This window comes from Coregonus clupeaformis, chromosome 15 (assembly GCF_020615455.1).
Source record: "Coregonus clupeaformis isolate EN_2021a chromosome 15, ASM2061545v1, whole genome shotgun sequence".
Classification (NCBI taxonomy): domain Eukaryota; kingdom Metazoa; phylum Chordata; class Actinopteri; order Salmoniformes; family Salmonidae; genus Coregonus; species Coregonus clupeaformis.
Genome location: NC_059206.1, coordinates 58,736,048 through 58,806,870, shown reverse-complemented (window position 1 = coordinate 58,806,870; position 70,823 = coordinate 58,736,048). Strand labels below are relative to the sequence as shown.

General features: G+C 46.0%; 3 protein-coding genes across 12 annotated transcripts in view; 1 reads left to right on the top strand and 2 right to left on the bottom strand.

Annotated features, from left to right (window-relative positions):
* The window catches only part of trappc2l (trafficking protein particle complex subunit 2L), a 1,456-nt gene extending 520 nt beyond the window's left edge, over positions 1-936 (top strand). Inside the window, exons 2-5 of the mRNA XM_041859737.2 lie at positions 142-314; positions 405-492; positions 620-699; positions 794-936. Coding sequence (XP_041715671.1) covers positions 142-314; positions 405-492; positions 620-699; positions 794-839 — 387 coding nt within the window. The 3' untranslated portion in view covers positions 840-936. The remainder of the gene's footprint in view (positions 1-141; positions 315-404; positions 493-619; positions 700-793) is intronic.
* Positions 937-972: 36 nt separating this feature from the next.
* On the bottom strand, positions 973-4,152 carry pabpn1l (PABPN1 like, cytoplasmic). Of its 2 annotated transcripts, XM_045225230.1 has the most exons (7): positions 4,046-4,152; positions 3,721-3,884; positions 3,068-3,164; positions 2,640-2,710; positions 2,391-2,497; positions 2,136-2,223; positions 973-1,976 (listed from the first exon to the last, which is right to left on the bottom strand). In XM_045225230.1, exons 2-7 carry the CDS (start codon positions 3,787-3,789, stop codon positions 1,653-1,655), a joined length of 756 nt encoding a protein of 251 aa, XP_045081165.1. In that variant the 5' UTR covers positions 3,790-3,884; positions 4,046-4,152; the 3' UTR covers positions 973-1,652. The 2 variants fall into 2 exon arrangements, with proteins under 2 accessions (XP_045081165.1, XP_045081166.1); XM_045225231.1 differs by having other exon boundaries at positions 2,640-2,707; positions 3,721-4,151.
* Positions 4,153-15,328: 11,176 nt separating this feature from the next.
* cbfa2t3 (CBFA2/RUNX1 partner transcriptional co-repressor 3) lies at positions 15,329-64,314 on the bottom strand. 9 transcript variants are annotated; one of them, XM_045225221.1, is made up of 13 exons: positions 64,014-64,312; positions 63,380-63,893; positions 37,443-37,598; positions 33,763-34,013; positions 33,481-33,570; positions 31,142-31,323; positions 29,125-29,378; positions 28,688-28,788; positions 26,886-27,126; positions 26,401-26,469; positions 25,566-25,619; positions 23,075-23,265; positions 15,329-21,201 (listed from the first exon to the last, which is right to left on the bottom strand). In XM_045225221.1, exons 2-13 carry the CDS (start codon positions 63,591-63,593, stop codon positions 20,842-20,844), a joined length of 2,163 nt encoding a protein of 720 aa, XP_045081156.1. In that variant the 5' UTR covers positions 63,594-63,893; positions 64,014-64,312; the 3' UTR covers positions 15,329-20,841. The 9 variants fall into 9 exon arrangements, with proteins under 9 accessions (XP_045081156.1, XP_045081161.1, XP_045081158.1 ...); XM_045225226.1 differs by having other exon boundaries at positions 26,991-27,126; positions 63,380-64,314; XM_045225223.1 differs by having other exon boundaries at positions 37,452-37,598; positions 63,380-64,313.
* Between the last annotated feature and the right edge of the window lie 6,509 nt (positions 64,315-70,823).

The window sequence follows — 70,823 nt, the reverse complement described above, 5'->3', positions numbered from 1 at the left end:
CTTGCGCACCCGCAACCTGTGGTCCAGCACCATAGACATTATATCTGCAAGTATTTGGCCAGTTGTATACATTATCTTTTGTGATGAATTTAGGTTTTATATGGAAGGTTGCACTAATTAATTTCCTATTCTCTCTGTTAGAATTATCCTCTGTACATCCGAAGTGTACCGATACAGAATGAACTGAAGTTCCACTACACAGTACATACCTCTCTGGATGTGGTGGAAGAGAAGATTTCAGCAGTCGGCAAAGCTATGGCAGACCAGAGAGAGCTTTACCTTGGGTTGCTGTACCCAACTGAGGACTACAAAGTGTATCCTTCTCATATGATAAAATTGTATATTACACTCCTTTCTGCATCATGTTTTTTTTCCTATTGAAATTATTATTACCGACTTACCAGATATGGCTATGTGACAAACTCCAAGGTGAAGTTTGTCATTGTCGTGGACTCGTCAAACACATCTCTGCGGGACAATGAGATTAGAAGTGTAAGTCATCCCCTGACTTCGTATGGTTCTCTTATGTTATCTTAATGGCTTTCAGGGGATCTGATTGCTTCATAGTTTGTCATTTTGATAAAACTACTTGACACATTGGTTATATTCTTTCCTTCAGATGTTCAGAAAGCTACACAACTCATTTACTGATGTGATGTGCAACCCATTCTACAATCCTGGAGACACCATTCAGTCCAAGTAAGTTATGCCCACCACAGTGTTAATATTGCAATGGTGTATCTATCAAAATTGCTATTATTATTATTGTCTGATTTACACCTTTTCTCTCCAGGGCCTTTGACAGCATGGTGTCTGCAATGATGGTGCAAGTTAGCTGATATTGTCGTCCTCCTGAACATCTGTACATAATTTCCTGAAACCCTTTACATGTTGCCTCGTGTATAATAACAGTAAAATAAACTATGTCCATCAGAACCTCTGGATCATTTACTCCATTTCAAGGAAGCACTATCAAGTGTAACTATTCATTTATTAATTTCTAAAGCAAAGATGTTTGAAAATTATACACAGCAATAAACATTGCTTCAAGTACATAGCAACAACTCAATCGCTCAAACTGCCAATTGCATGTCAATATAGTTACAAAAGAAATACAAAAGAAAGCCAATCACACCCCAAATTTTATCATTTGCGTTTGGTGTTTTACAACAACTACACTTATTTACAAGCTCAATAGCCACACACCAACAAAATGAGTGATCTGATCAAAACATCCTTACAAAAAAAGTATCTGACATGGCAAATGGTTGTGCATTCAAACAATTCTTAGGGTAAATAATGGCACAGTAAAACTGCTCAAGAAATAAAATACCATAGGCACAATCTTTTACAGTATTACGCAGCAAACCAAGGCTGTCCTCTTCCATTTCCCGTACAATAAGAGGTAAAAATGGCCATTGCAAAGTCTGACTTGTTAGGATTAAGTTGCAATAACTTTTTATGGAGGCTGTTAACAAAAATATGAATGAATTCAATGACGAGGTTGAAATCTGTGCCTTTCTCTCGATTCTGCCCATTAACATGCATAGAAAATAATTAGCAAATGAGTCGAGTAGAGACGAGCAAGTCACGATTTCCTGAAATTCTCATTCCATGTTGATATCAAACAATCACTCGAATCCAGACGTGATTCAGTAGTGTTGCTGCGGGTGCATGTGTCCACTGTGCCCTGGCCCCGAGTGGTCAGTGGGTGGGGTTATGAGGAGAAGGCATGGGTGCCGTTTAGGGCCCTGCTCACGGTGCTCAGGAACCCCCCAGTGTCTCTTCCCAGCTGGGGGCCCGTAGGGGTGTGGTGAGACTGACCTGGCGGGGCCAGTGTTGTAGCGGAACCTGCCTTGTTGATACCCATTGTTGTATCTGGGTGGGTGGAAACCTCGTCCCCTGGATCGAGCACCTCTGTGAATCCCCCTGTCTGTGGTGCTGATTCCTGGCATGTTGGTCCTTTTAGGCAATACCTGCAATGCAAAGGCCACAGAAATAACCTACTAAAATACCTGCAATCATCTTTTACAATTAACAGGAAAACTTTATTCGGCTCGATTTATTCATGATTGTGCAACTTTATCAATCAAGTGTGTTTTGAGTTTAGAATTCTGGTTTCCCTTCCTACTAACCTTTATGACTCTGTCTCTGAATACCGTCTCATCCAGGCTCATGGCAGTCTGCACTGAGTCCCTGTCATGGAACTCAATGTATGCAAAACTGGGAGAAAGAAAGTTGTCAACTTATACACAATAAAATACTCAAATTGTAAGCAGAACATACAAAATGTCCAAGAAACAAATTTAAATGGTGCATAAACTATTTGTAATTGGACTTCGCATTGAAACTGTGAGGTCCCACATGATGGAATGGATAGTTAACCGCACCCCTTGGGATGGCCCGAGAATTTGTCACAAAGGATGGTTACTCTGTTGACAGGACCACAGCCATTGAAATGGATCTCCAACTCATCTGCAGTGGCACCATACTCCACCTGTTTTCATTTCCAGAAAACATCATGAGTCTACGCATGAGGACCCTCAGTTACTTTGTGGATATCATATCAAATAGGATGTGTGTATAACTTGACATGAATGCTAAAGATAAATGTAGACCTTAAAATAGATAAACCTTACATTCCCCACATAGACAGATCTGTTGTCAGCATCTATCCTTTCCTCATGGGTCATTGTATAGAACATTCCTGCTGTTTTGAACAGAAGAGAACACTGGAGCATATTGCACACAATAGAAATTAAGACAAACACAAAGCAACTACTTACAACAACACCTAGAGGAATTGAGGACTAGTTAGATATTTTATCAAGAGGTGTTTGCAAGAAGACACTAAAGAGACAGCCCCATTCCATCAGAGGAAGGGATAACCTGAAATAGAGGTTGCCGGGCCTTGGGCAATGAGGATACCCTTCTGGAACGCTGCGGCTCACTGCTTGTCTCATTGGGCAATGATGAGGCTCATGTGAACCACACCGTGGCAGGCCAGCCCAGCAGATGGGCTCAGGTGTGGGCCAGCTGGCAAGGCTGAACAGGAGTTGGAGCTCACCTGCCTGGATATGTCTCTCTGTTGCCTCATACTGCACCGCTCTCAGCCTCTCCTCCTCCTCCATCTCTTGCACCCGTGCCTTGATGGCTTCAAGCTCCTATATATAAAGGGTAATGCCAAAACATCTGAAATATGCAGTGTCATAAGGGGTAGTGTAGGACAATGCAGTATGAGACAATTTTAAAACTTTAAGACAACATCAGAACATGTCTGAAATGTATGAGATGAGCGAGTGCCTTGAGGTTTCGGATTCTAAAGTGGCAGCGGCCCACATATGTCTAGCATCTCAGTGGCCTATATGAACAGCTGTTTTAAGTAGTTGTTTGAGGATGCAATTATATTGTTGTTCAGAACCACACATGCTGCTGCCACATTACGCAGGCGCGCAAGACGCGCCCCAGTGGATGGATATATTGCGGCAAGACAATGCCGTTTAAACATACGAAACTGTCATATCAATCAGGTAACATAGGTGGGACATCGACGTGGCATGTGTTGCAGTAATAATACCATAGGCTACCTGGAATATCCCTAAACCCTACGTTGTTATGTAGACTACAATCATTTGCGCATTCAAGAAAAAAAACTGTAGGCTAGCCTGCAAATGGTATCACGCAAGGCCGAATGCAATTATCGTATGTTTTCTTACATACCGGGTCCTCCATGTAATGATCTCCCGCGAGCTCGCCTTCTATGTACATATCTTGCCTTTGCTCCGCCATGTTCAGTGCTCAACAGCAGACACCAAACCCATGCCCGCAGACGCCACTTCAATCCCCGCGACGTCGCTCTCTTGTAGCCAGTCCAGTGTAGGAGACTCCAATGCAATCGATGTTTAAAAAATAAATAAAAAACACTTATCCGATTTGAATAAGGCTAATAAACGTAGCCTATATACAGAAGGTTGTTTGCTATTAAATAAAAATATCTTCCCGCGGACAGAATCTACCCACGCCCTTATCAATAGTGGTTGCTTACCTGTCTGTCAAATATGACGAGGGGGAATGTCAATTAATTGTCACCTGTCAGTGCATCACATGGTTGTGGGCTCGCCCATCAGCTGTTGGATGGGCATTTTATAAAAAATCAAAAAAATCTGTAAAGGATCATTTTATTTTCATAAATGCCACCAAGTCCTTCTCGTGTGGTTTCAATGTGAACTGCTATTGATTATAATGTTAGGTCAGGATAAGGTGATTTGTCCAAGTGCTGCCCGTACCCCATGGCCTATGTGAAATATTATGAAAATAACAGTAAAAAGCCTGTTGTGGTCCAGGATCTTTGTCTATGCTTTACCTTAATGTTAACCTAACAGTTGATTCCGACCCACAGAGGGTGCCTGAATGTCAAAATGTAGCCAAAGCCTATTGGACTTAGTCACCTGTGTACTTTAATGTTTCTGCTGGTACATATACCGTTACCTTTACAAATCCCCTTTTAAGGTCTATCAGATTATAGTGGCATTCAAACTCAGCTGAGACCCCATTTTCCCCCCAAGAATCTAATAATGACACAACCTAAAATTGGGTAAATTTCGATTTTTACATCAACAAATAACCTTCAATTCATTGCATTTTCATCTCTTATCAAAACGAAGAGAAATTTACTCAATAACATGTTATTTATCAAATTATCTTTCTCAAAAACGTTTGTACAGCCTATTGTCCCAAAATATAATCTGTACTCTTACATTTTTATATACAATACCAGTCAAAAGTTTGGACACACCTACTCATTCAAGGGCTTTTCTTTATTTTTCTTTATTTTTTTACATTGTAGAATAATAGTGAAGACATCAACACTATGAAAGAACACATATGGAATCATGTAGTAACCAAAAAAGTGTTAAACAAATCCAAATATATTTTATATTTGAGATTCTTCAAAAAGCCACCCTTTGCCTTGATGACAGCTTTGAACACTCGTGGCATTCTCTCAACCAGCTTCATGAGGTAGTCACCTGGAATGCATTTAAATTAACAGGTGTGCATTCTTAAAAGTTAATTTGTGGAATTTATTTCCTTCTTAATGCGTTTGAGCTAATCAGTTGTGTTGTGACAAGGTAGGGGGGTATACAGAAGATAGCCCTATTTGGTTAAAGACCAAGTCCATATTATGGCAAGAACAGCTCAAATAAGCAAAGAGAAACAACAGTCCATCATTACTTTAAGACATGAAGGTCAGTCAATACGGAACATTTCAATAACTTTGAAAGTTTCTTCAAGTGCAGTCATAAAACCATCAAGCGCTATGATGAAACTGGCTCTCATGAGGACCGCCACAGGAATGGAAGATCCAGAGTAACCTCTGCTGCAGAAGATATGTTCATTAGAGTTACCAGCCTCAGAAATTGCAGCCCAAATAAATGCTTCACAGAGTTCAAGTCACAGACACATCTCAACATCAACTGTTCAGAGGGGACTGTGTGAATCAGGCCTTCATGGTCGAATTACTGCAAAGAAACCACTACTAAAGGACACCAATAATAAGAAGAGACCTGCTTGGGCCAAGAAACACGCGCAATGGACACTTGTCCGGTGGAAATTTGTCCTTTGGTCTGGAGTCCAAATGTGAGATTTTTGGTTCCAACCGCTGTGATCTCTGCATGTGTATTTCCCACCGTAAAGCATGGAGGAGGAGGTATTATGGTGTGGGGGTGCTTTGCTGGTGACACTGTCTGTGATTTATTTAGAATTCAAGGCACACTTAACGAGCATGGCTACCACAGCATTCTGCAGCGATACGCCATCACATCTGGTTTGGGCTTAGTGGGACTATCATTTGTTTTTCAACAGGACAATGACCCAACACACCTCCAGGCTGTGTAAGGGCTATTTTACCAAGAAGGAGAGTGATGGAGGCTGCATCAGATGACCTGGCTTCCAGAATCCCCCGACCTCAACCCAATTCAGATGGTTTGGGATGAGTCGGACCGCAGAGTGAAGGAAAATCAGCCAACAAGTGCTCAGCATATGTGGGAACTCCTTCAGGACTGTTGGAAAAGCATTCCAGGTGAAGCTGGTTGAGAGAATGCCAAGAATGTGCAAAGCTGTCATCAAGGCAAAGGGTGGATTTGTTTAACACTTCTTTGGTTACTACATGATTCCATATGTGTTATTTCATAGTTTTGATGTCTTCACTATTATTCACTATTAGTGTCAATCCACTGCGAGGTTGTGTTTTCTCTAGCAGGAGGTAAGCTTGGCTTCTTATATGGTGTTGAGTAAAGCTTAAACCATGTATTTAGATTGTAGGTAGGTATTGTAGTTAGGTATTGTAGGTAGTTTATTTAGGTAGTTATTGTAGGTTATTGTAGGTAATTATTGTAGGTAAGTATTGTATTCGGCGGTGCCCGGTGAAGCACGAGGCTAGCACGAGGCTAGCTAACCCACTACCTGGACCAATAAAGCTAGCTAGCTAGCGGGTAGCTACTGGTAACTTTTAACAACTGTGGATAGTTGTTTCCAATGTTATTTCACGCTTAAGAGTACCTGTAATTGAGCCAGCTAGCTACCTACCATTCAGCTGTTTTTCTAACCTCATTATCTGAGGCATTAACGTTAGGTAGTTAGTAGCTACTGTACTTAATTACAGCTACTGATTGCAGAAGACCAATGTCTTCTTGTCTGCCACCCAGACAGCTGGCGTCGGGTAAGTTTGGCTTTATACATAGCTTGGGCTTTGTCGAGTAAGGCTTAAACTATGTATTTAGATTGTAGTTAGGTATTGTAAGTAGGCATCGTGGGTTGTTGTGGGTAGTTATTGTATGTAATTATTGTAGGTTAGCATTGTATTCGGCGGTGCCAGGTGTAGCACGAAGCTAGCTAGCTAGCTAACTCACCTCCTGGACTAGCTGGCGAGTAGCTATTAGCAACGGTAGCAACTAAATACAATATCCTTTAGCCAGCTACATTTGTTCGCAGCGTCGCCGTTTTTCAAAACAAAGTCAACACAGCAGCCATTGCTAGCTAGCCAACACGACCAGCTAGCTGTACTGTAGCAGCTAAATACAATATATTTGTGCTAGCTAGCCAACGTTTAATTATTGCTGCGTTATGAAAGGAACTAGACACGGACACGAATTATCTGTTTCGTGTGTTAACACACTATTGGTAGTTTGTTGTAACCAAGTATTGGTGCTAAACTGTGTGTTATTGGATGCTAGCATGCTAGTTAACTATGGCGTCATAGTTAGCTAGCTGAATAAAGTAAGTTGAGTCTATTCCTTGAAACATTGAACCGCTGTAGTTTACAACAATTCTAATTTCTAAAGTGGAAGTTGGGAGAGTTTTATTCGGGTGGTTCAGTGAAACAATTATAGTTTCTGAGGTGGAAGTTGGGAGTTATATTTGGGAGTTTTGGTGAGGGAGGCCCTACTCTCTCCTTTCCCAGATGTTTAGTTCATTTCATTCCGATCTCCTCTGCATTATTGTAGCCATCTGCTGCAGCCTGTCAACTATGCCTCTGCCTATCCCTGTTCTCTCCTCTCCGCCCAGGCTACACAAACGCCTCGCACCGCGTGGCTGCTGCCTCTCTAGCCTGGTGGTCCCTGCACGCACGACCCACGTGGAGTTCCAGGTCTCAGGCAGCCTCTGGAACTGCCGTTCTGCTGCCAACAAGGCTGACTTCATCCCAGCCTATGCTACCCTCCAGTCCCTCGACTTCCTGGCGCTGACGGAAACATGGATTACCACTGAAAACACTGCTACTCCTACTGCTCTCTCCTCGTCTGACCATTTGTTCTCGCATACCCCGAGAGCATCTGGTCAGAGGGGTGGTGGCACAGGAATCCTCATCTCTCCCAAGTGGACATTCTCAATTTTTCCCCTAACCCATCTGTCTATCTCCTCATTTGAATTCCATGCTGTCACAGTCACTAGCCCATTTAAGCTTAATATCCTTGTCATCTATCGCCCTCCAGGTTCCCTTGGAGAGTTCATCAATGAGCTTGACGCCTTGATAAGTTCCTTTCCTGAGGATGGCTCACCCCTCACAGTTTTGGGGGATTTCAACCTCCCTACGTCTACATTTGACTCATTTCTCTCTGCCTTCTTCTTTCCACTCCTCTCCTCTTTTGACCTCACCCTCTCACCGTCCCCCCCTACTCACAAGGCAGGCAATACGCTTGACCTCATCTTTACTAGATGCTGCTCTTCTACTAATCTCACTGCAACTCCCCTCCATGTCTCCGACCACTACTTTGTATCCTTTTCTCTCTCGCTCTCCTCCAACACTACTCACTCTGCCACTACACAGATGGTAATGCGCCGCCGCAACCTTCGCTCTCTCTCTCCCACTACTCTCTCCTCTTCCATCCTATCATCTCTTCCCTCTGCTCAATCCTTCTCCCTCCAATCTCCTGATTCTGCCTCCTCAACCCTCCTCCTCCCTTTCTGCATCCTTTGACTCTCTGTGTCCCCTATCCTCCCGGCCGGCTCGGTCCTCCCCTCCAGCTCCGTGGCTTGATGACTCATTGCGAGCTCACAGAACAGAGCTCCGGGCAGCGGAGCGGAAATGGAAGAAAACTAAACTCCCTGCCGACCTGGCATCTTTTCACTCCCTCCTCTCTAAACTTTCTTCATCTGTTTCTGCTGCTAAGGCCACTTTCTACCACTCTAAATTCCAAGCATCTGCCTCTAACCCTAGGAAGCTCTTTGCCACATTCTCCTCCCTGCTGAATCCCCCCTCCTCTCTCTCTGTGGATGACTTCATCAACCACTTTGAAAAAGAAGGTTGACGACATCCGATCCTCGTTTGTTAAGTCTAATGACACTGCTGGTCCTGCTCACACTGCCCTACCCTATGCTTTGACTTCTTTCTCCCCTCTCTCTCCAGATAAAATCTTGCGACTTGTGACTGCAGGCCGCCCAACAACCTGCCCGCTTGACCCCATCCCCTCCTCTCTTCTCCAGACCATCTCCGGTGACCTTCTCCCCCTACCTCACCTCGCTGATCAACTCATCCTTGACCGCTGGCTATGTCCCTTCCGTCTTCAAGAGAGCGAGAGTTGCACCCCTTCTCAAAAAACCAACACTCGATCCCACTGATGTCAACAACTACAGACCAGTATCCCTTCTTTCTTTTCTTTCCAAAACTATTGAGCGTGCCGTCTTTAGCCAACTCTCTTGCTATCTCTCTCAGAATGACCTTCTTGATCCAAACCAGTCAGGTTTCAGGACTGGTCATTCAACTGAGACTGCTCTTCTCTGTGTCACGGAGGCTCTCCGCACTGCTAAAGCTAACTCTCTCTCCTCTGCTCTTGTCCTTCTAGACCTGTCTGCTGCCTTTGATACTGTGAACCATCAGATCCTCCTCTCCACCCTCTCCGAGCTGGGCATCTCCGGCGCGGCTCACTCCTGGATTGCGTCCTACCTGACCGGTCGCTCCTACCAAGTGGCGTGGCGAGAAGCTGTCTCCGCACCACGTGCTCTCACCACTGGTGTCCCCCAGGCTCAGTTCTAGGCCCTCTCCTATTCTCCCTATACACCAAGTCACTTGGCTCTGTCATATCCTCAATGGCCTCTCCTATCATTGCTACGCTGACGATACACAACTAATCTTCTCCTTTCCCCCTTCTGATAACCAGGTGGCGAATCGCATCTCTGCATGTCTGGCAGACATATCAGTATGGATGACGGATCACCACCTCAAGCTGAACCTTGGCAAGACGGAGCTGCTCTTCCTCCCGGGAAGGACTGCCCGTTCCATGATCTCGCCATCACGGTTGACAACTCCGTTGTGTCCTCCTCCCAGAGTCGCGAAGAGCCTTGGCGTGACCCTGGACAACACCCTGTCGTTCTCCGCTAACATCAAGGCGGTGACCCGATCCTGCAGGTTCATGCTCTACAACATTCGGAGAGTACGACCCTGCCTTACACAGGAAGCGGCACAGGTCCTAATCCAGGCACTTGTCATCTCCCGTCTGGATTACTGCAACTCGCTGTTGGCCGGGCTCCCTGCCTGTGCCATTAAACCCCTACAACTCATCCAGAATGCCGCAGCCCGTCTGGTGTTCAACCTTCCCAAGTTCTCTCACGTCACCCCCGCTCCTCCGCACACTCCACTGGCTTCCAGTTGAAGCTCGCATCTGTTACAAGACCATGGTGCTTGCCTATGGAGCTGTGAGGGGAACGGCACCTCTGTACCTTCAGGCTCTGATCAGTCTCTACACCCAAACGAGGGCATTGCGTTCATCCACCTCTGGCCTGCTGGCTCCCCTTCCTCTGCGGAAGCATAGTTCCCGCTCAGCCCAGTCAAAACTGTTCGCTGCTCTGGCACCCCAATGGTGGAACAAGCTCCCTCACGACGCCAGGACAGCGGAGTCACTCACCACCTTCCGGAGACATTTGAAACCCCACCTCTTTAAGGAATACCTGGGATGGATAAAGTAATCCTTCTACCCCCCCGCCCCCCCCCTTTAAAAATAAATAAAAATAAAAATAAATAAATTGTAAAGTGGTTAACCCACTGGCTATAGGGTGAATGCACCAATTTGTAAGTCGCTCTGGATAAGAGCGTCTGCTAAATGACGTAAATGTAAAAAAAAAATGTAAATGTAGTAAAAATAAAGAAAAACCCTGGAATGAGTAGGTGTGTCCAAACTTTTGACTGGTACTGTATATTCTTCAAAGTAGCCACCCTTTACCTTGATGACAGCTTTGCACACTCTTGGCATCCTCTCAAACAGCTTCATGAGGAATGCTTTTCCAACAGTCTTGAAAGAGTTCCCACATATGCTGAGCACTTGTTGGCTGCTTTTCCTTCACTCTGCGGTCCAACTCTTCCCAAACCATCTCAATTGGGTTGAGGTCGGGTGATTGTGGAGGCCAGGTCATCTGATGCAGCACTCACTCACTCTCCTTTGTCAAATAGCCCTTACCCAGCCTGCAGGTGTGTTTTGGGTCATTGTCCTGTTGAAAAACAAATGATAGTCCCACTAAGCGCAAACTAGATGGGATGATGTATCGCTGCATAATGCTGTGGTAACCATGCTGGTTAAGTGTACCTTGAATTCTAAATAAATCCCAGACAGTGTCACCAGCAAAGCACCCCCACACCATCACACCTCCTCCTCCAAGCTTCACGGCGGGAACCACATATGCGGAGATCATCCATCCGTTCACCTACTCTGCATCTCACAAAGACACAGCGTTTGGAACCAAAAATCTCAAATTTGGACTCATCAGACCAAAGGACAGATTTCCACCGGTCTAATGTCCATTGCTCGTGTTTCTTGGCCCAAGCAAGTCTCTTCTTATTATTGGTGTCCTTTAGTAGTGGTTTCTTTGCAGCAAATCGACCATCAAGGCCTGATTCGCACAGTCTCCTCTGAACAGTTGATGTTTAGATGTGTCTGTTACTTGAACTCTGTGAAGCATTTATTTGGGCTGCAATCTGAGGTGTAGTTAACTCTAATGAACTTATCCTCTGCAGCAGAGCTAACTCTGGGTCTTCCTTTCCTGTGGCGGTCCTCATGAGAGCCAGTTTCATCATAGCGCTTGATTGTTTTTTGCGAATGCACTTGAAGAAACTTTCAAAGTTCTTGACATTTTCCGTATTGACTGACCTTCATGTCTTAAAGTAATGATGGACTGTTGTTTCTCTTTGCTTATTTGAGCTGTTCTTGCCATAATATGGACTTGGTCTTTTACCAAATAGGGCTATATTCTGTATACCACCCCTACCTTGTCACAACACAACTGATTGGCTCAAACACATTAAGAAGTAAAGAAATTCCACAAATTAACTTTTAAGAAGGCACACCTGTTAATTGAAATGCATTCTAGGTGACTACCTCATGAAGCTGGTTGAGAGAATGCCAAGAGTGTGCAAAGCTGTCATCAAGGCAAAGGGTGGCTATTTGAAGAATCTCAAATATAAAATATATTTGGATTTGTTTAACACTTTTTTGGTTACTACATGATTCCATATGTGTTCTTTCATAGTTTTAATGTCTTCACTATTATTCTACGATGTAGAAAATAGTAAAAAATAAAGAAGAACCCTTGAATGAGTAAGTGTGTCCAAACTTTTGACTGATACTGGAAATATATATATATATACAGTGGGGAAAAAAAGTATTTAGTCAGCCACCAATTGTGCAAGTTCTCCCACTTAAAAAGATGAGAGAGGCCTGTAATTTTCATCATAGGTACACGTCAACTATGACAGACAAAATGAGAAAAAATAATCCAGAAAATCACATTGTAGGATTTTTAATGAATTTATTAGCAAATGATGGTGGAAAATAAGTATTTGGTCAATAACAAAAGTTTCTCAATACTTTGTTATATACCCTTTGTTGGCAATGACACAGGTCAAACGTTTTCTGTAAGTCTTCACAAGGTTTTCACACACTGTTTCTGGTATTTTGGCCCATTCCTCCATGCAGATCTCCTCTAGAGCAGTGATGTTTTGAGGCTGTCGCTGGGCAACACGGACTTTCAACTCCCTCCAAAGATTTTCTATGGGGTTGAGATCTGGAGACTGGCTAGGCCACTCCAGGACCTTGAAATGCTTCTTACGAAGCCACTCCTTCGTTGCCCGGGCGGTGTGTATGGGATCATTGTCATGCTGAAAGACTCAGCCACGTTTCATCTTCAATGCCCTTGCTGATGGAAGGAGGTTTTCACTCAAAATCTCCACGATACATGGCCCCATTCATTCTTTCCTTTACACGGATCAGTCGTCCTGGTCCCTTTGCAGAAAAACAGCCCCAAAGCATGATGTTTCCACCCCATGCTTCACAGTAGGTATGGTGTTCTTTGGATGCAACTCAGCATTCTTTGTCCTCCAAACATGACGAGTTGAGTTTTTACCAAAAAGTTATATTTTGGTTTCATCTGACCATATGACATTCTCCCAATCCTCTTCTGGATCATCCAAATGCACTTCAGACGGGCCTGGACATGTACTGGCTTAAGCAGGGGGGAAACGTCTTGCACTGCAGGATTTGAGTCCCTGGCGGCGTAGTGTGTTACTGATGGTAGGCTTTGTTACTTTGGTCCCAGCTCTCTGCAGGTCATTCACTAGGTCCCCCGTGTGGTTCTGGGATTTTTGCTCACCGTTCTTGTGATCATTTTGACCCCACGGGGTGAGATCTTACGTGGAGCCCCAGATCGAGGGGAGATTATCAGTGGTCTTGTATGTCTTCCATTTCCTAATAATTGCTCCCACAGTTGATTTCTTCAAACCAAGCTGCTTACCTATTGCAGATTCAGTCTTCCCAGCCTGGTGCAGGTCTACAATTTTGTTTCTGGTGTCCTTTGACAGCTCTTTGGTCTTGGCCATAGTGGAGTTTGGAGTGTGACTGTTTGAGGTTGTGGACAGGTGTATTTTATACTGATAACAAGTTCAAACAGGTGCCATTAATACAGGTAACGAGTGGAGGACAGAGGAGCCTCTTAAAGAAGAAGTTACAGGTCTGTGAGAGCCAGAAATCTTGCTTGTTTGTAGGTGACCAAATACTTATTTTCCACCATAATTTGCAAATAAATTCATTAAAAATCCTACGATGTGATTTTCTGGATTTTTTTTCCTCAATTTGTCTGTCATAGTTGACGTGTACCTTTGATGAAAATTACAGGCATCTCTCATCTTTTTAAGTGGGAGAACTTGCACAATTGGTGGCTGACTAAATACTTTTTTTCCCCACTGTATACACAGTACGCTGAACAAAAATATAAACACAACATACGACAATTTCAAAGATTTTACTGAGTTATAGTTCATACAAGGAAATTAAATTGAAATTAATTCATTAGGCCCTAATCTATGGATTTCACATGACTGGGAATACAGATATGCATCTTTTGGTCACAGATACCAACAACAACAAAAAAGTAGGGGCATGGATCAGAAAACCAGTCAGTATCTGGTGTGACCACCATTTGCCTCATGCAGCACGACACATCTCCTTTGCATAGAGTTGATCAGGCTGTTGATTGTGGGCTGTGGAATGTTGTCCCACTCCTCTTCAATAGCTGTGCGAAGTTGCTGGATATTGGTGGGAACTGGAACACACTGTCAAACACGTTGATCCAGAGCATCCCAAACATCCTCAATGGGTGACATGTCTGGTGAGTATGTAGGCCATGGAAGAACTGGGACATTTTCAGCTTCCAGGAATTGTGTACAGATCCTTGCAACATGTGGCCATGCATTATCATGCTGAAACATGAGGTGATGGCTGAGGATCAATGGCACGACAATGGTTCTCAGGATCTCGTCACGGTATCACGATAAATGCAGTTGTGTCCGTTGTCCATAGCTTATGCCTGCCATACCATAACCCTACCGCCGCCATAGGGCACTCTGTTCACAACGTTGACATCAGCAAACCGCTCGCCCACACAACGCTTCAGCCATCTGCCTGGTACAGTTGAAACTGGGATTCATCCGTGAAGAGCACACTTCTCCAGCGTGCCAGTGGCCATCGAAGGTGAGCATTTGCCCACTGAAGTCGGTTACGACACTGAACTGCAGTCAGGTCAAGACCCTGGTGAGGACGACAAGCACACAGTTGAGCTTCCCTGAGACGGTTTCTGACAGTTTATGCAGAAATTCTTCAGTTGTTCAAACCCACAGTTTCATCAGCTGTCCAGGTGGCTGGTCTCAGACGATCCCACAAGTGAAGAAGCCGGTTGTGGAGGTCCTGGGCAGCGGTTGTGAGGCCTGTTGGACGTACTGCCAAATTCTCTAAAACGACATTGGAGGCGGCTTATGGTAGAGAAATGAACATTCCATTCTCTGTCAACAGCTCTGCTGTACATTCCTGCAGTCAGCATGCCAATTGCACGTTCTGTCAAAACTTGAGACATCTATGGCATTGATTTGTGTGACAAAACTACACATTTTAGAGGGCCTTTTATTGTCCCCAGCACAAGGTGCACCTGTGTAATGATTGTGCTGTTTAATCAGCTTCTTGATATACCACACCTGTCAGGTGGATGGATTATCTTGGCAAAGGAGAAATACTCGCTAACGGGGATGTAAACAAAATTGCACAAAAGTTGAGAGAAATTAGCTTATTGTGGGTAAGGAACATTTCTGGGATCTTTTATTTCAGCTCATGAAACATGGGACCAACACTTTACATGTTGAGTTTATATTTTTGCTCAGTGTATTAAGTCCCGGTCGCGACCCTGACCCCGACTTTGAATACCACTACATCAAAATACGATTTTCCAACTTACCTGTGCAGCACTATTTCATTATGACGTTGAAATAAGGATTTTTTATTCAGAAAATCAGGAAATATGATTGATATTTCATTTCATTTTAATTACACAGTTACATAGCTCAACACAGACAATAACCTGAATTAGAATGTTTACAGCTTCACACATCCAACATAGCGCACAGTTAAAGAAGGGGAATAGCAAAAAGGGAAGGAAAGCATGCAATAAATAAATACAAATCAGAATTAAATTATTCTGGCACAGTTCACTTCATCTAAAGAATGGTCATAGGACCCTTAAAGAGGAAAATAAAATGTTCTTCAAAGCGCCAACCTTTCCAACAGAAACATATTTTTTTTCTGTAATAATGTATTGCACAATACAGTATATAATGCTTCCCTACACATATAAAACCAAGTCTTTGTTTGTCTTGAAGTAATAATGTTTTTTTTAAAATCAGCCCTACCATGGCTTGGGGAGACCAAGTGCTGTATCCACTTTTGCCATCTCAGCTTTGTATCAGTGCGGGCTTCACAGGGCATTCAATCACTAAAATCAGATGAGCCAGGAAACGCCATTGGTGGTAAATGGTTAGGGAGAGGCTGATGCCAACATGCTAGTATTTGCCATCAAAAAAACGGAATTTGCCCTCTTCATGTATCCCATATTAAAAACCTAGAGATAAGAAAGTGGTCTGTATGTGTGAATAAATGACAGTCTTTATCTATATATAAGAGGCGGAGACCTCCAGGCTATGTAGATATTACATCAGAGGCAGGAACAGTCCTCCTATTACCCCATTATGATGAGTCATCACAGGGCATGAATGAAATAGAACACTCCACACACAGTTGCTCTTCCATTATTCCATGTCCAGAATCTGAATCCTTTCCTCAGAGCCCATACCACTTTAGGAACCTTGTTCCTAAAAATATCATTAGTTACACTTTCTCTCCAGTGTGTCACACAGAACAGGAACTCAGCATGCTAACTCTACTTCAGCTGTCCTTTCAGTGACTGCTTACATGGCCAAATGTCCAACAGCATCAACCCCTGCACAGACCTGCCCAAACAACATGTGCCCTAATGCTGGGCTAAAGAAGGGACAGCAGAGAAAGAGAGAGATGGTGTGATAGATATTACAAACACATTCTTTTTTTGTTTTTGGTTGGATTTTGGTCAATAAAAATAGTATTTGCCACAAGTTGTGACAAATCAATGAGTTATTGTGTTTCAGGGTTGATTCACAGACAAGCAAAGCACACAGAGAGCATTACAGGCTAATGTGTATTGAAATGTCATCAAAACCTACAGTAATGTTGTGGAGAATATGGTGGGTGAGTTCACTCTGTCTTTCCCTCTCAGTGCACTGCTACATCTTTAGAATTCTCTGCCATTATTCTGACTGAGATGTTTCATTAAAGCTCTGAAGGTTCAAGTAGTTTGTACAGAGAAATTGTGAAAAGAGAAAACAAGTACACACACACACACCATGCATTTATTCCGTCTGTAAGCAAGGCTTAGTAAGAAAACTCAAAGCAATCATTACGCATTCTGGAGATGTTTCTGTAGTCTTATCTGAGGCATTAGATATGTAGAAACAAGCGCTTTGATTGCTTGAATAACTAATCTATAAATCTCCACCTTCACAGATGCGTTGGTTGTTTGTTTTTGTCTTGTGCTTTGAGCATGTGTTTATTTCAGACACTTTGGTTAACAGGTATAGTTGGCCTCTGGCCTCCTTTTCTCTGGTCTTACACTACACAATTTCAAAATCTACTGCCGTGCAGAAATACTTTGGTCTGTGCTTTTATTTGTTTTGGACTACAAATGGCATGTAATGGTTTTACGTTCAGCTTGGGCATGGAAGGAATTACTGTATATTGAACCCTGGACAGTGTAGTGTATGTACAGAGTCTAAAATCTAAATCATCCGAGTGTGCCTCATTTGATCCCTATTTCTGACTGACAGAGTTGAGGTGTGCACATATACACATTATAAAGTTATCAGTGTTAGATATTTCCGTTTGTTTCCTATTTGCTCTGATGTTTGTGTGGGTTTGCATGTCTGCTAGCAGCCCTGCTTCCAAAGCTCAGTGACCTCTCCCAGTCACGTGCTGTGGCGCCACAGGAGGTAGCTCGTGGTGGTAGGTCAGGAGACAGGAGGGATGTTGGGGGAAGAAGAGTAGAGGGCTGAAGAGGGTTAGAAACACAAACAGGCTGAAGCCAATTCAATACATAGGTAATAACATGACACACATATACACGCAGATGCAGGGTACCTCGCAGCTTATCACATTTGAACGATTTATATATTACTTTTTGATACTGACATATAGGAAAATAGATCATGTACATATGTGATAAATTAAACACACTGTCAATGCTAATAGACATCTAATCGTTTCTGCGTCAATATGTCACTCTAGGTTTTAAATGTGAAAGAGCCCGGCAGACCATACTTGTAACAGTACAAGATAAAACAACACAAAAGCTCCTTCAAGTTTGGTCCATTTTAGAGTTATGTGGCCAATTGGTTGGGGATTATTATTTCATTCATTTGAACATGGCAGGTACAAACCCTATTTAATGCAATGTATGAAAGCCATTTGAGCTTGTATGTATAACTTAATGATGTTTTAACTTGAATATAGCTTATGATTACATTACTGTATGAGATGGCATTCCACCTTGTTAGTCTGTGATTGTGAAGACATCTGTTCCAACTCTCCCAGGTTCTGAGTAGTTTTTGCCTTGCTAGGATCCTAACCCTAAATGAGGAAAAATGACTGCGACTGCATCTTCACAAACTAATCTATGGACAGGGTAAGAAGAAATAACCAGTGAAAGGATTGGGAAGTATCATGGTTAGGTTAAGCTTCAGACTTTCAGACCAGTGTGTAGGCTTTGTTTTGGGGCAGCCCACAGGGTTTTTACTGTGAAAGGTGGCCCACTGCAGTGGCACTTCAGCCCAATGGATGGCAATGTTTCACACAGATACAGATAACTTTTTGGGCACAAGTTCTTGCGTTTTAAATCCAATATCCAGAGTAGTGGAGTAATTTAGCCTCATGCTAGGACACTTTTAGAATCAATGTGTGATAAGCCTCTCTTTCTCCTCTTTAAAACCATCATCTTGGGCCTGTCATGAGAGCTATAGCTGGCTCCTCTTGAAGGGAATCAGTGGTGTATGCTGACATCAATCATAGGGGGAGCTATAAGAACTGCGACTCCAGAAGAAAACCACTATCGCTGCCAACATCCCTCCTCATAACATATTTTTGAGATTACACACTGAACAGACTTTGCTAATCTGGTAGAAAATAAGGATTTATGAGAAATGAAAATTCCTTTGATAAAAAAATGAACTGGAAAGAAATCATATTCTGGACATTGTACATTACTTTAAAGGTTTCTGTTATTTGGCAAACACATTTTTGGACCTCTTTAAATACTATGTACATTCACATTAAGTTACTGATGTTATTTTAAATATATTTATATGTATCTATATTATATGACACCCTACGGGCAGTTGCTGAGGTTCCATTCAGTAGCTGAATTCTCTTCATATTGCACCTCCGTCCTCTCACTGTCTTACAATGCGAGCAATATAAAATATTCTACAAGAGGATTTTCTTTTCATTGATAAAGATACAACAAATTGAACAATAAGTACAACATGGGGCTTTCTCTCCTAGTGTCTTTGCTCCTGCTTCAATGTTCAGCCCAAACTTAAAAAGAAGAGAAGTCCCTCTTTCTGAAAACGCACAAGGGCAGCACAGGTGGACACAGAGACAGAGACCATTTTTTATCGAGAAACAAAAAAAGGAATATCTACAAGCAGGTTTGATCCCTTCCCAGATATCTGCTCAGAGGTTGTGTCCAAAGGGGGTAGGGTTGACTGAGGGAGTTTTAGGGAGGAACATACAGGAAAGTGGGGGGGAGGTAGAAATAGAGAGAGAAGAGAACTGAGTCTACACTGCTTATGAGGCTCGTTAGTCCGTTTGTCATGCTTTGGAAAAGGAGGAGGGAGGGTGAAAAGGTACGACTCATTGAAATGTCTCCTCTTCATAGAGTTAAAAAAAACATCATTAGGAACAAAAGTACTATCCATACTGTACAATGCTTGCTTGGACAGATGATCCGTTTTTTGAGGTTCTTTTTGGCAGTTCCAATGCCTTTCATCTTCTTTTTGAGGCCAAGTAGCTGTTTCTTTGTCCAGTCCATTGCCATTCACATAAATCACTGTCTCATTCAGTGGTTCGTCCTTCCTTTTCAATTGTCTTTTGTGGCAAGCGTTTCAAATGTTTGCTCTGGATTTCTCTCTCTGGATCACTGTGGGTATTTTCAGGCTGACAGAGGCCAGCTACAGTTCACTCAATATAGAGTTTTTGTGTGAGTCCTGTTGTTGCTCTGCAGCCTTTATCTCCCAGGGCTTTTCTGCTGAGGAGGTGAAGTTGCTTGCGTTTGGTTACAAGATGAGTGCTTCTCCTTGTCTCTTAGTAACTTTGGCAGTGTAATAAAAAGGTTTGGATCATGTTTTTTTCCCTTCTACTTTGAATTCATTTGGGTTCACATCGGTACAGAGAGGTGAGTCCGGTGTCATTTTCTTGGCTCGCTAGCAAGGTAGTTAACAGTTTTTTTTCTTTCATCATTATTATTATTTGTTTCGAATATTTGGACTTTTCATTGTCTTCTTTAAAGCCCCCAAAATGAATCATCAGATAAATAATTAGCCGTATTATGGAAGAGTTTCTGAGGAATAAATCACACCATGAGTATATCTTATCCCCTCTCCTCCATCAGAAGAGGGGTATCCTGACTGGTGTCTGGCTTCTTAGATAGGGGACCTCAGTCAGGACATGTCCATGGCCCAGTACACAGAGGAGCCTGTTCTATAGACACATCTATCTATCCATCTCTCAGAGGTCTGGGCTGTTAGTGCACATGCTGGGGGTTAAGCGTCAACCCACTGCTGCTGCGTTAAAGGGAAATCCTCTCCAAGTGCTAAATTTAGATATCTCTTATTTACTATTGTTTCACCACAATAAGTGTGGTACCACAACGAGTCTGATGCAATGCAAGCCCCCTACATACACAGCATTGACAGGGCTTATGTTACCGAGGCCACGTGTTGGTCTGGCATATAACAAAGGTGATCTTCACACAACATTATCAGAGTTCAACAACCAAGTCTGGTGTGTTTTTTTGTAATAGGACTTTAAGAGAGGAAGTTCTGCTTCTGCATTGGTTTATTTTGAGCATTCAGTAAAGTAAGCCCTAGCCATGCTAAACACTACAGTGGACCCCTTGACTAGTTTCGAGTTTGACAGAGAGAAAGTCTGTATAGGCTGAGAGATAGTCAGACAATTTTTAGGGGGAAGTTGAGGAGTTGACAAAACGAGGCCTTCAGGTAGCTAAGAAGTAGTCGACGGTGCAGTATTCACGGTGGTCGCACTACAGATGCAGTTCAGAAGAAGGAAAGGGTGCAGTGCGATCGATGGAGATTCCTCAGTTTGTTTAGGATGGATGGCAGCTGTACTGTAGCATCAGTGGGAGTGACTGGGCGTGAAAGGGCGTGGCAGGGTGGGGTCAGCGAGAGGTGGCGTCCAGCAGTGCAGGGGTAGCTGGGGTGGTGGAGCGTGAGGCACTGCTGGAGCCAGCCTCCTTAGGACTGCCGGAAAGACTGCCTCCCCCACCACCGCTGGTCTGGCCGGGCAGGGAGAGTGGACCAGGGGGGGTGCTCTCTGAGTGTGTGGGGGGTGCGCTGGAGGAGGGGGTGCCCAGAGGAACACTGCTGCCCCCGGGGAGGCCCTGCAGACCCTGGCCACAAACGTGGTGGTGCTTCTCCCAGTCTTTGTGCTGGCAGAAGGAGCCGCAGTAGCGCGCCGCGTTGCAGCCACTGCACGTCTCACTGGCCTTGCGTCCACAGTTCCAGCAGCTCTGGAGAGACAGTGGGAAGAAGGCATAGAGTTGATAAAATAAATCTCTGGTCGTCATATTATTCGTTATATTATTATACAAATATCATTGTTACCCACTTTTCAAATACTGTCATGCTATCCACAGCTGAAGTGTTTCATGTTCTGGGCAACAAATTCCCACATTTATTTTCTGGGGCTAGAAATGCCCCAAACCACTAGGTGGACTGTCCTGTCCTGTCCTGGCCTGTCCTGTCCTGTCCTGTCCTGGCCTGTCCTGTCCTGTCCTGTCCTGTCCTGGCCTGTCCTGTCCTGTCCTGTCCTGTCCTGTCCTGGCCGTGACACTGTTGCTCCGACCATCCGCTTGTGGCTGCTGTTATTCAGACAGGCGGCTGGATTCACTCTTTAATAATGAAATGAAAACATGGTGTTGACTCAGACCAGGTGCAGCCAGCTGTGGCTCACATTAACACCACAACCAGACAGTGGCCTGTTTAAGATATACACATTCTGTGCAGAATATGGGATTTTGATAGAGAATTGATAGGTTAAACACTGCTCTGTCTGTTGATCTGTGCAGAATCTGTCTGTGTAGCTTGAATACACACACATTGCATTGAGGACTCTGGCTTGTATAGAACTGATGAATGAGCTGTTACTGAGAAGCAAATGTTTATGGGGGGGGGGCATGTTATGAAGTGTGTGTGACAGTAAGTCATGTGAAGAGAGGGTGTGTGTGACAGGACTATTTTGAGGAAGTGCGGTCTAAAAGAAGTGGGTTAGCTGTGTGACAGTTTGTTATGTAAAACAAGTGGTTGGTGGGATGAGGTGACACGATCGATTGTGAGTTTGAGGTTTGGAATGTGACAATGTGCTTTGTGATGCAGTGCAGCAGTGAGTGCCTGTGTTTACAGACAGTAGGGTGATGAGTGTTTCTCTCTTTATGCCTGCTGCTGGGCTGTGGTATGTGAGAGGGCACAGGGTGTGGGGCATGGGGTACAAAGGGGTTCTTCGGCTGTCCCCATAGGAGATCTGTTTTTGGTTCCAGGTTTTTGTGTTCTACCTGGAACCAAAAAGGGTTCCTAAAATGGGGACAGCCGAATAACCCTTTTAAGGTTCTAGATAGCATCTTTTTTTCTTAAGGGCTATTTATACCCTACGGAGACGGACCCTACGGGGCGTAGCGTAATGTAGCAATGTAGTTTTCATCACCAAAGGGGTGGCTCCTTGTAGTGTGCTCGGACATTCTACGTACTCCCGTACCACTAGAAAATTGTAACGCTCTGTATCATTCCTTGCGTAGTCATGGGGGCAGTAGGCAATGAAGCTTGCTTGGTTCCTTGATCTGATATATAGGCTGTGCATCAAAGTAACCTATTTTGCATTGATAAATGAATATAATCTCAGCGACTGTTCAAACAATAAACCAAACAACATTATAGCCTTATTAGAACCCCCCAAAATGTATTGTGTTTAGAAGTAATAACTATTGATTCCAGGCTATTGTTAAAAACAGCTGTGAGATATGTGCTTTTTCAATGTGACCAAAACATGATGACATTCTATTTTTAGCTGATATAGGAGTGAATACATTGAAGCGGTATATCAAATTGGGATAATTTTGTAGGTTACACAGGCAAGTATAAGAATTTGCCAGGGCATATTATTTAATTATAAATCTGATTATTTCACATGGCGTTGTGGGAAGCTAAAAGCACAGATTGAACAATGAGAAAGATATTTCACCGGATGTATATATTTGAAGCATCCGCTTGGCGTTTCCACTCACTTCCAAATATGGCCCAGTGCACGCAAGCATTTAGCTCTACGCATGTTAAGTGTGTGGAAACCTTAAGAGTGTAGGATAGTGTGGGGGCATGGGGTGATAAGGCTGTGATGCTCACTTCGCTGGAGTCCTCCTGCTGGTTGATGACGGTCAGTGCATCCTCAGAGGCCTGTTTCCTGGCCTCGGCCAGCGCCCGCTCCATCTTGGACCTCTCAGCGGAGATCATCTCATGGGCCTTCCTCTCAGCGTCCGACACAGCCTTCTGTAGCTCCGACATGGCCTGCCTCTTTACCTCGTTCACTGCCTCCTCTGTGGAGAGAGAGAAGGAGAGAGCGAAAGAGAGAGAGAGAGAGAAAGAGAGAGAGGCATCAGTCCCCATGACCGCTCCTGCACCCTCATGCTCTACTCTGTCATGTTTTATTGAGGCACTCTAAGCTCTCCATTTGTTTTATCTCGGCAAACAGATGTACATCATCCAAGATTTAAAACATTCTATCAGAAAAAGAAGCCTGTTAATAATTAATTAAAACACGTCTGGTAACAATCATTTCCAGCGCTGACAACAGCAGATGTCTCCAAACTTTGTTCACAAACTTGCCTATTAACCCAGTATTCTGTGACTCTCTGCTTTTGATCATTTGTTTTCTGAGTGAACGAACAGAGAAGAAACAGACATAAGAACTGAGGAGTGAAAATGGCTTCCATATCATTGATGCATAACTTCGCTAACAGGGGGTAACTGTGATAGAGGTCCTATCCTCTGCCAACTCGTGTGAGTGAATAGGCAGTGTTTTTAGAAAAGTCAGGTGTGTGGACTCCTTTAGAAGCTGGTCCAAAATAGAAGCTAAGGCTGGTCCAAAATAGAAGCTAAGGCTGGTCCAAAATAGAAGCTAAGGCTGGTCCAAAATAGAAGCTAAGGCTGGTTCTCATTAGAAGACAGTGTGTGAGTGGTTAACCTGCTAGGAAGGAATCACGATCCCTCTCATTATCGTATTAATGTTACAACTAGAACAGAATATAACATCAGAGATTAATTTTGTTTTAGCTATTGCAGAATTCTGTCTAGAGAAAACAGCTGCCCCAAATAATACAACTAATTAAATCCTCATGTTCATTACCAAATGGACATTTTATGGCCATGAAAAATATGATATCAAACTGCCAACTGGCACCGTATATGGGCCAAGTAAATGTATTGTACAACCAAAAGGAGGGGAAGTTGTATTAATAGATGATTCCCCTCCCTCCTACACACAGACATAGTCAGGTGGTCCCCCAGGTGAGTGAGCTTCCTCTGGGCAGACTGGAGGTGAGAGCCACACCGTGGTCTATTCTCACTCCCTGATTCTTCCAGTCAGTTGGTGTAAAGGAGGGGAGTCATAAATAACTGTCATATTTCTCCCTCTGCTCTCTCTCTGGTCCAGCTGTCTGGGGCTGCTGTGCTGAGCTGGGGCTGGGGCTGGGGCTGGGGCTGGGGCTGCTGTGCTGAGCTGGGGCTGGGGCTGGGGCTGCTGTGCTGAGCTGGGGCTGGGGCTGGGGCTGGGGCTGCTGTGGTGAACTGGGGCTGGGGCTGGGGCTGGGGCTGCTGTGCTGAACTGGGGCTGGGGCTGGGGCTGCTGTGCTGAGCTGGGGCTGGGGCTGGGGCTGGGGCTGCTGTGGTGAACTGGGGCTGGGGCTGGGGCTGCTGTGCTGAACTGGGGCTGGGGCTGGGGCTGCTGTGCTGAACTGGGGCTGGGGCTGGGGCAGGGGCTGGGGCTGCTGTGGCCCAGCGCACGCAAGCATTTAGCTCTACGCATGTTAAGTGTGTGGAAACCTTAAGAGTCTAGGATAGTGTGGGGGCATGGTGTGGGTGATAAGGCTGTGATGCTCACTTCGCTGGAGTCCTCCTGCTGGTTGATGACGGTCAGTGCATCCTCAGCAGCCCCAGACCCAAAACTGCGGCGGCTAGTCCCGTGTGTATGTGCTGAATATGAGGATGTGTGTGTGTGTGTGTGTGAGAGAGTCTGTCTCCTCTGCTCAGAAACTAGAGAAGTAGTTTGTATTCCATTCATCCCCTCAACACCTCCCACACACGTCTACCCTTGCTTCTTCATCCTGCCCATCTCTACCTTCATCCATCATTTCATTTCTCTAATTTTTCCCTTCTTATTGGTGCATGCTTTTTTCTAACTATTGGTACAATCCTCTGCTGCTCAATTATCAGGCTTAATGCATGCACCACTAAGATTAGTTTGCAAATTTAATTAATTCTTATCAAGGAGACTGCAGAGCAGATGCTAGGGCAATTAGCACTTAATGCAAAACACGGGGGCAGCAATATTAACGTTTTAATTCCAGAGGGATCTGGCAGGTTTTTCTTTTTCACACTTCAGACCTTGTTTTTCAAAGGCGGCATAGTCTCTCAACCCTAACTAGACCAGAGAATACGTGTCTTTTTTTAATTAAAGAGATGGACTGCAGTTATGATGTTTGCTGAAGAAGCAGTGGTAATAGGACAGAGGTGGTGCAGTAGTGAATAACATAGGAGGGGTCTCACACACACACACACACACACACACACACACACACACCACAATACACTAGGGGGAGATGGGAGCTGTTATACTTACCCTGCTTATTTTGGAGTTGCTTTAGTGCTGGGGAGAGTGGGATACTTGTAGCACCTGTATGAAAAATAACTGCAATTAAAATAGTTTTTCTGCTGGTGAAAATGCAGCACATTATCTCGCAGACAGCAGCATCTTTCCCCCACAGTATTGAAATATGACTGCAGGATAATGATGTGTTTGTTCTCAGTAGAACCAAGGCTGCGTCATAACTGACTCTGCTTGCTATATAAGGCCCAGGCACTGCAACACACTAACCCACCCCTGCTACATATACCTGAATCAGACTGCTCTGCGTACGATAGTGACAGTCATTAGTCTAAGTAAGGGGCTTGGTTCCAGATTGCCAACAGTTATTAGGACGCAATTGATCTGACTGGTTCAAGTATACTTAAAACAATTAGTTAAAAGCTGTCACATTGAAAAGCAGTATTATATGAACTAAGCTTTACTACTCCTAAGCAGAGGATATCCCTCCTCCTCCTCCTCCTCCTCCTCCTCCTCTTCCTCCTCCCTCTCCCCAACAGGACTCAGTTAAGCTGCAGGCCCCACCTCTGCTGCATGCGCTGCTCTGGACTGCACCAGGTTGGTTGGTGCATTTTCACTGCAGCTGAACTGCAGTTGCCGTTCATAGCGGTTAAAGGTGGGAAGCACTTAGCACTAATGACACACATGACAGTCACAGGCCCTCCAATCCCATCCCTGTCTTTATGTAACTATGGCAACCGGACAGACAGGGCCCTCTTCAGGGCTATCTGCAGTGGAGGTTGCAGTGAGGGTGACAGTCAGTGACGGGACTGGGACAGTGACAGTACAGTAAGGACGTGTGGTTACTCACCAGCTTTCCTCCAGATCTCCTCAGGTAGGTAGCCAGACGCAGGTCTGTGCAAGAAGTCCCTATGAATCTCTGAAACACAATCCAGACCAGACCATCAGTCAGTCCACCACGCTCTCCACACATTCACACTTTATGGGCCAAATCCTAACTGGAAACAACTCTATATTTTGCACAGATTTCCCACTAATGTCAGTGCATGGTTTACCAAAAGCCCAAGCTACATGCATAGATTTCTAGTTAGGATTCAGCCCTCTGCGTCCCAACCACATGAACACACTCAAACTTAAGCTTCATTTGGCTTTGTAACATTTCATTCCATCCCCCAGACCAACTTCTCTGTGGCCATGCGACGCCAGCATGCTCTCCTCTTTCCTCAGAGCAGACAGAACACACTGAGGAACTGACTGAGGGACAGTGTGGAGTGAGGAGTGACAGCCTGCATGCTGGAGGCCTGGTGGTGCTGGTGTCTGCAGCAGTGGATGTACCTATGGGCTGCTGTGTCTCGACGTTGTTAGGAGTGTTGGAGGAGGAGTTGTGAGGAGGTAGAGGTAGAGGAGGAGGAGGAGGGCGTGGCTGGCCGTTGCTCCCACCTTTTTTCATATCCTCCACGTCGCTGTAGCGTCGGATCCAGTGGTTCATCTCCTCGCGGTCGGCCTCCTGGCAACGCCGCAGCACCGTGAGAGACCGCCGGGTCTTCTCCACCATGTCCATGATGCAGTTGAGCAGCTGCATGGGGGGAGGAGGGAGGGAGGGAGGGAGGGAGGGGGAGACATGATCAGAGCGCCGCTCTACTCTCTGATTTACTCACCTACAGTTCAGACTCTGACAACAGGCACCGCCAGCTGCTCTCTGTGGTGCTAAAGAGTGGTAGAGCCTCTGCACCTAAAAGTGTACCGTTAAATCAGGGTCACATAGTTTTATTCGGAAGTACTGTATAGTGTGCCATATAACAGAACAGTAAATGCATTCTGAATTTAGTCTATGAAAAACACAATCAGGCCTAACCTTCATCAAGATGTCAAATTGTATGAGAACAGTTTCATTTATGGTAATTTGAGTCATTTCTTGGGAGCAATCCAGTGTCTCTAGAATCAGTTCTTGCTGTTTAGGTGCAATACAAACGTTCTAAGGAGCACTCAGGAGTGTGTGACCCTGTCCCCGTTTTAGCAGCGAGAGCCAGCGGTGCTGAGTATGTGTGTATGTGTGTGAATGAGGTTGAGTGGTTATACAGAGCAGTGAAGTAAAAATGGCTGTAACAGCTGTGCTACCGATGGAAAAGGCCTAACCAATTCATTCCACCCCTGTGCTCCCTCCAAGCCCCTGTCTGCTAAAGCCTTTCAGCCACACCCCCTCCCCTTGTCTTCCTCTTTATATGTTTCTTCACTAACTCTCTTTCTGCCTTTGCCCTATGCCTCCTTCAACTCCCGGTCTGCAAAATGGTTTTTACATTCACCCCCTTCCTTCCATATTCTCTCTCTCTCTCTCTCTCTTTCTCTGCCTACTTCTCTCTCTCTCTCTTTCTCTGCCAGCTTCTCTCTCTCTCTCTCTCTCTCTCTCTCTCTCTCTCTCTCTCTCTCTCTCTCTCTCTCTCTCTCTCTCTCTCTCTCTCTCTCTCTCTCTCTCTCTCTCTCTCTCTCTCTCTCTCTCTCTCTCTCTCTCTCTCTCTCTCTCTCTCTCTCTCTCTCTCTCTCTCTCTCTCTCTCTCTCTCTCTCTCTCTCGCTCTCTCTCTTTCTCTCTCTGTTAGCTATATTTATTTCAGTAGAGTGTTTCTAATTTGGCAGGGGCCCAGCACAGGCCGGTTCCCTCCATGACTGCAGCCCTTGTCTCAGCTGCTCTCCCCAGCTGGAGCTGTCCTCCACTGGGTCCCTCGCTCCATCTGTGGCCCTTTTTAGTGCCCAAGTGTGTGTGTGAGTGTGTGCGCTCGCGTGCGTGCGTGGCGTGCACGCATGTGTGTGTATGAGTGAGTGTTCCAGCCTTGGTAAAGGTGAGGGCAGCGCAGAGCGCTCGCTCCAGTCTTTGTATGCTGGCCAGAGAGGCCTCAGCTGTCCATTGCTGACATGGACACAATCCTCTACAGACCTCCTAAGGTCAGCTGTCCATCAAATGCAAACTCAGCTGAGGTTTCAGTTCTTAAATCTGTCAGCAGCACCCTGTTTCCTCGCATCCCACCTCCCTGTCCTCCATCCTCCTCTGTCATATCATCTACAGCACTGAGAGGTTGAAAGATTTCTACTACACACTTCTCTGTAGGATAGGAGATATAAGGATAAAACCGGGGAGCCCTACCCCAGCAACACGTACATTATCGAGGTGCTTCCACTCCTCAGCCCACTCCCGATCTGTCAGGCGGTGATCGATCACTTCCTCCTGGCGTGCTCCGTGCACGGCTGCAACACAAACACACAGTCCTGCGTTCAGCACTTAGGCACCATCACCATATATGAGCCATTCTGGCTCCACTCTCCTCCACATACAGGACATTAGGGCTCTAACACTTCCTTATACAGTGTGAGCCATTACGGCTCTAACAGAGGGAAGACGTATATGGATTCCTAGGGGGACATACCCAAGCATGTGTCACTATGGGCTTTTTATAGATGCACTACCATGGGAATTTAACACCAAACTGTGACAACCTGTCATTGTTCTTTAGAGACGCCATGAGGCCCTCTCTCTCTCCCTCATCCCTCCCTCGCCCCTCTCTCATTCCCTCCCTCTCTCACCTGTCTGCCGGTGCCTGTCCCGCGCTTCCCGGTGCTCCGCTGTGTGACGGTAGGCGTCACGGTAGTGGTGGGCCAGCGCCATGTCCTCTAGGCGGTAGTGTTGGGGGGCAGGGGGGTTGGGGTGAGACAGGCCGTTGGGGGGCGGGTGGGCTGGCAGGCCAGTGCTGGGGCTGAAGCGCTGGCTGGGGCTGATGGTGCAGGGCCGCTTGGCCAGGTGCTCCGGGTGGTGGCCGTCTCTCTCTGAGTCTTTGGTCCTGAAGGAAGAGAACACAAGTCAACACTGTTACATTACCTTTATACGTGTTACCGCCGTATCAGACACTTTCATTCACTTTATAATTGTTAACATCTCATAGAATATGCCATACTGAGGCAGTTGCTAGGGAACAGGAATGAGATTTGTTATATTCAGGATGTAGCCGTATACTTAAGACATTCTAGATTTACTGGGCTGCTAACCTGTTGTTGTTACTAGAAGACATGAGCAGTAAATCTGATGGCGTTTCAGCAATCCCCCCTACTGAGATGCACACACTGTTCACCTCAGACAGAATCTACTCCAAAGTGTGTGCACAGCTGTACGCCATTTGTAAAAAATACTCTGTATACTCAGTGTCTCGAGGTGGGATCCAAATTCTTAATCCTAATATCCCTCAACTCACTCTCTTAAATAGCAAGTATAGCCTCTCCCACAGACCTATGGTGCTGTACTGTGTCTGTGTCTGGCAGATGTTCAGTGACGGTCCTGTTTTGGGAGCCATCTGGACAGTTTAAACGCCGGTGTTGATATTAATCTGTTTAGCTTGGTGAAACAGCCAGGCATTCAGAGGTAAATCGCTCTCTATCATCAAAGGCAAATGAAAGGAATTTCAACGCCATGTGGATGCGAGTGTGTTTTTGTTTATGACCGCATGCGATGGTGTGTATTACACAGTATGTGTGTATGTGTGTGTGTGTGTATTTGTCCCCTCTTTGTTTACGTGATGTAGCCCCCCACCCATCCACCCTCAATCCCCTCTCCACTTCTGGCAGGCTGTGGGTCGTGGGCGTGAGACTGTGACGGGGGATGTGTCTGTCTCTGTCAGTGCTCTAGCCCACCACCAATATCTCACAAATCATAGCAACAGCTGGCCCAGCCCGCTGTGACCCTGTAAGCCAGGGGTTGGGAGCCGGAGGTGAGTAGATTACAGATAGGATTGGCTGTTCCTCCACCCTCTCTCTCTCCCCCTCCCTTTCCCCCGTCAGGATCAGCTCAAGCAAGGGTTCAGCAGGATCTGGACACATCTCTGACATATGGGCAGCTTCAGAAAGACACACTGACTGACTAACTGACTGAAGGAGAGGAGAAGAGAAGAGAGGAGCGGCAGCCAGAGATAAAGGGAGGGGGAGAGAGAGAGATGGGGGAGGAGGAGAGTAGTGCTGTGGTTTTGTCTGTCTTAAAGTCCAGATCTGTCTCCCCCTCCATACGACCCAGTGTGTGGGGCAGATATGGCAGCAGGCTGCTGTGGAGAGGGCAGGGAAGTGTATAGGACAGTGAGGGCATTGTCTGTGGGTTGGACTGAGGACATCTCCTCATACTGTACTGGGGCCGCTGACAGAGCCACTGCTGCTGCTGTGGTTTTGGCGTGACGTCCACAGCATCTGGACTTATCCTCCTCTCCTCCTCCTTCTCCCCTCGCAGACAGCTGGCACAGCCTGCATCGCCCTCCCTGCCTGGCATCAGGGCTGCCCAGACTTCCGCCTCCCGCACAGAGGATTTATAACCTCCCCCTTGTGGCTTGGCATTTCCAAATACCCAGAAATAATTCAATTATTTGTGTGTGTGTAAGCCTGTGTGTGTTTTTTCAGTTGTGTTTATGCTTTAAGATGGAGGGAGAGGAGTGATAAGTTGTCTTACAGCTGTGGTATGTGACGTGTCTGCATAGTGTGTGCATTTTGAGTGTGTGTGTATTTTGAGTGTGTGTGTGTATTTTGAGTGTATTGTGTGTGTGTGTGTGTGTTGGTGGTCACTCAGTACCTGTCGGGGGTCCTCCTCTTGCCATGCTCGTTGATCTCCATCATGATCTCGGAGGAGTCCAGGGGCGAGCTGGCGTTGGCGTCCAGCAGCAGCTGCTCATGCTGGGCCAGATACTGGGCGGGAGTCTGCTTGGCCATCCGCGCACAGTAGAGGAGCTCCCTCTGAAGCAAGGGCAGGTTCGCCTGGGAGAGGAGAGGGAGGAGGGAGGAGGGACAGGAGGAATGAACGGAGAATATATGGTAAGTGGAAATGGGTGAGAGGAGGAGGAGGGTCAAGGTGGGAGGTGGAAGATGAGGGAGAGAGAGAGAGAGAGAGAGGGAGGAGAGACAGGGCATATAAATAAAATAGTTTTAGAGTGAAGAGTTAGAGCTTGTGGGAGGGAGAGACAAAGAGGCAGAGGGCGAGATTGAGAGAGAGAGAGAGAGAGAGAGAGAGAGAGAGAGAGAGAGAGAGAGAGAGAGAGAGAGAGAGAGAGAGAGAGAGAGAGAGAGAGAGAGAGAGAGAGAGAGAGAGAGAGAGAGAGAGATATATTGAGAGAGAGAAAGAGAGAGAGAGAGAGAGAGAGAGAGAGAGATTGAGTGAGAGAGAGAGAGTTTGAGAGAGAAAGAGAGAGAGAGGGAGATTGAGAGAGAAAGAGAGAAAGTGAAAGAGAGAAAGATTGAGAGAGAGAGAGATTGAGAGAGAAAAGCGAGAGTATGAGACAGGGAGGGTGAGATAACACAGACCCACCACCACACATTCCTCCCAAGCGTCTGTCTCTCTCAGAGGGAGGAAGGGGGAGAGAGGAGGGGTAAGTGGGTGCTGTCAGAGAGCTCAGTCAGGCCGTCACTTTGACAAAGCACAGCGCCGGCTGCCATGTCACAGATGTGTAACCTCATGGCACACCAGGCGGGCTGGAAAACTGTCCTATTGACACGAGGCCCTGAGCCATCCTCTGGATACTGCTAAAGGCACGCTACGCCACTCTCACAATAATAATAATGTCCACTAATGAGACAGATAGCGCCCACCAGACACTATCTATCTTCATTTTTTTTTTTTTTTTTATTATTTTTATATATATTCTCTAATCATCTATCTATTATTATTATATTATAAATTATTATTTATCTATCTATCTATATATCTATATATCTACTGTTTCTAGCACACTGTGGTGATGCTGCCTGGTTGATAGTTAACACCTTCCTATAAAGTAGATACTGTATGTCTTTCCCACACTGAGCTAACCAAGATCTCCGTAGTGAATGTATTGTATGTATGTGAATGTATTTGTGTTGGTATGTGGTGTGTGGAATACATTCCATCCACAACCGTACTCGCCACCACCATGTCTGCAATTATAGTTAATAACCAGGCATGGCTCCAGCTTGGCCGCCCCCCTGTTGTCCCCCAATATGTCCCTCTGCTCTGGGAATAAACAGAAGGGACAGAGAGACAGAGTGTGTGGGACAGACAGGAATGTGTGCCCTGGTCACCACCAAGCTGCACGGCCAGCACTCAGCACCAACACCGACACCGACACACAGACACGCACACACAGTGTCAGCAGGACTGCCCCTCCCACCGTCAGAACCGTCAGCAGTGTCCCTTAAGGCCTCAGTACCAAACGTTCCCTACTGTCACATGTGTTACATATTGGACAGCTGGCATTGTGACTTCTGGACCACAGCAGAGTAATATGTTATGCATAATGACAGTTATTCGGAAGGATGGACTTTGTCTCTCTCTCGCTTTGCTCCCGTCTCTGTGACTGTGGGTTTGACAATGCAGTGAACAGGATCAGGCCAAAGACATCAACCAGAGTGAAAAGCTCTGCGTGCTAGCCGCCCTGGGCCGGCAACATCTGTCAGGGAGCCTTATTTACCCCCCCCTCCTTCCCTCCCTCCTCCCTCCCTCCCTCCGCTCCACGCCGCGCCACTCAGGGTAAACACTCGTGTGCCAGTTTTAATGAATCGCAAACGATGGCCATATGGACCAGCAGATCAGCCCAGCGCCAGGCAGGCTGCAGCAGACTGGGCTGGAAATCAGGCAGGGTCCTGCTCCCTTTATCTACTGAGCTTCAATCAGCTCCACACTCCCACACTAATGGAGGAATCACACACGGCTCAGGCACAGAAACCAGGTCGCTTTCTACACTGGCCAGCCATCCGGAGAATATTCTTTGTTTGTTTGGGTGGGCTTTTGTTCTCGAAAGCCCTTAATTCCATCGCCATGCGCTAGCTAATATCAGAAGTGGAAGCTGCTCAAAGGGATATACTGGGAAATAACCTGGGGATTCCTAGGGAGCCTATTGGGAACAGGGAGGGTGTGTCTACGTTGTGTTTTGATGTTCTTACCTTGAGGAATGGAATGACAAAGGGACGCAGCGGGAAGTTGGTAGCCTCCTGGAGTTTGGAGTGGAACTCTTCTATGGTCAGGGTGGAATTCTGTCAAAAACCAAAGGAAGGGAGAGATTGGAACACTTGGAGAAGAACCTTCACAGTAAAACTAGGAGACAGACAGAGCTGGACATGGAGAGACAGAAAGAGATTTGGACACAACTAAGTAAGTACTGTAGCTCCAGAAAAGTAGGAGAATGAGTGGGAGAGAGAGACGGAGAAGAGGAGAGCAAGACTTACCACCAGGCCCAGCACCAGACTGCGGACTCGCTCTCCGATCTCGGGCGAGATGTCGTTGCCGAACTGCTGCAGCGTGGTGAGGAAGCGCTTGAGCTTGCAGAGCTGGCGGGCGCCGCAGGCCGGCGGCAGCTGCTGATTGGACAGGGAGGCGGTGGACGACATGGCGGGGCCGTTGCTGAAGCCGTTGGGTGTAGAGGGCGCCCCGTTGAGCGACGTGGGCGAGTGACTCGAGTGACTGCTCCCGTTCAGCACTGCAGGGAGAGAGAGGGAGAGAGGCCCTCCGTCAGTACCAGTCTGCTGTCCTCCTCCATCCTCCTCCTGTCCCTCTACCTCCTCCCCCCGGGCGCCATGCGCTGTGAGGGCGCCGGAGGACAGGGTCGAGGAGGGTGGTGAAGGCACATGCATCCTTAAGGTTGAGGCGGATAACTCCAGAGCACACACTAAGGCTGGGGCCAGGGCACACACTAAGGCTGGGTAAAGACACTGTTGGCTGCTACCCGTACTCTGCTGCTCCTACTCCACCACGGCTCATACCCGTTTGAGTGAAGGCTCACTTCAGCTGCCTCTCACAAGTGGGACCGTTTGACCCTCCCCCCTCCCACTACCTCTCCTCCCCGTTCGCCAGTCTGTTTCTCCCTTTCGCTCACCCACTCACTCAGTAGGACACAACTATAAGAGGAACGTGTTAAAGAGGTGCCAAAAATAGGCCTGTGGCCTGTGTTACTTTATTCCAATAGCAGGTGTGTTGCTAAATCAGGCCTTGCACATGTCCACCAGCTGAAAGTAGATTTGCAGCTTTCAGGTTCAGGGCAACCCCACCCCCCCCCCCGCCTGGCTGCCACACTCCTGCTCCAAACCCCTACACCACTCCCTCCGTTCCACTCTCCACCTTTGCCCTGCTTCATCTACTGAATGGTACCATATATACTGTATACCAGGGTATTTGGAAATATTGAAACTATTTATTAGAGGTTTTCAATACATTTTAATATTTGTAGCTACTTTTTAAGTAAACACCTTTAGTCAACTTGTGCAATATGTTAGGAGATAAAGCAGATCGCGTTCTTCATTTCACCTGTCATATTATTTTACATTATGAAGCTAACCGTAGTTCCCCAGAACAGTTGAGCCAGTCACATGTTCGTTTGTAAACAGCACAAAGGGAGAACGCGGGAGCAGGTGAGTCCAGCTGTGTATTGACAGGGGTTGCGTTTTATATTGAAAGCCAACAGTGTTATTTTGCTTCAATAGAGTGATCAGGGATGTGCAACTATAGTTTCCTTCACAGAAAATACATTAGTGCAACACATTCGGCAGAAAATAGCTTCATTTTCATCAGATGACAACAGAAGTGCAACGCTATTTGGCTGGCAGCTAGCTCCACAAGTAAATTAGCTTCCAATGAAAAAATAAGGTATTTTTTGCAAAAACTGTGCATGGCCATCATATTTCTAATGTTTATCATAGAAAGAATGTAGCCAGCTACATTTCCTAATGTGCTTAAAGTTAATCTGGCATTTTACCAGAGAAAGGTAGGCTACACTGAGAAAGTTCCGGAGAAAAGCAGCGACACATCAGTCAGAGTCTGTCTGCCCCATTGGTGAATTCTCATCTGAGGGGAGAAGTGCAACTGAAGTACGACAGTAGTCTGATGCCGAGCAGAAATTACAATAAGAAGCATTTTACATCTGCGTTTACAAAACGCAACAAGATATTTCTTAAGCGTTTTATCTTTCTTTCCTGCGTGAAAAACACAGAATTCTGCATTAACACGACCCTAAGTTTAAGTTAATGTAAGTAAGTGGCTGAACTAATAAGGTGACGGGGCATCATATTGTGTTAGCTTTCTGCCCTGTTTGAGAAGTCAAAGCCCTTTGGATGAGTTATCTGTACAGCTGCCACAATCTTGATTTCCTTGTGCTTCTTCTCCTCTCCCCTCTTCTCTGAGCAGAGCAGGCATGCCTGTTGCCCTAGCAACTCCAGACTCCACACACAAGTGTAGCCTACACATACTGCTCCAGAGCCAGTACTGTTCTTCCTTAAGACAAGCATGCGTCAAAACTCGTTCACATTCGCTTGTAAACGTCCAAACTCACCAAAAATGACATTCGGTAGCGCCTACCTATATATGTATACATTTATTAGCAGGATTGCCTGTCTCTGCAATTAGTTTATTTTCGTTTTGCGCTCGTTAGCATATTTGTAGCTAGCAGCCTCCATTGAAATTCTCTATTGCTTGTGCTAATTTTGTTAGCATTCTGGTAATAGATGCCCAATGGGCATTTCTTGCGTTTTTGATGCCACCTTGTGTACAAAGCCGGTAATACCGTATATCCCGGTATGAGAGAAGAACGGTATGACTATGACCGTATATCCCGGTATGAGAGAAGAACGGTATGACTATGACCGTATATCCCGGTATGAGAGAAGAACGGTATGACCATGACCGTATATCCCGGTATGAGAGAAGAACGGTATGACTATGACCGTATATCCCGGTATGAGAGAAGAACGGTATGACCATGACCGTATATCCCGGTATGAGAGAAGAACGGTATGACCGTATATCCCGGTATGAGAGAAGAACGGTATGACCGTATATCCCGGTATGAGAGAAGAACGGTATGACCGTATATCCCGGTATGAGAGAAGGGCGGATATGAGAGAAGGATGGTATGAAGATCTGGATACCACCCAACCCTAATATGTTTGAAAACATTTCAATCTGCAGGGTGTTTAATTTCTCCCCCAGTTTGTTGGAGTGCATATGGCAGTATGCCAACAGTGTGTGCTACATGGTAGTGTTTGAATATATGTTCTCAGTACACAGTTCCTCACATTTCTACCCTTGACTCTAATCTCTCCATTGGAGCCTGGTCAGCCCACACACATGTGGGCTAACCATGTGACCCGCCACTTGTGTTCTGGTTTTAGAGGGGAGAGCGAGCTACACTGGTGACCGCCACAACAGGTGAAACAACACGGCATGTCATTGCTATATCGGGAAGAAAGTGGTCTGTAGCCCGGCGAGCCCAGCAATGCCCCCTGTAACACACAGCCCGACACACACACACACACACACACACACACACTGAGACAATATCACAGCCGTACTCACACATGCTCCAAGACACTCGTTCCACCAGGGAATTCTACACACACAAGTGACTGAAGTCTTGTCTTCGTCATGTTGAAGCGATCATCAGAAACACACAGCCAGGCCTATGGAGGCCAACAGCAGCCTGTAGCAGCCTGTTTCCCCTGCAGCCCAGGCAGGTTCCCTTCCTAACAGCCTAACAGCCTAACAGACACAGAGGTAGAGCCGTGCCAATGACAGAGAAGAGCTGATGCAGCACTCCTACCAACTCACTATTCTGTTCACATCCTGCCCGGCCCAATGCTGCACAATACACCTTCAAGATAGATACATAGTACTACCTTAGGGAATTTACAAGGTTCTTTATAAAGCTAGAAAGAGGATTCAGGTATTCAAGGGACAACACAGACATGGTAGCAATACAGAATAGTATTTTATGCTAGATAAGATATGATATAGGACTCGTGAAAGATAGTATTGTATTGAAATTGAAAGATAGCATGCCTACATATTTTAGATAGCCTATTTGGGTGCAAAGTGCAAAGTGCAAACAGAGAAATAAAGAATACAAAAAATGCCTTACTTGACCTACTGGTGGTGGGTGTGAATGAAGCGTTGCGATTGGGTGCCTGGCTGACGGCCGGGGGTGGAGGTGGCATTGTGGGCGGAGTCGACCTGGGCTGGGTTTTGACATCAGCAGGTGAATCGGGCATCGTTCCAACCTTCTGTTCTGTGCTACCTGCAGGAAAGAGAGAGAGAGAGAGAGAGAGAGAGAGAGAGAGAGAGAGAGAGAGAGAGAGAGACAGTTACAAAGAGACAAACATGAAGACACACCCAACACCAACAGTATATCTGCCCCCAGACGCAAACCTCCAGGTACAGAAGGATCAAAATCACACCTAAACAAGCAATTTACTTCTCAGAAAAAAATCTTAATAGCTAGTATGTATGTTTTGATCAGTGTTGCTACCATTATCTGAGACCCACTCATGACCCACTGATTTGATATGAGAGAGAATATATTGATGGTCTGGCTGTGAGGTCCTGTTTCTGCTGTAGAGACTCTGTGAACGATGTTGTCCTACAGCAGAGAGACAGAGAGATAGATAGATGGGGGCTTGGAACGACGAGCAAAATATTACAGCTCTTGGAGACATAAAGTAACAGCTGCTGGTCCGCTCCTGACATCCCTATCAGTGTCCCCCAGCCCCCCTCCCCACCCCTCAGCCCCAGTCCCACTGACACTTCCCGCCTGTCCCCTCTCGTCCCCCATATGGACAGGCGCTTGACAGTCAGTGACAAGTGCAGCTGGATCTGCCGCTGTCCATCACGGAGACACTTCCACGAGGCTGCAACGAGGCCCCCAGCCGGGACCAAACAAGGCAAGGTAGGGCTGCTCCGGTAGGGGACAGGAGGGACGGGACGGCCTGGAGCGGTCAGGTGGCATCGCCTTTTCCAGGAGATAGGACAAGGGCTGCTATTCCCCTGCCATCCCCTGCCGCCTCCCACATACATATACAGTGGGGAAAAAAAGTATTTAGTCAGCCATCAATTGTGCAAGTTCTCCCACTTAAAAATATGTGTCAGTCCTGTAATTTTCATCATAGGTACACGTCAACTATGACAGACAAATTGAGAAAAAGAAATCCAGAAAATCACATTGTAGGATTTTTTATGAATTTATTTGCAAATTATGGTGGAAAATAAGTATTTGGTCACCTACAAACAAGCAAGATTTCTGGCTCTCACAGACCTGTAACTTCTTCTTTAAGAGGCTCCTCTGTCCTCCACTTGTTACCTGTATTAATGGCACCTGTTTGAACTTGTTATCAGTATAAAAGACACCTGTTCACAACCTCAAACAGTCACACTCCAAACTCCACTATGGCGAAGACCAAAGAGCTGTCAAAGGACACCAGAAACAAAATTGTAGACCTGCACCAGGCTGGGAAGACTGAATCTGCAATAGGTAAGCAGCTTGGTTTGAAGAAATCAACTGTGGGAGCAATTATTAGCAAAAGGAAGACATACAAGACCACTGATAATCTCCCTCGATCTGGGGCTCCACGCAAGATCTCACCCCGTGGGGTCAAAATGATCACAAGAACGGTAAGCAAAAATCCCAGAACCACACGGGGGGACCTAGTGAATGACCTGCAGAGAGCTGGGACCAAAGTAACAAAGCCTACCATCAGTAACACACTACGCCGCCAGGGACTCAAATCCTGCAGTGCAAGACGTGTCCCCCTGCTTAAGCCAGTACATGTCCAGGCCCGTCTGAAGTTTGCTAGAGTGCATTTGGATGATCCAGAAGAGGATTGGGAGAATGTCATATGAAACCAAAATATAACATCATGCTTTGGGGCTGTTTTTCTGCAAAGGGACCAGGACGACTGATCCGTGTAAAGGAAAGAATGAATGGGGCCATGTATCGTGAGATTTTGAGTGAAAACCTCCTTCCGTCAGCAAGGGCATTGAAGATGAAACGTGGCTGGGTCTTTCAGCATGACAATGATCCCAAACACACCGCCCGGGCAACGAAGGAGTGGCTTCGTGCGAAGCATTTCAAGGTCCTGGAGTGGCCTAGCCAGTCTCCAGATCTCAACCCCATAGAAAATCTTTGGAGGGAGTTGAAAGTCTGTGTTGCCCAGCGACAGCCCCAAAACATCACTGCTCTAGAGGAGATCTGCATGGAGGAATGGGCCAAAATACCAGCAACAGTGTGTGACAACCTTGTGAAGACTTACAGAAAACGTTTGACCTGTGTCATTGCCAACAAAGGGTATATAACAACGTATTGAGAAACTTTTGTTATTGACCAAATACTTATTTTCCACCATAATTTGCAAATAAATTCATAAAAAAATCCTACAATGTGATTTTCTGGATTTTTTTTCCTCATTTTGTCTGTCCTAGTTGACTTGTACCTATGATGAAAATTACAGGCCTGTCTCATCTTTTTAAGTGGGAGAACTTGCACAATTGGTGGCTGACTAAATACTTTTTTTCCCCACTGTACATAGGGACACACTGGCTTGTCACTTCCCAGTCCCCACACTGGCGCTCTTTCTGTCTCCTATTACGACCACAACAACACTCTTGTAGTTCCAGAGAGAAGGCTGTAAATGTCTGTCTGTTTTCTTTTTGATGTATTAAAAGGTATATTGATTGCAATCTCAAATACATCATGTTTACACATAATCACATACTTTTCCATCCAAAATAATATATATTTTTGAAATAATATGGATAAAATGTAATAACCTTTGTAATATATTTTGCAGGGGCCATGCATACACATTCTCCAGTGAGAGTGATCAGCCCTGGTCCTATAGTGGCCCAGTGTTGTAGTATTCAGTATTAAATGCTCCATGGTAAACACTGAGTGTAACAGGGGAAGCAGCAGCCGTCTGAGGGATGTGGGTGGAATGAGATCCTTCTGCTACAAAAACATGAGCTGCCGAGTGTGATGGCTTTCACAGCCACGGAGAAGATAGCTTTACAGTGTGTGAGACCGTGTGTGTGCATTTATTCGAGCGTGTGTACGCACCGTGCTAATATATGTATATACCCTTAGAGCCCAGTACCCAGTATCTGCATTAGACCAGTACAGAGGCATGTGCTGAGGAGGAAGGTTTAAGCCAGTCTCTGGCCATGGTCCTGTCACTCAGTCTCTATCAGCTGTCTCTGAGTTCACTCCACTGTTAACTCCACTCGGACAGCAGGATCATGTCAGCCACGCAGGGAGCAGCTCGCCCCATAGACCGACAGGCACCCCACTAGCAGTGTAGTACTAGTACTCCTGGCCATGTTTGGAACAGACCCCCACCCTGCTGGAGCCGCTAAGCAGCAGCCGCTGCACCCTCCACTGTCAAGTGCAGAAATAACCAAACACATCGGGTCACTGCCAAATGAGCAACAGGAGGATAATTAGGTATTGACCTCCAGGAAGAGCAGCTGCAGGACGGTGGAGGGTGTTGGGGGGGTAGAGGGGGGTGCAGGAGGGTTCCGCGGTCCTCAGGGTTAAAGTGTTTCTGGGGAGGCATGGAGAAGTCACCTCCGCAGTCAGGACGGGCTGGCGCAGCTCCTTACTGCTCCTCTCTCTCAGACTACTAAACTCAGTTCTTCTGCTGCTGGCTACAGGCCCTCCCTCCCTCAACCCACCACCAGACTGGCTGAGCTTTATGTTTCACACCACAGACTCACAACTCCACCAGGGCTTGAGTTTCAAACGACGTAACCAGACCCTGGGCCATCAAACAACACAGCAGACACTCTGATTCACCTTTGGTCTCAAACTGAAATGCCAAGTCACAGACATTCAGTTTAATTAGGTTACTCCTGTTTGCGTTTTGAAAAATATTTAGCAGTAACCGTTGCATACGTAATCCCAAAATATTGTAGTTAATCAATGTGCTTATATGTAACCTAAGTGAATTATTCTGAGTGACATAAATAAATATAGCATAATATTGTGTTTAATTTGTACTATTTGGCATAAACAAAGTGCTCTACTTTTGGCCCTAGTAGTATGCTAATATTAAATAACCACGCAGGGCACACTGTGTGTTCCTGAGCAATGCTTTATGAATGGACCCCTTCCACAGTAGCACTGCCACAGTTGGCATTCTCTTAAACTCTTCTCTTCTCTGGTCTATTTCCATAGTTGCATGTAACACTACTAAAAAGATGGGCTCATTCTAGTGTCATTCTAGATTCGAGGAGCTACAATGGCCGTTGACACTGTGACTGTGATCTTCTCTAGCACAAGGGGCGCTCGCCAGGCCACCGCGCCGATCCCCTAAACACAACAAGCTGTTAGTGTTGGAGCCCTGCTGATAAAAATAGCCCCCCACCGGCCAACGCTCTGGAGCTGGTGGCTTCTGCCTGTGGGGCTGCCATGTCCCCGCTCCAAAGCCATGGTCAAATGTAACCCTGCCTGGCCCTGTGCTGCACAGTTGGGCTGCCCTCCCCTCCTGCCTGCCTGCCTGCCTGGGTGTCTGTCTGTCAGAGAGAAGAGGAGGCAGGCAGGGCAGGGCTCGTCCATCTGTCACCACACTCAACAAACAGTCTTCCTGTTCAGGAGCTATTGTAGCTATACGGACTGACTTCAACAAAAACAAAACAACTAAAGAGGACCGCACACAAACACTTAGAGGCCTGGGTTCTTGTCACTTTTTTCCTTTACAAAATGCTTGTCTGTTTATACTGCATGACAATCACTGATGGGTCATTTCACTTGAATCCCATAATGTACACGCACTCTATTTGACGATTTAAAAATCTTGACCCACCCTCTGTCTGTGATTTGATTGACACAGTGGATCTTTTTGACAGAAAGCATGCCTTAATCAGGGCTCTTAATTTACTCCTTGGGGAGAGTTCCTCCACATGGCAACTGCTGCTAGGGCTCCCGAGGGGTTCTGGGAGTGACCACGGCCTGGCAGGGAGGGCCGAGACTCCTGGGGCGAGGGGGAGAGAGAGGGAGGAGTCCTGCCCTCCTGGCCTGCCTGCAACTACCGTGGGATTACTGACAGCTGTTTAATCTGACCAGCTAAAGGAAACACATACACACAAGCACGCACACGCTCATGCACACACACACACACACGCACACAACTCTGGATTTCACGTTTAATACATTACAAAGTCTGCTCTGTCCGAACCCCCCCCATCTGTGGCCATCTGTGCTCCCATTGTGCTGAAGGACAGGAAGACTCGCGCCAAGGGAGAAACAGAGAGGGAAAGACAGAGTGAGATGGAGAGACTAGTAAGAGAGAGAGAAACAGAGTTGAGGGTCCACACCTCAACAGACTTCCTGGGTAGAACTGTCAATCACCCAGCATGTCCATCTGACCACAGTGTGTGTCCTGTTGCTTTCACTGTGTTTCCTCTGTCTAATTAAGGAACCATGGCATCAGAACACAACAGTGGATCCTGTTCAGGGAGAGGTACAGGACGTGCTGATCACTCCTCGTCTTCCTTCCACACAACCTTTTATCGCACACTCAAAGTGGATCTACACATGAATCAATACAGAAAATAGATTTTACCCAGGATACAACGCTGCTTCGTAGACTCCCTGAGGATTTGGGGAGCCAGGCGCTGGCTCTGGCTTTAGCTGCAGCCCACAGTATGCAGTCAAAAGCTTTTGATAATTACACTGCTGTCAGTCTCTCCTGTACACAGCTGTATATTTCTCGTAATCACGCCTAAAAATGGCTTTCAGGGAAGGAACGGTCAGTCAGCAATCTGTGTTCTAAAAATGGTTTCAGTTCAGTCCTCTCAAACAAGATGAAAAACTATTCACTGCAAGATCACACTCCAGTTTGTCATTTTGGAGCTATTTCTGGTTCTCTTTATAGATTTCAGGACATATGCTTTCACTAAAACCACCAAACACACAAGAAACCATCACGTAATGACAAGCCATTAAGAGCCCGGTTGGATACTGGTAGTCTGTCTCTGTACTCACACGGCCTATCCTTCACAATGACCATTAGAACAGAGCTACTGTACTGTACTTTAGATACGGACAGGCTCTGAGATGGTCTCTAGAGATCTTCTCTTGCTCCACTATCGCTCTCCCTCTCTCCTAAATCTCTCCCCTCTGTCTCTAGCGTGTCCCCTCTCTCCCCCTCTCTCTCTCCCTCTCTCTGTAATTCCCCCAGTCTCCAGGAATGCTGTTGTTTTTAATTTCTCCCAGCTGCTCTGGCTCAGTGCCCGCCCGCCTGCCTTCCCACATCTGCTCCCCATCAGGCCGCAGAGTAGTCCACACAAACACAGGCCTCACATCAAAACACGGGGATTAGAGCCCTGCGCCTCGGCCCCAGGACCCCGCACCCAGGGACCCCTGCACCCCTCTCCCTAGCCCCCTCCAGACTCCCTGACTCCCCATCCCCATCGCCCCTCTCCTGACCCAGGGATTGACAGAGACCCAGGGCCTGCGCAGCCCCCTTAGCATGGGAGTGGGTGGAGGCACCATAAAGAATAGACTAGGTCTGACGGGAGGGGGATGTGGGAGCAGAGGGATAGTGGGTTAGATAGTGATCAGACTGGATGGAGGATCCTGGCTGTGATGATGATGATGTAAAGGTCCTGGCTGGGAGAACTCAGTCAACCTGTCTGAATGGCAGACATATAGATAGCTGGGCTCTCTCTCTCACTCTCTCCCCTCTCTCCCTCTCTGTGTGTTAGAAACCAGACTCGGATCATCTTGAGCTGATTTAGAGTTCAGAGGCTTTAGGTTCACTAATGACAGGGTGGGAGAGAGCCTTGGAGAGAGAACACCCCCAGCCCCCTCCACAGGGATATACAAGCACGGAACAAGCAGACGCAAATAAACACGTTACCCTGTTCCTTGAGAATCGCTGCAATACTACACAGACTGGGCTGAACAAATATGTTTAGTGAAAACAAACATTCAGTGTGGAATAAATGTCTGTTTAATAATGGCGAACTGAAAGGCCCAGGGAGAAAATGCATGTGTGTGTGCGTGTGTGTGAATGTGTGTGTGTGTGTGTGTGTAATGTGTGTGTGAACGTGTGTGTGTATAATAGACTGAAAGATGAGCGCAGCAGGAGCCTCACAGCGCATACAGCCAGTAATAATTCACAGAATATATGTTAAAACCATTTAGGGTGTGGCGTCAGTGCCGTGGTGACCCATGGGGTGTGTAACAGCTGCGACCCCAGCTGTGTGGAAGAGGAGGAGGAGAGGAGAGAGGGATGAGGCTATACACACTGGTTCCTGGGCTGACCTAGTTACCAATGAGATACTGGGCAGAGGACGCGAGCTGACCAGGCCAGACCAGGACAGGGTCAGTTTAAAACTGTCTTATACGCAGGAGAGATCAGCTCTCTCCTCGTCTGCACCTAGTCAGAGACACTGGCTACAGCAGTCAGATGTTTGAGACATGAGGCATGGTCAGGGAGAAAGGCAGAAAAACATGGAAAACAAGGAACCAATACTACTACTCTCTACTCTCTACTTCTCTATTTATGTTGAAATAGGACTCACAGTCTCTGAATTGTTCAGCGCACCAGTGAGTATTCCCTTACGTCTTTGTGTTTATTCATATACTGACTACATAACTGTTTATTCCTCTACCTCTCTCCATTCCCCCTCCGTTTGCTGGTTCTGGGTAATGTAATGTTATTGGCGGTCTGGTGGAAAAGCCAGCTCTTGATTTGGAGTGTGAGGGAGAGGGTGACTTCAGCATGCAGGGTGATGGTGATGAAAATACCCTGATGAGGGACCTGGGCTTCCTTCCCACCAACACAACAGCACTTGTGAGACAAGTTTTGGTTCTCTGCCTCTCTGTACTTTAGTGTGCTTGTCATGTGGCGCTGACGGCTGTGATGACTGTTATTGATATAATTGTATTGAAGTCTAGCAGCCATCTGTTCTCTTCAGGGAGGGCGTCGCTCGGCAGTGAAGTGGTTACATGGAGCATATCGCAACTCACAGAAAAAACTTCCTTTTCACATTTTCCCAATGGCTGCTAATAAAATCCAGATGTTCCATGGAGCTCTGTTTCTTCCTCCCTCCCTCCCTCTCTCCTTCTCCTCCCTCCCTCCCTCTCTCCTTTTCCTCCTCCCTCCCTCTCTCCTTCTCTTCCCTCCTCCCTCTCTCCTTCTCCTCCCTCCCTCTCTCCTTCTCCTCCCTCCCTCCCTTTCTCCCCAGCCGCTAACCCAGAGCCATTCCTAAATAAAGGAAAGTATTTGTGACATTCTGCCGCGGCGGCCCGTGCCAAGAACAACTCCCCGGCCTGGCCCATCTGGAGTGTGTTAGGACGGCACTGGGCACTGGGCACCGGCCGAGACACAGAGACGAGTGTGCGGCCACTCTGGGGGATCACACAAACACACACACACACACACACACACACCAACAAGAACTAACTGGCCTGTTGTTTGGATCCGTCAACATCCTAATTTGAGCAGAAAATACGGCCTCTGCAGTTTGCACCAAGCTTCTACACATACTGGCAACACAAGCAAAATAAAGAAACGCTGGACTTCCAATCGTATCAGACAAGTCTACAGCTGTGTGCTCACAAGCAGCTAAGCCTTAATTCTCAGGTGGACTTGTTGCTGTGTTGTTTGTATTCTTGCTGCTGCTGTTCAATCAGACCCATTCAGCAGGGGAGCGCGCTCAGAGTGCGTGGAGCTGGCTGGCTGGCTAGAGGCTCCAGGCCCACTGTAAAAAGCTCACACCTGAACATCAATAACTGTCATCTCCGCCACCTGGGGACCGCCAGCGCCATGGGCACACAGCCGTCACCAGCACATCTGCCACCGCTGAGAGGGAGGGAGGACACAGAGCAGAACAGAGAAAAACACCAAAACATGGCGGATAGAGAGAGAAGAGAGAGTGGGGGGAAGATACAGGGATATATGGTACACTATAAAGACATAGAAAGAGAGAGAGATGAAGAGACGTGGAGATGAAAGGGTTGGGTAGAGGGAGGGAAAGCAAAAAATAAGACATGGAACAAGAGAGAGAGAGAGATGCAGGGAGGAGAGGGGGACTTATTTGGCCCAGTTCCTCAGAGCAGTTCTCTTCTTTTGCTCCTTCTCACAGAGGCAGCCTCAGCCTCTCTCTCTCTCTCGCTCTCCTGCCAGCTGAAAGCTCTGCCTCAGGGTGCAACAACATTTAATTTGAGCTTGAAAAACGTTTAAATTAAAGTAATTTCTCTCTTCCACCCTCTCTGGACAACAATGAGGTCACAGTTCGACAGGACTACATCAGACCTGGCCTGACGTGATGTCATTTCTCCCCAAATTGAGTTTTATACTTAATACCTTTGCAGAACAACTTTGAATAAAAGTGTTTATGTATATTATGATTAAGATTTATGACAATTTGATTAACGTTGGCAACTTTGGCCTATTTAACAGTAACGGTAATGGTCCCTGCTTTCCCCTAAACACCCATATTATTCCAATTATGGGGGAAAACCGTGCCAAAAATTACCCTCGATCGGAATCTGTTTATACTGTGCACTTACACAAACAAGCTCCCCTATCAAAACACCTGCAGCTTCACCGAACACCAATTAGCTCATCAGGCTTTTAATTACTCTGTTAATTGCATACAGGCAGCATGAAGGGCGGTTTGGGAATAGGGCGAGGAGCTCTCCCGAGGACCCGCCTTGACAATCCTGACAAAAACAAAGAAGTTCTTTGCCAATGACAACATTGACGCTTAGGCTGCTGTTAACAGCCTGGCTGCCTCATCATCATCGCCCATCAACCGTCTGCCACAGGGCTGTGTGACCTCACTTCCTGTACAGGACTCTAGCATTTCCTGCCTTTCTGACTAAGCCATACTGAGAGCGAGAGAGAGAGAGACAGAGACAGAGAGCGAGACAGAGAGAGAGAGAGAGACAGAGAGAGAGACAGAGAGAGAGACAGAGAGAGAGAGAGACAGAGAGAGAGACAGAGAGAGAGAGAGGCATGTAGTGAGAGTATGAGTCCATCTGCGAGCTGTACATCTGGACTAGTTCAGATTGGTCATGGGAAGAGGAAGGGGGAGCGAGCGTGGGAATATTCCTCACATAAGTGTGGGCATGTGGGCCAGAGTTAGAGAAGAGGTCCATACTGTACGGTGATCTGCTCTCTCTGTCATAGAGCACTAGCACAAACATCCTCTTATCTGTGCACAGATCTTCACACTCAGAGCGATGTCAGTGAGAGTACATGGGAAACGTTTGCATCAGATACAAATATATATTTATTATCCCTGGCCTTATTTACTTTGTTTGGCTGATCTGAATGATGCATTCAGATCACTCACATCACTCTCTCTCAGCTCCCACATGCCCCCCCCCCCTTTCTCAATCTCTGTGTTAGAGGCTCTAGAGGTTGCAGCAGGCAGCAGGAGAGTGTGTTTGGCTGAGGAGGCGTATCCAGGAAACAGTGGCAGGCCCGGACTTCCTGTGTGACAGGTGTGCGATGGGAACGGGGACGGATGGGGGTCTGACAGCTGCCGTCTCTGCTCTGCTCTCTGTGTGTTTCTCTCTCTGGCCAGCTCAGCCCCACGGCCAGCTGGAGCCCAGAGCTGCTGTGTTTGCTCTGCCTCTTACGTCATTACTGCTGCTCCTCGCTGATTTATGGCGCACAAACGGACTTAAACCTAACCCGCCTGACACACTCACCTCCTGACTGACCACACATGGCCTGTCCATCTCCGTCTAACACAGTGTGTGTTTATGTTTTTAGCGTTTTTGGATCCGTGGTTGTGTGAAGGCCTATTATCTTGTTCCTCTCTCTCATTCTGTGTTTGTGTACAGCAAGCACAAACAGCGAATTGACACCCGCACCTAAGATACCAAATCAACAACATCATGCTTTGCTGTTCTCACCTCCTCTCAGTTGGTAATGTGGCTAACTGGAATCATGTATTTCATTCAGTGTTAAACGGCTGTTCTGTCTGTCACCACTGACACCATCTCCATCCCTGTAATGGCTCCCCTAGTCTGAGACTCCCTGTCTCATACCACTTCATTTGCCCCAGGCACATCCACAACCACAATAGCTCATGACATTAGCGGGGAGGCAGGCACATAGTGGGTGATCTGTGTCTCTGCCATTCTCCATCCCCGCCACCCTATAGGTAGCAACCCACCAGTGAAGTGACTCCAATCAGGGGAGTCGTGACAAGTTAAACAGAAGCTTTGACAGCTTCTCCCCCGCAAATCTCCATTTAGCCCAAAGCCAGCAGCACTGGAAGCTCCTGAAATAAATACCAGTGTTTCTTCTGGGACCAGACTGACGGCTGGAAGCCACCGCTCAAACCAGGGCCTATTTTCTTTCCCCCAAAAAAAACTGTGAGAGAGAGCAGTCATATAGATGGCCCTATAATTGGCAGGGCAATAGTGTTTGCTAATCGGCTAATTAAAGTAACCTGCTGCCATTAACACAGTGGTTATATAGGCCTAGCCCCTTGCTCACCATCATGTATAGACAGAGAACCCCTACAGACATGCTTCTCCTGCCTGTGTTTCTTCTAGTCTACGGCAACTGCAGGGTTAACTCCTCTACGTCTGTCCAGGTTTCCCTCATCACTGTCTCCTCTACTCCTTCAGAACGCTGGCCTTCATATGTCTTCGTTTATCCCCCCGTCTCTCTTATCTTATAAATGTCTTCCTCGCTTCCACTCTCCCTTTGTTATTCTCTATTTTCCCCTTCTGCCCATCTGCCTCCTTCGTTCACTGGTATTACCACCTTGTTGTCTGTCCTCTCTCCGGATATTTCAGAGACTGCTGGAGAACTTTAACCCCCCTCCCCCTCCCCCTAAATCAAAGTCCCCCTGCAGGGATTCAGCCCTAAAGTTTCCCTGGGAAGATAGGCCCTCCTCAAAGCACTTTCGTTTTTTCAATAAAATCTCTCCCCTCTTTACACTTTTCATATTAAATCCCTGATCTGTGTGGGAACTTAAATGTCCTCCCAGTGAAGCTACAGTTTAGGAACAATACAGTACCTTACATCCTTAGTAGAGGATGTGAGGGTGTGAGTTAGGGAGGCTGGGCGAGAGATTACAGTCTGTATAAGTAACTGGGAACACAAAGGCACTCTGCTCAAACCCATTTGAAGAATGACGGAACCATCTGTGGCAAAGCTTCTGTTTCCACGAGATAACAGCTTTCTAATTTCACAAATATGTGGAGAGGCCATATCCCCCTGTTCGTTTGGCTTGCCTTCCTTCCCCAATCCTAGCCTGAGCCCACAGCCTCCATCAGCCCCCTTCCAGACGACTTTAAAGTCATTGTGGAGAGGAGTGTGTGTGAACACTTAATAACTTTAACTCCATCTCCAGTCAGCGTTCCTCTCTCTCTCTCTGTGATAAGGGGCTGGCTGAGGGCGAGGTGGAGAAAAGGGAGGAACTCATTATATCAGAGTGAGGAGCAGCGATATGAACTTCCCAGCCGTACGTTTGATTAAAAACTTGCTCAGTGCTACAGCAGATTATTCCAGCTTGTTTCCTGTGTCTGGCTCTAATCTGCATATCCTATGGGAAGTTGGGAAGAGGGAGGGAGGGAGGGAGGGAGGGAGGGAGGGAGGGAGGGAGGGAGGGAGGGAGGGAGGGAGGGGGAGGGAGGGAGGGAGGGAGGGAGGGAGGGAGGGAGGGAGGGAGGGAGGGAGGGAGGGAGGGAGGGCAACTGGTTAACATGAAGTGTCTCTCTCTCTGTCATGAGTGTTTTGGCTGTAGCTGCCGTCAGTTCACAGGCTCAATTCTCATAATGAAGTCAGTGTTTGTGATACAATGCATCTGCATTCACAGACTACACCTCTTGCTTATTCAATGCCACAAAAGAGAATATTGTGTCTGAGGTGCAAGGTTTAAATCAATGGGTTGTTAATGTTTTCTCTATTTTCCTAGTGTTGTTGAGTGCTAATTTCATAAAACAGAAAAGCTCAGGTCTCACACCCGAGATTAGCAAAACAATTAGAGTGCAATTTACTGTAAGCATTTATCCTGCAGAGACATGACAGGTTAAAAAAATATGTGTAAGATTAGATTTATATCTTCTCTCAAAGTAAAACAATTATTTGAAAATGTGTTATGGATCTTGTAATGCTACACTCCGTACCATGGGAAATAAGAGGCCACTTTTCTGTGTAATAATAACACAAATGCACAGAAGATCTTGTTTTCAGTGAAAGTACAGTATTATACAGTATATGTTTGTTCTGTAAGAAGTGAGAGTGTTTAGTAGTGTGTGTATCCGCGTGGGCGCTGTGTGTGTGTGTACATATGTGTGTGTGTGTGTGTGTCCATAGTGTGTGTATAGTGTGCGTGCATGTGGTTTAGCTGGGACATAGCTCTCAGCTCCCACACTGCGGTGCCAATGTGTTTCTCATTACTCCAGATGTTTGGGAGCTGGACGGCTCCTCTGCTCTCTGACATTCTCATTCTCCCCTGAGAGGCGACCATGTCACAGTAATGTCAAACACATGTGGAGCAGACTGGGGCTCCCAACGCCAAAGCCTTTCCCACTGTTTGGACGGATAAACAGGGAGGGAACCATAGCGATCGACCGCTGGTCTGCCTGCGCATGAACCCATCACTATGGGCTCGCTGGCACCCCAACAGGCAGCTTGGGTTCCTAAGGCTGGAGCCTGCCCCCTTCAATGGGCAATAAGAGATACCCACAGAGGCCCACAAACATGTCCCAGCATGCCTCCATGGGGTTTTGAAATATATTCCATCCACATTGCAGAACTATATGTACACTGTCATATAATACTAATGTGAGGTGATCAACATATATGTAAGCAATGGGCTTATCCATTGTCACTGTTACCAGAGAACAAGACTTCACTGTCAATCTAAGAACCCAGTGTTCTGAGACACGATCCTGTCCAAAACACTATCTCAGCCTCAATGTCTCGGTCTGCCCCTCTCTTCACACACACGCACGCGACACACACACACACGATACCTAAGATTATGGATTTCTCAGCTGCTGCAGTTTTCATCATGGCCAGACACTGCCAGATAAACAAAAGAAAAATGCATTTTACTACTTATTTAGCTCTTCCAAAGAAAGCATTTCTCTATTTGAGATGAATTTCCTCTCCCTGGGAATGTAACTGGCACTTGAATGCTCTCTTTGGCTGCTAATGTTCAAATCACGGGAGAGGACAGACCACTGTAGCTGTGTGTGAGATACCAGACAAATAAATCAACCCAGTTGGGTGCTCACACCCTGACAGCTCTGGCCTGTGTGTAGTCTCTTGCTGCATAGCTTCTCCTGGTGGTGCCCTGCTCATGTAATTGTACAATAGTATTAATGCATTATAGGAATTAGGTTCACAGGGTAATCTGCTGGCTGCTTACAGGTTGGGATTCCAGGACAGTGGAACATTCACTGTAAGTCCACTGTTGCACAAAACACACAGATGGCTTCCAAACCGCAGCCTCTGCGCACTGGGCAAATCAGCCCATGCAGAGTGGCTTGCTGTGCTTTTAGTTCACTTCTATACTCAGTGCCTTCCATATCTTATGCCGACCAATCTCCTACTTGCTTTTAGCATACACTATTGTCTCTTCTCTCTATAATAGGCTATTCAGAACTACATTATACTACACTTACATACACGCATATGAAATGCATTGTTTTTACACAGATGAGAATCTAGTCATCCTGTTGTCATGGTAGTGAGTGTTGCTATGGTGCGTTTGTGCACAGTACAGTACATGCCGTATTCAGGGATGATGGCTCTGGCAATTGTCGTTTGGCTTGTGTGTCCAGGTGTCTGTGTGTTCTGCTGACCAGCTGACCCTCTCTCCTCTCCTCTCCCCTCCACAAACACACACACACATACACACACTCTGCCGGCCGGCTGCGTGCTCCCGCCCACTGCCATCTGCTCCTCTCATTAATTAGAAGACGGCCAACTTCACCTGCACCGCCCGCACTCAAATTACAATAATTACCTCTCACATGCACACGCCCGCCACCCCGCCCCCCACCCCGCTGCCCACCACACTCCGGCTGCAGGTCACTGTGCTGTGACATTGTCACCTGGCGAACCAACCGGCACGGGGACCAGGCAACAGACACTATCACCTTCAACAAACAACATGGCCTACCCTGCCATGAGTGACCAATAAGGACGCTCTCCTGTGTAACTAAGTGAATGTCACAAATAATGTTTATTTCTATTTTTTATACAGTATAGAACATTATATTCCAGTTCACATGCTCGACTACGATCCTAGACTAGTATATAACCCCCTGGTCATAGCTTCAGTATGTTTCTGCTACCACTGTGGGCTGAGTTATGATGCCTCAAAGTGGGGCTCTTAGGGTCTATGACGACTGGTGTTTGTCAGGCAGCAGCCAGCGAGGTACACACTGCATGATCTGCGTCACCGCTTCTTTCCACAGAGGAGGCCGGTGAGACTCCATCACTGCACTATAACATCTCTCTATTGGCATGTGGCTTTGGCACAAGAGCACCTATCTCTAAAAAATAACTTTATTTTCCTGTGGTATTTTTCCGTCTGCACATTAAACGGGAGGGAGACATCCATACGAGTGTGGTAGTAGCAGAGATTGAATAAACTCCAGTGGGGTAATGAATGGTTTTCTTTAAGAGAGGTACTTCATGATGAAGTGGGGACATCTGCCTTTGGAGAAGAGTGGCGGGCGGTGAGGATGTTTGGTGGTAATGTGCGGTAATGCTGAACGGCTGTAGTGTGGTTTCACCTTTGGATCTCCCCATCTATTGTCTGACTATTACCAGCCCTTCAATTATTCAGCTGATCTTTACCACCAGGGCCAATTAAATAGTACATTCATGTGATGTCCTGCAGAGAAAATGTCCTCTGTTTTTTACCGATGCACTTAGAGAAGAGTGACTTTTGGCCAAGATGAGTCATCCACATAGTCATCTTTCTTTAAGTTATATTTATTAGTCTTTTATACAAAACATTAAGAACACCTGCTCTTTCCATGACATAAACTGACCAGGTGAATCCAGGTGAAAGCTATGATCCCTTATTGATGCCATTTGTTAAATCAGTGTAGATGAAGGGGTGGAGAGAATTGAGACATGGATGTTTGCCATTCAGAGGGTGAATGGGCAAGACAAAGGATTTGAGTACCTTTGAACGGGGTATGATAGTAGGTGCCAGGCGCACCGGTTTGTGTCAAGAACTGCAACGCTGTTGGGTTTTTCACGCTCAACAGTTTCCCGTGTGTATCAAGAATGGCCCACCACCCAAAGGACATCCAGACAACTTGACACAACTGTGGGAAGCATTGCAGTCAACATGGGCCAGCATCCCTGTGGAACGCTTTCGACACCTTGTGGAGTCCATGCCCCGAAGAACTGAGGGCAAAAGGAGGGGGTGCAACTCAATATTAGGAAGGTGTTCCTAATGTTTGGAATACTCAGTGTATATCTAGTTTAGAATGTATTATATTTCTATTTAGTTTGAGTTAAATAATATTGCTTCCAGCCCAATTCCTTTTGTCTTTCACTAGGCTAGAGCAATGTTGTTACTTTGTCTGTCTGGCAGCAATGCCAATAGGCTGTCTCATCGATGTACTCTTCTTCTACTCTCTGACGACCAATACAGTTCTGCTCATTCATTATCCTGGCTGGCACAGACACCAGCTCCATATTGCATTTTCTGGCCTTGAAACTGAGAGGCGCCGTTTTGTGAATTGAATATCTGGCAATTTACCCACTGTGGAGTCTGATCATCACACCTATGAGATGAGAGATAGGAGTAAGTGCATGGGCTGAGGGGGGTTCACGCGCGGGCAGCTATCTTTCACCTGTGCACCGCTAAAGGGGAGAAGAGAGGTGAGAGAAGCCTTTCAATTCCAGGCCACCTATTCCAGAAGTTCACACCATGGGAGATTATCGGTTATTCCAGGTTATGAGCACATGTTAGCCTATCTATAAACGGTTTGGCCCATTCAGTTTGTGTGCAATATATAATCTACTGTGCATCTGTAACACATGATAATGTAGTATAAATATATATCATTAAATAATATATCACAGCCCATGAGATGTAGGTTATTTACTGCCCCTTACACTGATTTGTGACAACAGGGCAGGGCCTGGTCCAAATACTTTGAACATGCATCCCTCCTTCCTTCAATCACGTATCACTCAAGGAAGGCGGCCACAAGATATCAAAACAAAACCAAAGCCTCTAGATGTAGGCCTTCGTTCCAAACGCATTACTACTTTCAGTCAGTACTTTGATGTGGGAGTTGTGGTGAGGTACTGGTACCACCACAGGAAGAAGACACGACAGGTGAGAGTACAAAGCCCTAAAAACCACAACCCGACCCAACAACTATCTCATTGCGCCTCCATGTTCCATCACACAAGGAGCTTCGCGTGCTCTCATCTCCACCAGCAGAGACGCCACATAATGTTCGGTTAGTTTAATTAATGTAGGCCTACTATCTCTAGGAGGACGAATGTATCTAAAGACCACCTGTATCCAGAGGAAGGCAGACGCGTTATGGCCCCACAATTGCTATAAACAAACATATTGCTAGAAAAAGTGCTAAAACACATAGCCTATATTTATATCGACGTATATTATAGGCCTATAAAAAGTTTTCTTATCAAGGGTTTGATATGCCTTATTGAAGTTAAAATGCTTTCAATTTGGCTGATACATTGTTGCCTCTCATCACAAATTCTACATCAGCACAATTTTTTTTAGCCTATAATTTTTTGTTTTTCCAAATAAGAGAACCATCATCCAATAGGGCTGTTTCTGTGTCAAAATTAAAACCATTAATATGGAAACATATTCATTCAATGCCATCAATGGGGAAGCACTGAAACTATACTGAACACTAATGTTTACTGTTTAATAACATGAATGAAAGTTCCTGTAAAAATAGCTGACAATGCTGAAAACTTGAAACAGCGAAAGTAGGGGTCAACAGCTTTATGCAAAAAAAAGTCAAGAAAAACGGTATAATAACACATAATTTCTAATCGATAAGGGAATTGTATTATTGCCCTTCAAAATCCAACTTTTGACATGTTATTTAACATAATAAAGGAACAGTATTGGTTATAATTAAAGATCTGCATAATAATATATGCAGTTATATTAACATCAGGGAAATGTAAAATCACGCCTTTCCTATGCTATGCTACCAAGCTAAATAGTGATTATCACCCAACCTCATCATCTAGCCTCGCCTATAGTTCATAAAATAGGTGTAAAAATTCAGTTTCCAAGCGTACAAAATAGGCTACAAAATAAAATGCAATTTGTGCTTTATGCCAGAAGCAACCGTGTCCAAACGTCTCTCTCGCATCAAACAAGCACACAATCAGTAGGCTATAATTTATCATTTGCAATAAACATGTAGCATAATAATATGACTTACTTTGTGAAGGTCGGGTTCAGGCTGAGGTAATTGCAGCGAAGATAATCCACACCAAAGAATGACGATTATAACGCCCCGATCCTCATTATTTGGAAGAAAGGATAAAGCCTTCCGAGATATTGAACACCATTCATTAAGGTGTTATTCCTTCTCTTTGATAATGAAAGATATTGAGAGAAAAAAATTATCAAGTCGACACTTTTACAGTCAAACAAAAAATATATTGGTTTCCTTTGGATTCAAAGCCGTGTTGTTGACTTTTCGGTTCAATAAATTATGAGGTAATTCACTTCTTAGATATAAATTGAAAACTATTTCGCAAAGCTAGATAGAGCGATCCTTTAGTACATAGAAGTCTTTGGTTTACTGTCCGTTTTCGATGGTAAAAACCAACAGTTTATCTGGATTTTGAGAAAAAAAATCACAACTTCTCTCCGTTATCTAAATATGAGCTGTTTCTTTAGATCTCATTTTCTGTTAGCAAGGATAGGCTAATACAGTAAAGAAACCACACAGACAGTTGATTTAGCTATGTATTAACAGTTGTGCTCATCGTAGGCAAACAATATTTTGTATAATCTTAAAATTGTCAGAGAAAATAGGCTACTTCACAAATCCTTGTCCGATGCGCGCGGTGGGCTACATCCAATGTAAAAATATGAAATTCATTTGGGCATGGATCCTCTTGTTCCAAATGCTACTCCTCGGTAGACGATTTTGAAACCGTTGTTTGGCACACAATCGTCCACATTAGTTTTCAATTTCAAGTCTTTATACATCCATAAAATTAGTCTCCCTTTGTTTGATAATGTCAAAGCTGAATGAATCACTCGATTTTGCTCAGTAAGACACCACGCTTCTCAGACGGTCATTGCCAACCGATCCAACTGTTCAGGCATCGAGGACCGCTCATTCCACTGAAACAATTGGCTTGAGATGCTGTTGTCAACTCCAGTCAGTAAAAAGCATTCATCATATTTCGAGCGCCTAAATGGTTATCTTTGTTTTCGCTCATTTCGTGTTTTGGTTCATTTTGTAGTTTTCGATTATTTTGAGCTCGCGGGTCTAGTGTGTAGTCTTGCGATTCTCTCTATCCCTCTGTAGCCTTCTGTCTGCGTTTAAATCACCATCTGGAGCAGGATGCATACGGAGCTCCTAACCTCTCTCTCTCTCTCTCTCTCTCTCTCTCTCTCTCTCTCCCTCTCTTTCTCTCTCCTCAGACCTACGAGTTGACAGCCTCCTTGCTGCTCGATTCTGCAATAGCATTGACAATTGACAGCACGCGTCTAATCTCCATATTGTCAATTTTTTTCTTGCATAATAAAACTCATGAAACTATGACCTCACGCACGCACGATCGCACGCCAACACACACACACACACACACACACACACTGTGCACAAATATAGGCTATTGATTTATACTTCAAAGAAGTACAGAAGTTTACATTATGTTCTTTTGTAAATTCTAGAAATACAATGTATTCCCCACGTGAGGTTTTTACTTCAGCCCTATTGGATTTATTAACTCTATTCACTGTCATAGGCCTATTTTATGTGCAAAGAAACAACGAATATTTGTAGCCTAGTGTTAAGTTAGCCTAATTCCATACTTCTGTTTAGGATATATAGCCTACATCAAATGGTCAGAGGAAGTGTAAATACGGGCGCCTACAGTAGGCTATAATACCCGGTATGCATTCTATATTGTCTGACATTTTCCCCATAGAGAATCATTTCCCCATGTCTACCCATGGGGGCCGCTGTTTCCTCACATCAGCAGATAGCAGCTCTAAAACCACCTCACTCGTCGCCTAGGCAATCTCCCCATGCAATGCCCTCAACATCATCTTATAATTTCTACCAAAGGCCACCCAATTAACTGATCGTTCAGACCCTTGACAATCAATGGACACTTTCCTCTTACTTCTCAATAGGCAATGGTAGAAAATAAATACAAGATTTCTGCTTTAGCCTATGGAGGCCTAAAAATGGTGTGCAGTAGCTATCACTAAAGGTGATTTTGTCTGAAAGGTGTCTGTAAACATAATCTAGTCAGGTTGGATTTGCACCTCCAGAATCTGCAGCCCAACACCATACTGCCACTGTTGTACCGTCATTCCATCCTACATCCTCGTAGTGTGTGTGTTTTGAACTTGTGTGTGTGTGCTTGAGTGAATGCTGTATCTTTTGTAACGGGTAGGTGGTATGCCTACCTGCGTAAATATGATGGCTTGCGTTTACCACAAATTCCAATGCCTAGTTTTCTAAGTTTGCCGTCTAGGCCTATTTTCATTAGCACACTAGCCTATCCTAATTCTAGCTCCCAGACAGCGGGAATTTGAAAAACTCTAAAAGTAAATGGTGCTCATTTATTGATGCATTGAATCGTTGCGCGCCATAGTTGAACAACTTTGTGCTAAAACGATGACATCATATCTGCCATGTTCATCTGGTTTCACTAGCTGAGAACTCTACACCTGTGTGCCCTTTACACTTTGTTGCAGACATGGAGGAAGAGGGGTAGCCTACTGAAGACAAAACAAACACTCTCCTCCTCACCTCTACTATGTCTATAGAACAAACAAAGTCAATCAAGAGTACACAGAGACAGCTGCTCTCCAGTGTGTCCTGTCTCACCAGCCTGTCAGGTGTCCTCTCAGATACAGGTAAGGGGAACTGTCTAAAGGGGATGAGTTGTTTCTGTGTATAACTGACCATTTCGGATGTCGAACAGGTTATACAGTTGGAGGTAATCCATCACAATGATAATTGATATGATTGGCCACAGACCCATTACATTTTAGTCATTTAGCAGACGCTCTTATCCAGAGCGACTTACAGTTAGTGAGTGCATATATTTTTCATACTGGCCCCTGTGGGAAACGAACCCACAACCCTGGCGTTGCAAGCACCATGCGCTACCAACTGAGCTACAGTAGGACCAGTAGGAACAGGGATCTCGATCCGCCATTATAACCGAGCATAAGGGACTGGAGTGAGTGTGTTGTGGCCTAAAATGATTGCTTTCAGTTGGGGGGAGAACTGATAAGGTATATTGTACAGTACTTGCCATTGCAAAAAAATTTATCTTCATGACAGCTTCTCTGATTCTCTACCATATCAAAGCCTGATCCATCCAGAGAGCAGCCTTAAGATGAATCAGAGATCCTTCAGCTCTGTCTGTCTCACTCAGTGAGTTGGAAACATATTCAGGCCAGGTCTACTAAAATATATAGGATTTCTCGAGAAAGAGAGAGAGCTAGTTGTGTGTTGAATATACACCAATCCATGCATTTCTGAAGAGAAACACTTTTTCAATATTTACCTTGGCTGTTTTAATAATTCAGCCACCAACACTATAACTGGCTACTGTGCTGCATTGGGCTTTGAATGGTGGGAGAATTAAACACACACACCCAGACACGCGTACACACCCTCACACACTGCCCAATGCAAGTAACCCATCAGAGTCCTATCAGGGGATTCCATGTGGCATCCTGGGATTTGGGTTGTCAGAGAGATGGATTGTGGATCGTCCCAGTACTTGATGGAGTGTTTATAGCCCCTCTCCCTGTCCTGCTGTGGAGTTACAGCCTTACCTGTCCTGGCTCTGCAGGTCCATCTGAGGGCCACACACACTGTGTGTGTGTGTGTGTGTGTGCGTGTGTACAACTGAACGTAAAGGTATGTTTTAGATTTAATTGAATATCCTTACGTTTTATGTTTACCTGGGTCCTTTTGTTTCATTAGAGGCAATAATATAGGATGTTGGAGAGGTGATGGGTGGGTAGGGGGGACCATGAGTGACAGTGTGTGGGGCATGGGGTGAAGCCAAAAAGGATTCCTGTCACCATGATAGCATTATGATTGACGGCGTGCTATTCTCCTCTGGGAATACGGGCAGACGGCTTGTCAGCTCCCCAAATGACAGCCCCTCATTCTTTTCTTAATTTTGTCTTTTGTTGGGTGATGTGTTGGATGGGATGACCCTCCATGTGGCGCATCTGATAACTCATCCCCACAACAGAATCACAAGGTGGGAACTATATTTATCTCCCTCAATGAACTGAACTCCCTCCTTTCCTGACACTCGTCCTCAGAACCTGACTTCCCTTTGATGGCATTAATGAACACAAATGGCCCGGCTTTGTCTGTTCTCTTTCTCTCTCCTCTTTCTCCCTCTCTTTCTTTTGTTCTCTCCACCTCGTTGCATTGCCTGTATCTGATGGTGGTGGAGGACTGGTCTGAGATGCGCAGGGTAGATTGAGGGGCTGATCATTGTGTAGGTATGGTAATGATGGTCTCTGTGACAGACTGGGGACATGGGGCAGCGGAGGCTCTGCAGGGAGAGAATTCACAGAGGTCTGGACTGGAGCATTTCCTCCACTCACACATTGTAAATCCTTTCGTATAGCTCCAGTCACAGCCTGGCTGGCGTGTTGAAAAGAGATAAGGCCACTGTGCCTCCCGCCTGAAAGGAATGCAGCTCCATTGTGCTCTGCTGCTTGGATTCACATTCAGTGGACGCTGTTATTGAGTTGCCATTAAAGGCAGCAATGTAAAAGTAAGTTATTTTGGGGAGAAGCGGTTAAAAGAAAATAGTCTCTTTCTCTCTAAATGAAAAACGTAACATGCTCAGGATTATACAGTGTGTTTGTTACTAGGCTTTCTGATTTAACCCATTGCACCGGTGTGGCAATGTGAAAGTGAAATCAAATCAAATCAAATTGTATAGGTCATATACACATATTTGCAGGTGTAGCGAAAGCTTTTCGCAATAGAAATATTCACATCGTTGTTTTTGACACTCACATTGAAGTTTGATATTTTGAGATGATATGACCGTGGAAGCTGTGTGTTATCTGACAGCTTTTATATCAGCGTCATGAACATCTTAAAGTCATCTTTAAAGTCATCAGATGATGCCTGAGAATATAAAACACACGATGTGAGAGACAGACAGAGAGCTCCTCTGCTGTAATGTAGCATGGCGCAACGGATCATTGCTCCATCTACTCAAGCACACATTTGATGCTGGTTTTACAAATTGCATCCATAGACCCTCTGACATTCTATTTGCAATCGTGCAGTAAAGTGGCCGTTCAATCCATCGAAGCATGATGGGAATTTTAACTCAAAATGACGCTCTCTTCAGTATTCTCCTACATTATGTTTAATTCATAGCAGGGCCAGAGGACACACAGAAAGAGGTGACCCTGAGGTCAGTGGTGGCTGGTGACCAGCCCTGCTATAGGATCAGGAAATAGCACCTCGTTAAAGTGAAGTGTTTACTAAAGAGCAGGATGCAGGAACAGGAGTGGGCAACCGTGGAAAGTTCTCAATTTACCCTGTTTTCTGTTTGCACCTGAATACATCCGCATGTATTCAGGCAAGCAATTGTGTCCACATTGGCATGCAAGAGAGAGAGAGGAAGAATGTGTGTGTGCAGACAGTTGGTAGTGCTGGGACTGAAGATAGCAAGGAGAGGGGCATGATGCACTGTATCAAGTTGTGAACATCTGTTCCTCACAGAAACCGCAAAGCTGGTGCAGAGGAAATAGAGAGGAGAACTGCTCTCTCTATCTCCTGTCTCTCTCTACCCTCCCCCTTCTCCCCCTCCCTCTCCTCTCTCTCTCTCTCTCTCTCTCTCTCACATTCTCTCGCTCCTTCTATTTCTCGCTTTCTCATGATGATATCCGTCACAGACTCATCCCCCATCATCCTTGTTTTATTCCTATCTCTGTTAATGTAATACAATCCAGTTGTGTAATGGAGGATGATAAGGTTGTTGATAGAGACAGAGAGGTAGAGGAGAATATATGTCAACCTTGGAGCCAGATGTCCTCAACACATGAGTAGCCATTGAAGCGAGTTCACTGTAAATACATGAATGTCTCTCATGCACATTAAGCATATGACTTTCTCTAGCCATGGATGATTAGGAAGAGCTGAGCTTTTATGAAACCTATGATAGGAATAATCCAAAGCTTCGTTGTGATTTCATTCCACCTTTTCCCTCAAAGTCTCTGTCTAGATTCAGTCTACCCCTCCATCCTCCCTCTCTCCCTCCCTCTACCCCCTCCCCCCTCTCTTCCCCTGTCCTCCCCCTCTCTCTGGCCCTGCTGTGAGGGTGTGCTGGTGTTGGCGGGTGGCAGTTCCTCATTGTGGTGTGCTGTGTGCTGAATGCGCGGTGATAAGACACAGGGAGAGGAGCCAGCGCGCCGACATATCCCTGCCACTGCGGTTATCAGCCGGCGCAGCTGTGCCTGAGCCCTGCGACATCTGCTCCCTCACAGGAAGCCTGCACCGCGTCTCATAACGCCTCACACACACACACACACACACACACACATAGAAAATATCACAAGACCATTACCATTATGATGCCTGAATGGTACCCCCCCCAAACAGGTAAACTACCTGATCAGACAAAAAGTGTTGTTTATAAGGACATTGGTTCCTCCCTTGAACATGAGGCAAGCCTGACGGATGGGGCCAGCGTTTACCTCAGTTCTGCTGGGTTTTTATCAGAGAATTACAGGGGATGCTTATGACTAAGCCTAATTATAAAGTGCTTATCACTGAAATGTTCACAAAGCTCATTACTGCCAAGAAATGGAAGCTGCCGCAGGTAATTCACTATGTTGGGTATTAGTCCTCCTCTAAGACGGCACCCCTTTTGAATATTTCGAGTCTATAAAGTACAGCTTTAATGTCTGATGCTTTTAATGCATTTCTCAGCTACTGGCCTCACTGATTTGTGAAGTTTTTACCTAAAGGCACTACACCAGTTTTAACACTACTTTAAGAATCAATTACCAGATTTTAATTTACATTGTTGACAGCGTGTGCTTGAAAACAGTCAAGCGATCCTGTCCTCTCAGTGTTGAAAGAATGGATTTGAGAAAGGAAGAAAGTATGAGATTAAGATAACAAGGACTCTCCCATTTCCTGAATGTTACACCATATTTTTCCCTTAGCCAGTGATGCTGTTGAGTGTGCTAGTCTGACAGCTAGAAGCTAGCAGACAGGAGCGGGATGGGGAAGTGAGGGGAGGGGACCCCACTAACCTCACTAACAGGCCTGATGGGGTCAGTAGTGTCTCTCAGGGTCCTGACCTGGGCTTGACAATGAATGAGCCTCACTCAGCATCTCCAACCCCCCCCATAGCCCCTCAGAAACACAATAAAGGGAAGTGTGCCCCTCCAGCTGCCAGGGGAAGCACAGAGAGATGTCCCCATCCTCAGGTCCCCACCAGCCTGAACCCCTTTCCCTCCCAGTCCACTTGGACACATGTGCCTTCTAATGTCTTTACAGTGTAGGTTTTAACAGCAAACTATGCTTTCAGTAAATGAGAACAAGTTGGTGTCTGTTTTGACCTTGAAAATCTAGTGACAATTTGTAATATGTTTCACCATAGTTACAGGAGCTACAGTAGGAAGCTAATTTCCATGTCTTGTCTGGAGCATGTGGTGCTAACTCAACACAATCTGATTACACATCAATCACTCCAACTTAATGAGAAGAAATGACAGCAGGAGTTTCTCCACAATCACTCGTCACCGTAGCGCGCTGCCAACAGAGGCACAGCCTGTAGTATAACACAGAAAAGGATCACCACCTACCTTGGTTGGCTGTACGGTGGCTCCTGGTTGCCAGGTTGGGGTTGCCAGATTCCAGCCTGTGAGGGTTCCGTCTGTACAGCGTCCCCCTGTGACTGGTCAGCATCACCGTGGGAACCCTAGGAGTAGCGGTCAGATTGACCGAGGTGGATGCTGAGGTTGAGGCTCTCCGTGGGTCAGACGTCCTCTGCCGCTGCAGGTGGTCCTCAGCAGCCATGGTCTGCACCCCCCACAGCAGTAATCCACAACGTTATCCTCTCCTCTGTGTGTTTTTAAAACTGCCGACTGGTCAGGAGACACACTAAACCACACAAGTTGTTAGGTCTATCTTTCTTTCTTTCTGTGGTCAGTGTGTAGACCGGAGGGTTGTTGTCCTTTCTCCTGTGTGCTCAGGGTGCTGACCGACTGACTGACTGACCGACCGACTGACTGACTCATCCAGGCCTGGGGAGATCACAGAGGGATTCCTCTGGCTCTCATGATTAGAACATGAGCCCAGCACAGCCAGCGCACATGGCTGCCAGACAGAGAAAAAAAATTATTATTCTACCTCCCGCTCTAACAAGACTTTCTTCAAAGTTCCCCTTCCTTTTTACGTTATGCAGCTAACACAGTCTTCAAATGACTCTTCCTTTACCTCATACTTTCTTCTCGTCCACGACACGTGACTTCAGATGGATCGTGGCGCCACCAGTTGTTACATAGACTTGTGTAATTATCTGTGTCCGATGCTCTTTCTCTCCACCCAGTAGTCTCTCTCTCTCCTTCTCTTTCTTCGACTCACTCAACAGGAGTGTGTGAGGTAACAGTGTGTGTGTGAGTGGCAGGGGGAGGTCAGCTAGCCTCGACGCTCCTCGTTTCCTCCTAGTTCCGGCTAAGGGGCAGTGCACTGGCCTGAACCCTCCTCTAGTCCACACAGTGAAAGCAGAGCAGTGGCGCCCGTGTGAGCCGGGACTGTGTGCAACTATAACAGTGTGTGTCTGTGTGTGTGTGTGTCCTGTCCCCGCCGTGTGAAAGGGGTGGTTCCCCAGGGGAAGGTAAACAGTGCTGCTGGGTTGTGATAGCGGTAGACACCAGGCCTCGGCCTCCGTTGGGGCTTCCTTTGGCAGGAACCAGCTGTGTCTGTGGCCGGGCTGGGCAGCGCTGTCTTCCCTTTCCCTCCGGACACAGACAGGGCTCCTCCTGTTCCTAACACTTCCTCCCTACACCCTTCACCCTTCACTCCACCTCTCCTTCCCTCCGCCCAGCCAGCCCTACCCACAACACCACCCGCCCCAACTCTGCACTCTATGGATAGCTCTACCCCCCTGACACTGGCCTTAGGGGGGTTTGTTCACCCCCTGGTTAGATACTGAGGGTCCTCACTCACTGTGGTTCAGTCTGTCCAGACGCCATGTGTCCCCCTGCCCTGGCCTCTCTGCTCTGGTGTCCCAGTGGCGTGTGTTTGTGTGTGTGTGTATGTATGTGTGTGTATGTGCGCGCGAGCTCCAGCAGGGCCGAGTGAGGTCAAATCAGTAACAGGGGTTCCTCTGTGAAACGGCAGTGAGGGTACAGCTGGGAGCCCTCTGACCCCCAGCACAGAGCAGAGCACGGGGTGTGGTGTGGTGTGGTGTAGCTGGGACAGAAGTGAGAGGGGATGTGAGCACACAGATGTGCCGTCCATCTGTCAGAGTGAAACCAGCACACAGATGGTGGACAGCAGAGTGGATGTGAGAGTAACGGGTGTGTGGGGTGGAGGGCAGTGTTCACTCATGTGACACATTTGGGACTTTGGAAACAATGAAATTATAGATTGACAGTCAGTTGGTTTCATTTCCTTTCTGTATTCTAGGTGCTTTCTATGTTAGATGAGCCTTTCCTGCTTCAACTGTGCACTAAGATTGAAGATTATTTTTGGTAAAAATACAGCATCAAAAATAATTTCTTAGTATATTCAAGCTTCTCCCAATGACATCATCCAATCTGATGGAATCTGCTTCCATGTAATATTCAGTGGAATTAATACATGTACCGAAGTTGGAATTTTCATGTTTATATGTACTGTATGTATGCGTGTCCAGCATTTCTCCCTCCTCAACCTCTCATCATGCTGACCATCTCCACGGCTACATGTGATGATCAAAGAAGATCACTGAGTAATAGCATGTTCTCAAATCAAACCCTGGGATTGCCTGCTGAGAAGGAGAAGATGGCCCCATTCGATTAGTGTGTATGTGTATGTGGATGCTTGTACTCCTGTGTGTGTGTGTGTGTGTGTGTGTGTGTGTGTGTGTGTGTGTGTGTGTGTGTGTGTGTGCTCCTGTGTGTTAGGCTGCGGAGGCCCCTGCCTGCCTCCCCTACTCTCAGATGTTGGCAGGTATAAAATGAGTTTTTTTGGGGGGGGAGTGAGATAATGATTCCCACATAATCACTTTAGCCCAGCTCTGGCCCTGGCAGGTGCTATCGTGACCCAGCGGTGCTTTCTCTTCACAGATAAGGTCATGGGACTGGGGAGGGGGACCGGAGTGAAGAGAGGGTGGAACGCTGCATGGAGTGTTGGGCGAGCGGCTAGTCTGGCCTTATCTTCCCCAGCGGCTGCTGCTCGCAGCTCACAGGCCAGACTAGCCGTGTCAGAGAGATCCTTCTATCAGCGACATGCAGGCCCCTCTCCCCAAATTAAAACACAGCAGGAGGACGGACAAGGCCCTAATTATCACTTTACCCATGAATCATCAGAAGGGGAAAAGTAGAACTTTTGATAAAAAATCTATCTGGTGGAAAGTCATCAACTATACCAGCCTTATTTCAGAGGAAAGATTCTCTCTTTCTATTTTTGTTTACATTTCCCTTCTCATTTTCTGAAACTGGAGTTATGGTCTCATCTCTGGTAATGCATGCTCATCCTCAAAAATGTGGCCTGTCGCTTTAAAAACAGGCAGAGGGGAGACTAGAGGAACTTTGCACCTTTTGCATCGTGAGAAAGTCTAACAAGCCTCATGACTGCTGGGACAGAGCAAGAGAGAGAGAGGGAAGCAGCCATATGGTGGAAAGTCCTCCTGCCAGACACCTGACCACTTCAGAGTGGATGAACTGCTCACCTTTACCAAGTCCTTCCTTGGGCTTTTCCTGCCACAGGTACACACTGTATGGAACACTGGCTGGCTGGGGACTCTGGGAACACTGACTCTGTTTCTGTACTACGTCACTTTGTTTGTTTTTAGGTGTTCATATCTGTTGGTGAAAGGTTAGGGATTCCCTAGCTTTTTTTCAGGTCCGTAGAATGTAAACATACAACAAAACACATATTTTTCTCTACTTTACATTCTCTGTAGGTTTGACAGATGGTACATGTTAGTTCTTGTCAGTTAATTGTCAGCTTGGAGGTATGATTCCACTATGATGGCCTATCTTTCTGTCGTGTACAGTATGGGAGGACATTGTGAGTGTGTTTGTTGAGGACACAGAGAGCTATAGAAGAGGATTTCCCTGGGCTTATAGCCTTGGCATTGTATATACAGTAGTCTATGGACATCTCCTAAATAGCCCCCCGAAATATGGCAGCTGAGGCTCCTCCATCCTCTCTGTGGTGTGTTTATGTGCACCTGCTTGGCACAGACAGCCCCAGAAACCTCCGGATCTTAACCGAACTCTATAAGTTAAACCGTCCCCATCTGTCACAGCGCAGCCCCACACAGATGCATGCTGAGTTTTTTTTTTTACAGTAGACTTGGCGCACATTCAAGAACTGTCAAAGCGCACCTGCTAAATTAAGCGCGTTCTCATACACACATACCCACTCACCACACAAGCACATGCAGCCACTGATGTATATTTGCAGAGAATGTTATAGTGACCATGTTATTATATGCAAACATACCGTAAATGTTAACATGTTATAGATAACAGATGTTTATCCCATATACTATTTTCTGAGTGACAATTTTCATCAAAAAGCAGCATTTCAAGACAAATAGCAGTTAGACTGTGATATTGGCATTTACTTGTTCTAGCATACTGTACACTCTTAGAAAAAAAGGTTCCAAAAGGGTTCTTCTGCTGTCCCCAAAGGAGAACCCTTTTTGGTTCCAGGTAAAACCCTTTTTGGTTCCAGGTAGAACCATTTTGTGTTACCCTCTGTGGAAAGGGTTCTACATGGAACCCAAAACAGTTCTACTTGGAACCAAAAGGGTTCTACCTGGAACCAAAAAGGGTTTTTACCTGGAACCAAAAAGGGTTTTAGGTTCTAGATAGCGCCTTTTTTTCAAAGAGTGTAATGTGCAGAAGAAGCATTTCTATTTCAATGTTCAGTGTTTTATTTTGCTCATTAGGTCTGTTTACCATAAACCAAGTGCCCCAGTTGGCAAACAACTTCATAGTGTTGCTTTTATAGACAACCTGACATCTAACAAGCAGTGGGAGTAAAACCAAAACTACCACAGGTGTAGTCTCCTATAGTTCTCCCCACTCCTCCCTCCTTTCTCCTCCTTTCTCCCCCTTCTCCCTCAATCCCTGTCTCTCTCCCCATCTCTCTCCCTCTCCCCCCTCCCTCCCCCTCTCCCTCCCTCACATGGCTCATGGCATGCACAGCCGCTGAGCTGCTCTAAATAGGTGCCACCCTGAATAGGAGACAGATGGAAACCAAGGTTCCCCGCTGAGCGGTTCCCCTGCAGCTGTGCTGTGTTCCCAATGCCAGGGAGTGATGACAGCCCACCAAGGGGCACAGAGACACACGGAGACACACATCCTGAGTGCCATCACGCTCACTCACAATGCAAGGACCGACTGGCAGGGAGGGAGGAGGTAGGTTAACCCCTCACATGATCCCCTAACGACACCCTACAGGGATACAGAGGCTTGGGTCGGGAGAGAGAACATTTTGACTACGGCACCACAACAAATTTCCCCCAAAACCATGTATAGCACCCTACCTGTGAAACAAATGAAACACTTTGTGTAAGCGCAACATGAAAATGAAACATGGATACATATATTTACACACAAATTGTCACATTCATTTCCTGATATATTTTGGATCTTTGGGTATCTGGGCTTGGTTGTCATGACATGACCCGACGCTTGAAATACTTACTTTTTATCATTTTTTCTCACATTGCTGTCATTAACAGAGAATCTGTCTGTCTGCAGGATATAAGCCTACGTTAGTCCTCAGATGTGCTTTTTACAGAGACCAGACCACTCAGACAGGAGAGCAGGACCCAGCTCGGAGCATACGGCAGACAATGACACAGAGAGAAAAGAGACACCCCTAGTCAGAGTGTAACTGCAGCCAATTAGGCTGCTAGCCTCTATGACATATTGTGTACCGGCTCCATGAATATTTCATCAGAGGAGACTCTCCATAAAGGTCATTGTAGAATTTCCAAACAGAGAGACACCTGTTTTTATTTTAAAGACAGGGCTGAATGAATTATCCCCTCTCACTCTTTCTCGTTGCCCAGGTATTAACACTTTCACACTCAGGTTACTGGTATGAAAGTCTTCCCTCAAAGTCTAATATAGCCCATTAAGGGTTGCAAAAGGAGGGTATATTACTGGTTACATTCTTTACCAGTAAACTACCAGAATGTTGGTATCTTTCAAGGATTTTATGTAATCTACCACAAGACATCTAGTGGCCCTTTTTGGTACTTCAGATTATCACAGGTGTTTGTAATTATCTCTGGCCCTCTGTGTGGCCTTATCACTAGGGTGACCACATGTCCGGATTGTGCGGGACATTCCTGCATCCCGCAACCAAACAATCATGTCCCTCATTTTCAAAAATACATTCTAACACAAGTCATTTACTAAAAAGGTCGATTTGTTCCGTATTTCAGTCAGGCATTCCAACCTGTCTATTTTGCAGCAGAGAGAAAGAGGCGAAATGAGAGGTTTCACTCGCCCAAATCTGTCCAAAATAAGCCCAATGCGTTTCTATGGGCTTATTTTGGACCTAAGCTTTTCGTCTGACTCCAATTGTTAGGGCGAAGACATGAGCATCTAGTCATTATATACAGATCTCTGTTTGCAGTCACGGTGCACTTTTGACAAGATGTATATCATAAGGATCTGGTGATGTTAAACACTTCTCCAATCGTTGTTGAGATCTGATATTCTGCGCAGCCCAAGACGAGAAGTAGGCCAATGTCATATCGTCAACCAATCACATTTGTTAAATCCGTTTCTGTCTAAATTCCAGCTGAACTTGGAGAGGACAGTTAAAAAAACCATGTTTCTGACCAAGAGCTACAAAAGTAAGTATACTGAACAAAAATATAATCGCAACATGTAAAGTGTTGGTCCCATGTTTAATGAGCTGAAATAAGATATCCACAACATTTTCCATATGCACAAAAAAAAGTATTTATCTCAAATTGTTTACATCCCTTTTAGTGAGCATTTCTCCTTTGCCAAGATAATTCATCCACCTGACAGGTGTGGCATATCAAGAAGCTGATTAAACAGCATGATCATTACACAGGTGCACCTTGTGCTGGGGACAATAAAAGGCCACTCTATAATGTGCAGTTTTGTCACACAACACAATGCCACAGATGTCGCAAGTTTTGAGGGAGCGTGCATTTGGCTGGCTGACTGAAGGAATGTCCACCAGAGCTGTTGCCAGATAATTTAACGTTAATTTCTCTACCATAAACCGCCTCCAACGTTGTTTTAGAGAATTTGGCGGTAAGTCCAACCGGCCTCACAACCGCAGACCATGTTTAACCACGCCAGTACAGGACCTCCACATCCAGCTTCTTCACCTGCGGGATCGTCTGAGACCAGCCACCCAGACAGCTGATGAAATTGTGGGTTTCGCACAACCGAAGAATTTCTGCACAAACTGTCAGAAACCGTCTCAGGGAAGCTGTGTGCTCGTCATCCTCACCAGTCTTGACGTGACTGCAGTTCAGTGTCGTAACCGACTTCAGTTCAGTGGGCAATACTCACCTTCGATGGCCACTGGCACGCTGGAGAAGTGTGCTCTTCAAGGATGAATCCAGGTTTCAACTGTACCGGGCAGATGGCAGACAGCTTGTATGGCGTTGTGTAGGCGAGCAGTTTGCTGATGTCAACGTTGTGAACAGAGTGCCCCATGGTGGCGGCGGGGTTATGGTATGGGCAGGCGTAAGCTATGGACAACAAACACAATTGCATTTTATCGATGACAATTTGAATGCACAGGGATACCGTGACGAGATCGTGAGGCCCATTGTCGCACCATTCATCCGCCGCCATCACCATGTTTCAGCATGATAATGCAAGGATCTGAACACAATTCCTGAAAGATGAAAATGTCCCAGTTCTTCTATGGCCTGCATGTTCACCGGACATGTCACCTATTGAGCATGTTTGGGATGCTCTGGATTGACTTGTACAACAGCGTGTTCCAGTTTCCACCAATATCCAGCAACTTCACACAGCCATTGAAGAGGAGTGGGACAACATCCCACAGGCCACAATCAAC

Excerpts from the sequence above, each read along its gene's own strand:
- pabpn1l (XM_045225230.1), bottom strand. The coding sequence starts at position 3,789 with ATGGCGGAGCAAAGGCAAGATATGTACATAGAAGGCGAGCTCGCGGGA. Across the intron at positions 3,165-3,720 it reads ATCATTACATGGAGGACCCG|GAGCTTGAAGCCATCAAGGC; the intron begins GTATGTAAGAAA and ends CTTTATATATAG. Across the intron at positions 2,224-2,390 it reads TTCTCGGGCCATCCCAAGGG|TTTTGCATACATTGAGTTCC; the intron begins GTGCGGTTAACT and ends TCTTTCTCCCAG.
- cbfa2t3 (XM_045225221.1), bottom strand. The coding sequence starts at position 63,593 with ATGGCTGCTGAGGACCACCTGCAGCGGCAGAGGACGTCTGACCCACGG. Across the intron at positions 37,599-63,379 it reads CCACCGTACAGCCAACCAAG|GTAGCACAGAACAGAAGGTT; the intron begins GTAGGTGGTGAT and ends TCTTTCCTGCAG. Across the intron at positions 34,014-37,442 it reads ACCCACCACCAGTAGGTCAA|TGCTGAACGGGAGCAGTCAC; the intron begins GTAAGGCATTTT and ends CTCTCCCTGCAG.